At 61.7% G+C, this 63,977-nt stretch overlaps 3 protein-coding genes and 1 long non-coding RNA gene across 14 annotated transcripts; 2 read left to right on the forward strand and 2 right to left on the reverse strand.

Annotated features, from left to right (window-relative positions):
* Positions 1 to 1,717: 1,717 nt before the first annotated feature.
* Positions 1,718 to 16,277, reverse strand: UFD1 (ubiquitin recognition factor in ER associated degradation 1). 8 transcript variants are annotated; one of them, XR_011250058.1, is made up of 12 exons: positions 15,374 to 16,277; positions 13,144 to 13,250; positions 12,737 to 12,769; positions 10,914 to 11,035; positions 9,920 to 10,050; positions 8,900 to 8,972; positions 7,007 to 7,075; positions 6,082 to 6,147; positions 5,826 to 5,873; positions 5,215 to 5,729; positions 4,594 to 4,675; positions 1,718 to 1,836 (listed from the first exon to the last, which is right to left on the reverse strand). XR_011250058.1 is itself a non-coding variant. In XM_069558473.1 (12 exons), exons 3-12 carry the CDS (start codon positions 12,762 to 12,764, stop codon positions 1,762 to 1,764), a joined length of 783 nt encoding a protein of 260 aa, XP_069414574.1. In that variant the 5' UTR covers positions 12,765 to 12,769; positions 13,144 to 13,250; positions 15,374 to 16,277; the 3' UTR covers positions 1,718 to 1,761. The 8 variants fall into 8 exon arrangements, 3 of the variants coding, with proteins under 3 accessions (XP_069414574.1, XP_069414573.1, XP_069414576.1); XR_011250057.1 differs by having other exon boundaries at positions 13,118 to 13,250; positions 15,374 to 16,034; XR_011250061.1 differs by having other exon boundaries at positions 11,332 to 12,769; positions 15,374 to 15,785.
* Positions 15,514 to 30,879, forward strand: CDC45 (cell division cycle 45). Of its 4 annotated transcripts, none has more exons than XM_069558469.1 (19): positions 15,514 to 16,560; positions 16,671 to 16,730; positions 17,914 to 18,006; positions 19,354 to 19,491; positions 20,243 to 20,389; positions 21,078 to 21,133; positions 21,557 to 21,605; positions 22,381 to 22,442; positions 22,847 to 22,897; positions 23,180 to 23,299; positions 23,598 to 23,729; positions 23,850 to 23,948; positions 24,499 to 24,657; positions 27,313 to 27,451; positions 27,523 to 27,606; positions 27,921 to 28,039; positions 28,348 to 28,424; positions 29,732 to 29,797; positions 30,731 to 30,879. In XM_069558469.1, the coding sequence occupies exons 1-18, from the start codon at positions 16,510 to 16,512 to the stop codon at positions 29,794 to 29,796; spliced, it is 1,701 nt and encodes a 566-aa protein (XP_069414570.1). In that variant the 5' UTR covers positions 15,514 to 16,509; the 3' UTR covers position 29,797; positions 30,731 to 30,879. The 4 variants fall into 4 exon arrangements, 2 of the variants coding, with proteins under 2 accessions (XP_069414570.1, XP_069414571.1); XR_011250055.1 differs by having other exon boundaries at positions 15,536 to 16,560; positions 27,921 to 27,998; XR_011250056.1 differs by lacking the exon at positions 24,499 to 24,657 and having other exon boundaries at positions 15,539 to 16,560; positions 27,921 to 27,998.
* A 2,127-nt stretch (positions 30,880 to 33,006) lies between these two features.
* CLDN5 (claudin 5) lies at positions 33,007 to 35,256 on the reverse strand. The gene has a single exon (XM_069558471.1). It carries the CDS (start codon positions 34,716 to 34,718, stop codon positions 33,507 to 33,509), a length of 1,212 nt encoding a protein of 403 aa, XP_069414572.1. The 5' UTR covers positions 34,719 to 35,256; the 3' UTR covers positions 33,007 to 33,506.
* A 19,439-nt stretch (positions 35,257 to 54,695) lies between these two features.
* Positions 54,696 to 56,439, forward strand: LOC138422218 (uncharacterized). The gene is made up of 2 exons (XR_011249797.1): positions 54,696 to 55,118; positions 55,288 to 56,439. It is a non-coding gene; the product is annotated as an uncharacterized lncRNA (long non-coding RNA).
* The last annotated feature ends 7,538 nt before the right edge of the window (positions 56,440 to 63,977 follow it).

Consider the following 63,977-nt stretch of genomic DNA (forward strand, 5'->3'; position numbering starts at 1 on the left):
CCCTAAGAAAGGCAATGCCAAAGAATGCTCAAGACTACCACACAATTGCACTCATCTCACATGATAGTAGGTAATGCTGAAAATTCTCCAAGCCAGGCTTCAACAATACATGAACCGTGAACTTCCAGATGTTCAAGCTGGTTTTAGAAAAGGCAGAGGAACCAGAGATCAAATTGCCATCCCTGGATCATCGAAAAAGCAAGAGTTCCAGAAAAATATCTATTTCTGCTTTATTGACTATGCCAAAGCCTTTGACTGTGTGGATCACAATAAACTGGAAAATTCTGAAAGAGATGGGAATACCAGACCACCTTACCTGCCTCTTGAGAAACCTATATGCAGGTCAGGAAGCAACAGTTAGAACTGGATATGGAACAGACTGGTTCCAAATAGGAAAAGGAGTACGTCAAGGCTGTATATTGTCACCCTGCTTATTTAACTTATATGCAGAGTACATCATGAGAAACGCTGGTCTGGAAGAAGCACAAGCTGGAATCAAGATTGCTGGGAGAAATATCAATAACCTCAGATATGCAGATGACACCACCCTTATGGCAGAAAGAGAAGAGGAGCTAAAAAGCCTCTCGATGAAAGAGAAGTGAAAAAGTTGGCTTAAAGCTCAACATTCAGAAAATGAAGATCATGGCATCTGGTCCCATGACTTCATGGGAAATAGATGGGAAACAGTAGAAACAGTGTCAGACTTTATTTTGGGGTGGCTCCAAAATCACTGCAGATGGTGACTGCAGCCATGAAATTAAAAAACACTTACTCCTTGGAAGGAAAGTCATGAGCAACCTAGATAGCATATTGAAAAGCAGAGAAATCACTTTGCCAGCAAAGGTCGGTGTAGTCAAGGCTATGGTTTTTCCTGTGGTCATGTATGGATGTGAGAGTTGGACTGTGAAGAAAGCTGAGCACCGAAGAATTGATGCTTTTGAACTGTGATGTTGGAGAACTCTTGAGAGTCCCTTGGACTGCAAGGGGATCAGCCCTGGGTGTTATTTGGAAGGAATGATGCTAAAGCTGAAGCTCCAGTACTTTGGCCAGCTCATGTGAAGAGTTGACTCATTGGAAAAGACTGATGCTGGGAGGGATTGGGGGCAGGAGGAGAAGGGGACGACCGAGGATGAGATGGCTGGATGGGATCACTGGCTCGATGGACATGAGTCTGAGTGAACTCCCGGAGCTGGTGATGGACAGGGAGGCCTGGTGTGCTGCGATTCATGGGGTCGCAGAGAGTCGGACACGACTGAGCGACTGAACTGAACTGAAAAGCTGAAATGCTTCTAAATCAGGTTTTCCTTCTGAGGCATGGCTTTTTAGGAGAAAAAGAAAATCAGCATGTAAAATAAACAAACACCTTCCTCGGATACTTAAACTGCAGCCAGCGCAATGGGATGGTCACTTTCTTTAAACCGCTTTTTTCAGCCCAAAGGCAACAGCTAAGTATGACCTGGGAAAAGGATAAATGAAAAAAAAGAAAAAGCCCAACTTAGAGCAATCCCACCCTTCACTGTTTCCAGCAGGAATTGGGGCACCCCGCTTCAGCTGAGCAGTGAGTTTGGGCATGAGGAGAGGCCCCCCCAAGGGGCCCCAGGGGCCTTCTCTCCCCCAAATCCAGCTCATAGCCGCTGTCCCGCTGCCCTCTTCCAGGTGACTCTATGCGAACCCGAAGTGAGGGAGCATCCCCTCAGAGCCAGTGACTAAAAGCCAGCATGTTGCAATTATTTTATTTTCCAATCAGTCAACAGTCCCAGCTTATGGCTTTCTTCCCTTTTTACGCAACGACTGTCCTTCTCCAGAGAAAGCAACGAATCTGCCTCCGGCTTCATCCTGTGAGGAGAAAACACCGTCTTCAGCAGCTCCTTGGAAGTTTACTAGAAATGCTTTATTCCTTTGGTTCAGGTACCGTCCCGCCATCCTCCTTACTCCCACTTTATTCCTACAAATGTGAATTATCACCGGCTGAACTGAAAACAAAGCCAGGGTAACTAGTCTACCGCAGCCTTCTTCCCCTAGAAGAAAAACCACCCCAAAGCACACTTCCAATCCCTGCTATGTGCCTCTGCAGACAACCGCCCCATCTCAGGCCACACGTCTCTCCTCTCACACCAATTCCAGCCCGCGTCGCTGTTATCTCCAGCTTTGCAGCACTGAAGCTGCCTTGGTGAGCAGTTCAGCATCTCTGCACACAGCTCTGACTTCCCCTAGAGGCTCAGCTCCTCGGCAGACCGGTGCACTCGGCAGAATGGTGACTCGGCAGCCTTCAGTCTACCAAGGTATTCTCCTCCCGGCACGAAGACTGTTTTCCAGAAGCTCTGAAAACAGCAAGTAACTGTCCACGAGCTCTGCTGCTAGTCGGGGAGACACTGAAGAGGACCCAAGCTCCCAGCCAACGCCGATCACCGCCTGGGGCAGCTGGTATTTCTCCCCTGCCCCGTGCAGGCTTCTCGTGGTGGCGGCCACAGGAGGGCACGCCGAGACCGGGCCAAGCAGCGCCCCCTCCCTGCAGGGCCTGCGTCCACCCTGCGGTTGGCACCGGAGCCTGGCTTCTCCAGTGTGCACAGATCGGCCGCAGGAGGGCCCCCCCGACTTCACCACTTGAGGAACCTGTCTCCCAGGCGCTCGGGACTGTGCCCTGCCTGCACGGGCCACGCTCCAGGGCTGCACACAGCCATGGGGCGGCCCCATTTCCAGGGTGGCAGGCTTTCTCGTGCCTACTCTAGTCTCTGTTTCAGTGGGGTGTCACGGCTGCCTCCTGAGAGGGCGCAGAGCAGGCCTCCAGGGAGCTCTTAAACAACTGGGCACCTCTCTCCTCTGGCGGCTCACTGATGGGGCTGGTGTGAGACTGCTGGGGCCACCAGACCACCACCACGGGCTGGCCCTGAGCAGACACACCTCCTCACGACGAGGCACGGACCCCGAGGCCCAGGGGCCGGCAGTGTGGCTTCCCCGGAGGCCCCGGTCGTGACTGGAAGGTGGCTGCCCTGCCCCTGCGTCCTCACAGGCCTTTCCCTGGGGTGTCTGCATCTCCTTGGTGTGGAACAGGGCCCACCTAGAGCCTCATCCCACCTCACCTCTGGAAAGGCCGTGCCTCCAAACACAATCGCGCTCAGGCTCAGGGGTGAGGGCTTGGCACAGTGATGTGCAGGAACCAGGCACAGACATCTGAGGACCCTGCTCCACCGTGTCCCCTGCTATTCCTGACCCATGGCAGAATCTCCACCTCCTGGAAGCTTCAGGGTCTTCCCTCTGCCCCAACTTGGAGCTGTTTCCACTCACTGGCTGGAGGCCTGGAGGGCCCCTGTCTGGGAAAGTTATTTCCCTGGCGCTTCCTGCTCCTTTGGTGTCTTTGAGCTCCCGGGACTGGGGTGCTGGCAAGGGAAGCCTCCCGACTGCAGTCTTCACGCTGGGGGAGTAGGCTGGGACTTCCCCTGGGCTCTGCTGGCAAAGCTCCTCCAGCTGCAGCCAGCCCAGCCTGTGCACGGGAGCCGGGTGGGGCGGACACCAGGGACAGACTACCACTGCCAGGCTGAGGGCCTTCCAGGGACCGTGACGCTCGGCCCTTCTCCTGGGGGCAGGGCCGAGTGCCCTGGGACAGACGCTTGGTCCTCAGCACGGGCCCTGCCCCCTGCCTCAGCAGGGCTGCAGTCAGGTGCCTTGGTCTCCTCGGGGCTCCCCCACGACCCCCGTGAGTGTGCCCCCTGTGTCCAAGGACAGGCAGCGGGAGTGCACCCGCCGGCCACCCCCATCACACACCGCGCCTGGACGTGTTTGCGCACACCTGTCTCCCCACCCTGCGATGGTCAGGGACGAAGGGGCCAGAGGATGGCGAGGCTGGCAGGCACGGCCAGCAGCTGGGCTGGGGCGAGCAAGCGCCTGGTGGGGGGACCGAGAGCGCTCCTCCCAGCTTAGCAAGGTCTCAGCATGGTGTCAAAGCGACGAGCATTAAGGCCAGGAAGGGCTTTAAGTGGGTCTCTGAACCCCTCTTGGTCCCCAGGGGACCGAGCCTCAAGAAGGAAACCAGGAGACCAGGGTCTGAAGTGGGGCTAACCACCTAACCCAAACCCAAACCGCCAGCAGAGTCACAGTGGCCAGGCGGCAGGCTGTGCGGGGTTTCTGAGCCAGTTCCTGGCACCCAGGAGAAGGGCCCGTACGGCGAAACCTCCCCTCCCCGCCCTGGGCCGAGGGAGCCATGTCTGGAGTGTGGAGGCGCTGGGGTGGCTGCTCGGTGGTCAGCTCTGCCCGAGGCCTGGGCACCCTGAACGCCACCCCGCCCCGACCCCAGTGCCCTCAAGCTCCGGTCTGTGAGAGGCAGATGATCACAGCAGCTGGCCTGCAAGACCGACCCGGGGCTTGAAGATCTCAGCGCACAGCCCGGGCCGGACCTGCACAGGAGAGCAAGCAGCTGAGCCCTCGCCCATCCCCACCACAGAGCCGGCAGAGTCCACACAGCTTCAGCAGGACAGCCAGCCCACGGGGAGGAGGGCCGGGACGGAGAACACACGGAAGGAGACCCTCATCGCGAGGGAAAAAATCCCCTTGTCACCAGTAGCCAAGGAAACTTGTTATGACTCATGAAACACTCACCTCCTCAACCTTTTTGACCAGCGGACGTGAGTTTCTGATGAACGTGATCTTGCCAAGTTTAAATTCATAGTTGGGAATTCCTCTATAAAGAGAGAGCAGGAGAAACGTTGGCGCCAGAAGGGACTGGAGTCCGCTTCTAAGCACAGAAGGGAAACAGGGCCTCCCTTCCGCTTCAAGGCTGTACCCACTGCACCTCGTGCCAGCCAGAGGGCGCCTCCCTGCTGACTCCAGGGGGAGCAGAGGGCACGGGGCAGGGTCTCCTGGGCTCACATCAGCGTCCTCCAGCCTCTCACTCACACGCACTTCACCCCCCAAGAGGTCGGGCGCACACCCGTCTGCGGCATCTCACGTGATCAACGGGCACGCAGCTCAGCCCTGCTGTCACCATGAGGGCCACCAGAGCCAGGACTCTGCCCCGAGTCCCTGGGCCAAATGACCGGGAGAGGCGGCCGGGCGGCCACTGACGGCACGAGCTGGGACGGCCGGGTTGTGGGCAGGACAGAGGGCTGACGAGGCCTGCAGGCCGCTGGGCGGGCCTGGCGGTGGGGCGGGGCCTGCGACCCCGCAGAGCGCGGCCGTCGGGGGCCGGGCCAGGGGGTGGGCTGGGGCCAGCACACCCACCTCTTGATGTCTCCAGGCCTGACTGGGGAGGGGCTGGGCTCCACCCCCTTCTTCTTCCCGTCCAGTCTGTTTCCGGAGCCAGAAAAGGCCTAGGCGAGCAGACATGGGGTGAGAGGGGCCTGGGGCAGGGGCAGCACTGCAGGGCGTGGGCGGGGACCGCCTCGGGAGCTCAGCGCCCAGCCCCCTGGGGCCCCGTGAGCTCAGGGGAGCCCCCGCCGCCGTGCCACCCAGGGCACTGGCTGCCCACGGCTCAGCTCTGCAGCCCGCTTCCCGGGCCCGGGCTGAGCCTCGCCCACACTCCCCCGCTCTCCCAGGGGCGGCAGCAGGGCGGGGGGCCACCATGTGCCGCGGGACGCGGTCCAGAGGCCACAGCAGAGGTCACGGCTGGTGAGCCCTGAAGGGCTTCTGTGCGTCTGCGGCACTATTGCTACTTTCTGGTAGGCGAGGAGTTTTAGGAAGCCGGGGCTGCCTGGCAGTTGCTGGGAGGATCCCGGAGAAAGCGGATGGAGAAGGGTCTGGAGACGGAGAAGGTGCCAGGTGCACGTGTGCGGGGTGCCCCGGCCCGGCTGGGGTCCCTGGGGCGTCCCCGACAGGCAGGGGGCGGCACTCACGCGGAAGCCCAGCTCCCCGGTGTAGCCACTGTGGTCAGCTTCGCCTTCCTGGAGGGACAGGAACACGGGACACGCCTCTCAGCGGGGGCCCAGCCCTTCCCGGGGCCCTCCCCGGCCTCTGCCGGCACCGGACAGCCAGGACACACGGGGCCCGCGAGCGGGGCTGGGCGGGGAGAGCACGGCCGCATCAGCACCAGCAGAGGCGGAGCCCCGCGGCCGGCGCGCAGAGCTGGGGAGCGTGCGGGGAGCCACTCACGGCTGACTCCTCGTGCTGGGCCTGCCTCTCCGGCTCCTTGTAGCCCAGGGGGGCGTCGAAGTCCACCTGTACCCGGGGGGAGAGCACCGTGACACGGGGCCGCACGCAGCCTCTGCGCTGGGGCCGCGTGGGCCCACGTGCAGCTGCCAGAGCCCCACAGGAGGGGCCACTTCCTCCACGGTCCCGGGTCACGGTCCCGGCTCACGGTCCCGGGTCACGGTCCCGGCGAGACTTCGGCACCGCGACCTCGCCACGTCCAGACCTCCCCAGTGCTCTCTCCCTCTCCTCCGCTCTCCGTCCCCAGTGCTCTCTCCCTCCCCTCCGCTCTCCGTCCCCAGTGCTCTCTCCCTCCCCTCCGCTCTCCGTCCCCAGTGCTCTCTCCCTCCCCTCCGCTCTCCGTCCCCAGTGCTCTCTCCCTCCCCTCCGCTCTCCGTCCCCAGTGCTCTCTCCCTCCCCTCCGCTCTCCGTCCCCAGTGCTCTCTCCCTCCCCTCCGCTCTCCGTCCCCAGTGCTCTCTCCCTCCCCTCCGCTCTCCGTTCCCAGTGTTCTCTCCCTCCCCTCCGCTCTCCATTCCTGAAGGCTGTCGTTTCAAGAATGCCTCATAAACGGACCCGGGCAGATGGAACCCCTCTGATGGGCATCCTGCCCAGAAACCTGGCGTGCTGGGCCGCTGTGGAGACCAAGAGCCCCCTCCTTGGAATTGAGTAGCCCCACCTCAGCCTCCAAGGAGATGGCCCTTGGCAGGGCTGACGTGCTGGCTGTCTCAGGACCGACAGCAGCCCTGCCACTGATTACAGGTCAGTGGCCTCCTCGGAGGGTCTGGAAGCATCTGCTGCCCGCTCCCCAGCAACCCCAGGGGCCACGTGACACCTCCCCAGGGCGCCGGCCAGCAGGGCCCCAACACCCCTCCTCCCACGGCCACTCACGTTCATGTCGCACTCAATGATGGACACGGCCTTGTCCGGCTTGGTCTCCATCACCCGCAGCTCATAGATCTGGCGGGAGAGAAGGGCTTGGTTCCTGGCAGCTTTGGGCCCACCACACTTGTGTCGGCACGCCTGGCCCCGCACACGCTCACTCCCCTGACGACAGCCTCCCCGGCCACACCTCCCGCTGTGGAGAGCGGAGCGGTCGGCCCCCCAGCCTGTCCCTCAGCTGATCACCCTCGTAGATGATTCCAGCCTGACAAGGCAGTTAGGCAGCTAACTGCAAAAGACTCAATGTCTATCCCAGGAAAGTTCACTCCCAGGAATTAACTGCCAGCAGGTAACGAGCTAAACGCTGGGTGAGACAGTGCTGAGCGTGCTCGATCCAGCACGGCTCATCGTGGGGTGCACTGAGGCTGCCCGCACCAGACTGGTGACGTGAGTGCCGCGATTCCCGTACAAGGCAGAGGCGGCAGCGCTTCCCAGGCAGCCAGGAGAAAGGAGGCTGAAAGCCAGCTGTGGTGTCGGGAGGAGCCTCTGTGCGGAGACCACGCACCGACTCACAGGGCGAGGAGCAGGAAGCGTCCTCTCCTGCGCTGCTTCACGCTCTCTCTCTGCCCGGCGGCTTCTCTCTGCCCGGCGGCTTCTCCTGCGCTGCTCTAGGCTCTCTCTCTGCCCCGCAGCTTCTCCTCCGTGTTTCAGACTCTCTCTCTGCCCGGCGGCTTCTCCTGCGCTGCTTCACGCTCTCTGCCCGGCCGTTTCTCTCTGCCCGGCAGCTTCTCCTGCGCTGCTTCACGCTCGCTCTCTCTGCCCGGCAGCTTCTCCTGCGCTGCTTCACGCTCGCTCTCTCTGCCCAGCGGCTTCTCCTGCGTGTTTCAGACTCTCTCTCTGCCCAGTGAGCGTCTTGCTTTTCTCATGACCAGCTGAGACAGCGGCACCACTGAGAACACTGAACGGGAGGGGCGGGTCCCCAGCACACAGAGAGGGCTCAACAGCCCTCGGCTGGCTTGCAGGCCCCCCGGTGCGTGACGGGAGTGAGTCTGTGCCGCCCGGGGGCCTCGGGCACTGCTGCTGCCATCATCGAGGTTGCGTGGACACTCGTGTCCGTGCTCCCCTTTGTCGACAGCTGTGCTCCCAAACTGCAGGTCACAGCTAACTAGTGGCCCGTGAAACCTCCAGTGGTGGCACCAGAGCTGGAAGAGAGAAACCGGAGGGCTGCCCTCCAGCCTGCAGCCGCCCCGAGGGCACCACGAAGCTGGGCTGCTGCTTCCAGAGAGCCTGGCACAAGGCTCCTCGGCGTTCACGAGGCCCCTTCAAGGGATGAGGTTCCCTCGGAGGCCCTGACCCAGACTTCGCGCCACACTCAGATGGGTGACCAGCCCTCAGCACAGGCTGCCAAGTCTTCCCCGAAGGGCCCTTTGGAGGATCCAGTCTCCATACTTCCAAAAATGGAGACCCTGACGTGCATCCCGAGTCTACGCACACCTGGGTAACTGTCCTTCCCTTACCACGCAAAGAAGTCACTCTCTTTTACCATTTTTTTTTCTGCTCTTATACTTTCAGAACAACGATGTTAAGACGGTCTGTAATCCAAAAAGCTTAAGATAGACAACAACGAAAATGTCCCCACAAAGCTAAAGGGAACAAGACTCCGTCTTAGTTTATGAAAAAATACAGAGTGTGACTCAGAATCCGTAAAACTGAACAGTAACGACTCTTAGGACTGCATGTCTCACGAGGGACACTGTCAGAGAGCAGCCGGCGTCCGGCCCTGGAGAGCGTCTGTGTGTGGGCGTGTCTGTGTGTAACTGGCGTCTGCTCCCACAGCGTGTGAGAAGCGGGCTCATGCTCACGGCCTCGAGGCTCCGGCACGCGAGGGGCTGAGACACTCACCTTCTCGTTGTAGTTGATTGCAATCACGTCCCCAGTGGTCAGGCAGGCAAAGTTTCTCAATGCATTTTCTAACCTATAGACACACACGGTCAAGGCCAACAGAGCAAGATGGAGTCCTCACGTCCGAAACAAGTGCCCACAGCGGGTTCGCAACATCAGGCCACTCTGTGTACCCAACAGCCACGTGCCTAGTTGGGGCAGTAATTCAGTAACAAGAAGGCAGCATCTCTAACACGTGGTAACGGGGTGACCCTCACTCTCCACTGACGAAAAGAGCCAGCCATGGGACAGAGAGACCCCCAACCCTGAGAAGGGCAGCTCTCTGAGGTGGGAGGCAGGTAGGTGTCTGGGGCCAGGGGTCGGCTGAAGACAGGAAGAAGGGGGCAGAGGCACCCTTCTGGGGGCACATGAGCCAAACTCACTGAAGCGTGCGCGTCACTGCACGTATGTTACGCCTCAACGAGAGGATTTAAAAAGCCCTACAGGAAAAAATATGGAAGGAAATGTAGGCAAAGTTGCCTCAAAGCGAAGATGTTCTCACTTATGCTTCTGCCGTCTCTACCTTTCGGGCAGTCATCTAACAACAATTTTAAAACAAAAAGTAGCCTGTAAGCCCTTTCTTTAAGAACTACTACATAGTTCTCAAAACCGAGTCACCTTGAGTGCCCAGACAAGGGAAAAACGCCCAAGCACAGCACGCCTCCTCCTCAGCAATCTACTGATCTGCACTGAAGACCCAGGCCAGGCACAACGCACGGCTGCAGACGCACCGCTGGGCTCTGTGCCAGGGCCCCTGGAGGGAGGCACAGCTGCCCCCGGGCGGGGTCCGCCGCGCGCCCAGCACGCTCATCCAGGCCCCCACGCCGTGTGGACCCACCAGCCCAGCACCAGCGCTCCCAAGTCAGTGTCAATCACGCCTGCTGTGCGGCCCCACGGCAGGCACACCCCACGGAGGCCAGCTATCACCCACCGCCTGCACAGCTCCGCCCGCAAAGAACTCGTGCGTCCCCAGAAGGATACACGGCCTTAGGGTTGGTGATGTCCAGGAAGTCGGGGCTCTGAGGCTGGAACTTGGAGTACGTGGCCACCTGCAGGTTGACGCTCTCCACCTGAACCAGGCCGCCCTCCTCCAGCAGCAGATTCTGCATCATCTGGAGGGGAGCAGAGGGGACGCAGTAGGGACGTGGCCGGGGCAGGGGGAACTGCGGGAACACCTGGGGCAGCCAGTCACTGGAAGGGCCGCAGGCGAGGCCCTGACTGCCAGCTCCAGGCCTCCTCAGGCCAGAGCCTTCCCACAGGGACCTCCACCCACTTCACCCAACTCCCAAGGCCCCAGGCCAGCCTTTCTACACTGTCCGGGACACTGCATTTCCACATAAGACCTCGTAAAAACAAGGGCCCTCGGGTACCTTCAAAGCACCTACAATGCTGAGAGCAGCTGGCAGTCACAGAAGACGGTGCTGAAGGCCAAAGGGACAGAGGGGGCAGCCGTGGGGCCCTCACACTGGGGACGCTGTGGCCCAGCCGCCCCCCCCCCCCAGCAGCACTCCTAGCTGCCATGGGCCCCGCCCTGCGGTGCAGGCGCAGCTCTGCCGGCCTGTGGACAGCACGGGGCCAGCCTGAGGGCAGAGAGGCTTCGTTCCCATGGCAATGTGGCTGCGTGCTCTGGACACTCAGGTACAGGTGAACGCACGCACACACACGGTAGGGAGAAGAACACGGATTAAAAACCTAGAACTCTGTACACACACACACGGTAGGGAGAAGAACACGGATTAAAAACCTAGAACTCTGTACACACACACACGGTAGGGAGAAGAACACGGATTAAAACCTAGAACTCTGTATTCGGATCATTTGAAAATACTCCTGCTCCATCACTTAGAACAAGCCTGACCCGGGAACGGTAGTTTAACAGCACAGCTGCGGTTTCCAGGCAGGGTCCTGGAGCACTGAGTCCATGGCCACACGTGACAGCCGCCCTGGGGCAGGGCCGCGCGGCCCAGCTGCTCACCCAGTGTGGGAGGTAGCAGATGCCCTCGTCGGCCACAAACTCCAGCACCCCACAGTGAGTCACTCGGTCCGAGTTCTTGTTGGTCAGCTTGAACAGCATGGGGTAGGTGATGTTAAGTCGGCCTGCAAAGGGCAAGGGATGAGGCTCAGCTTCTTCCAGGAAGAGAAACCCGGTCCCTAGACCCTCCCTGGGGAAGCCCCCGCCCCGGCAGGCACTAGGACCCTCACGGGGCTGAGCCTCGTGCACCTGCCCACCCGGCAGGCCCTGCGCCCCAGCTAGAGCTGACATTTGCTGAGACAGCCCCACTTAAACAGGCGCTTGTCTGAGATCCCAGCTCTAGAAAGTGACGTTTGCACACTTATTCACAGTTTGCACATCGACCAGGTGCTTGGAAAAGTCAGGAGGCCCAATAGCACACCTCCAAGAGTGCCCAGACGCTCGTGCCAGGGAGGCTGCTGGGGGGTGTGTGAAGCTGGGCGCCCGAGGTGGGGTAGCAGGAACAAGGTGCCTCAGGCACCGGGCCCTCGTCACCAGCGTGCCCTGGGCTGCAGAGCTGTGCAGCGGACTGAGGTGGGTCAGGGTGAACGGACTGATCAGGAATCCAACCTCGGGTCTGAGATTCTTGCCACTGTAGAGACCCCTGTGTTTCTCAGTCCAGTAATTTTCAAACTTCATCTTGTGATTTCGAGAAGCACCTTGGGGTGCCTGAGCTTGCTGCACCCCCTCACCTCCTCTGCCCACAGGATTTCACCTGGACAGGTCCTCCCATGACTGACAAGGTCCGTCCAGCACTGGCCTAAGCCCCCGTCCGATTGACCCCTGAGCCTCCTCTCCCGTCTGTGTGCCAACACACCTGGTCTCAGTCCTGGGTCAGCTCCACACGAGTTAGGCTCCAGGCCGGCCCCTCCTCTGTGATACCTGGGCCTAAGGGCCGTGCCCTGGGTCTACTCACCCCTCAGCCCGGCTGAGCGGAGCACAACTCGAGGCCTCCCTCCACAGGTACAGCGGCTGCAGCTAGCGCTGCCTAAGGGCCAGCCCCTGCCCCTGCCCCTGCCCGCTGCCACAGGGCCCTGGCTGTTTACACACCACAGGCGCCATCCAGGAAGCACTGCTGCCCCCGAGCAGTCACACAGACGGCTCCACGTGTCCTGTTCAGAGGTGAGGACGCCAACCCAGAGAGTCGCTAGTCTGGGGTCAGGTCAAGCAAGGTGCAAAGCCCAAACCAGCACTTGACCCCCACTGAGCTGCCCAGCGTGCGCCCTCCACAGTGTGGACCCCCCGCCCCGAGGGACTCGGTGTCTGCGGTTGGGGTCTCCCTAGTTCCAGGAGCGGGGCCGGGGTGTAAGGTCTCGAGTGGCTCCCGTTGGAGGGGTCGAGGGAGGGAGAACAGCGTGGCCTTTCCTGTTCCTGCTACGAGGCAGGCAGGGGTGGGGGGGCAGCTCCTGGGGTGGAGGACTCAGAACTGTGGCTGGAGCTGAGGCTAGAGGTGCAGGGAGACGAGAGGCCTGCTCGCAGCGTCCTCCCGGGGCCGCCACCGTCCTTGAGGGGAAGACCCCGAGCCTCCAGCCAAGGCCATCGGCTACCCCAGCAGCGTGAACGGCCCTGGCGCTCACACCCGCCTTTCGTCTCCATGGGACCTGGGTGGGGGTTGTCAGAGAAGCACCTGCAGGCCCCAGCCTCCCAGCCCAGCGAGCACCCTTCACGGACGGCCCCCAAGCAGCCTTGCTGAAGGGGCCTCTACCCAGGTGCTGAGGGGCTCCCGTGTGGCCCCGGTGCCCACAGTCACGTCATCTCTGTCCTCAAGTCGGGTAGCAAGTACTTACTGAGCTGGTCGAGGGCTGAGGGCGGCATAATTACTGTGGAAAGAACGTTTAAGACATGTTAAGAGAAGGAAAACTAACGGAACACAACAAAACCCAGAGTGTGCTTTCTGTTGCGTCTACACGGAAGTACTCGAGGAGACTAGCGGTGCAGGCAGGGCTTCACACTGGTCTGTCACAGCAAAGCTGGCCGGCTGGAACCACACGGCCCTCAGCCGGGAATGTGATCACAACGGGACCCTCACCCCGCCTCCCTGCCGTCCCCGGGGCTGAGACACCGTGACTTCGACCAGATCCTGTTCACACGCAGACGAGGGCTGCTGAGGACTGGGGCCCTGCAGGCGGGGCGGGAGGGGCTGCGAGTCACAGGAGAGCGGCACGTACTCTTCCCTCCTCTCTCCACGTCTGACCTGTCGTTGGGCCCCGCGAGCATGGACACGGAGAAGCAGCGGTACTGCGTGGAGAAGCGGCTCTGGAAGACCCGGGGGATCGGGTGGTCGAACATGTTGAAGGAGAACTGGGGGAGGAGAGAGATGCTGCAGCTGGCACGGGAGACGGGCCCGGGCCTCCCGTCTGCAGCCAGAGCTGGCCAGAGCAAGGCTACCCAGCTGCCACCTCGCACGAGTCCGGGGCGCCTCCCAGCAGCTGCTGCCCAGCTCGTCCCCGTGGTGCTCAGATGGTGCCCCCAGCAAGCCTGTCCTTGGCCTCTCCCCGCCCCCAAGCCCCCCACCAGCAGGTCCCAGGGTCCCCTGCGATGGCCACGCCCCCGCCCCCGCCCCCGCCCCTCTCGGCCCGTGTTCAGGAGTGCCGCCGTCTGCTGGGCTCTGGTCTCCAAGCGCCAGGGAAGCACCACTAACCAAACGGCTCCAACCTCTGCCCTGGCAGAGGCGCGCACAAGGCAAGGGAGACAAGACTATCTGGGCGGCGGCGTTCTCAGTACGAGAGAGTGAAAGGGAACCGAGAGCTCGGGGACACTGCTTTAAGAGGACACTCAGGAGAGCATTCTCTGCAGAAACCAGAAGCCCCCACGCCCGCCCCGGCCTCCAGGAGCACCCCAACCCTTCTCTGGACCTCCTCTGTTCCACCCAGGCCCAGGGCTCACACCCCTCTCGTGGGGCACTCCATCACACCACACCCCTCCCTCCCACACACAAGTGAAGCCTAGACACGCTGCCACCACAAACATAAGATCCCAGCTCTCAAACTGCAGGTTACAGGGAGGCTCAGAACTCAGGCTGCCCAGCAACCCAGGGCGTTCTCAGGGTACTGTGACTACCCTGAGGTGCCGGAGCGGAAGAACATGAAACCGCACAGCGGGATACCAGCTCAAAGGATCGGAACCAGGGTCTGAAAATACAGATGCACGCTCGTATCCACAGCTCTTCACAATAGCCAAGGGCTGGAAGCCACCCCAATGCCCACCGACAGAATGAATAAAGAAACCGTGATCCATTCACACAATGGAGCACTGTGCGGCCACAAAGAGGGAGGAAATTCCAACCCGCGTGACAATGGTAATCAACTGAGGACACTGTGCTCAGCCAAGTGAGCCACAGGGAAGGACAGACACTGCAGGATTCCCCTCATAGGAGGCGCTTAAGGCAGCCAAGTTCAGACAGAAGGAGAAAGGGGGCTGCCCTGGGCTGGCAGGAGAGGCCACTGTTCCACAGGGACAGACTTTCAACTTTTCAAGACCAAAACGTTCTGGACATCCACTGCACGACAGGGATATACTTCACACCACCGAGTTTACACTTACACATGGCTTAAGTGCTAGACCTACCGCATACGGTTTTCTACAAGTTAAATAAACACCTTAACAAGACAGCACGTCTTGACTGGATTCTAAGCACACATTGTTAAAAGCAGAGTCCGGTACTGATGAAATAGTTTACTAGCAATTCCAGAACGAGCAGGCTGGGCCAACTGTCTTCCACAGACGGCAAACGCAGCTCCTGCTTAAAACGGACGGTTCTCCACTCCCTGCAGCACCGCAAGGGAGTTTTCCAAACCGTGTCTCTCCTTCTTCTAGGCAAGACTCTCCGTTGGACAAAATCTGAGCCAGAAGCCTAGCAAACACAGGGCGCTGGGGATGAACGGAGGAAGTGGGCTGGGGGCCTCCTCACGTCTCAGCACCCTCCCCACCGAAGCCCTGCGTTCTCGTCCCCGCCCCGCTGCCCTGCACGACCCCGGCGCCAGCACCCGGGCGGCGCCCGGCAGTGTTCCGGGTTGGGAGGAGGGCTCCCAACACTGACACACTCGGGGGCGGCACGCCGGGCGGCACGGGGCTCTCACAGCTCAGCGGGCAGGCCAGCCTGCAGTCCTAAGGCACAGCCCGGAACCGCGCGCTCCCGGGCCGGCGCCACGCCCGCTCCGGCGCAACGGGCGAGCGGCCTCGGGGCCGCGCTGGCCCGGGCGCTGGGGCGGCAGGCCCGAGCTCTGGCACCGGCCCGCGCGCTCGCCTCTCACGCCCACAGCGCCCAGGCCGACCCCGCGCTTGTCCGCGGGAAGCCGACACGGGTCTACACCCGCGAGACTGCGCTCAGTCCCAGACGTCGGCGGACTCAGGCCGGGTGACTCGGCACCTCCGCGGCCTCCACGTCCGCCCGCCGCGGCCGGCCTGCACGCCCGGCCACTCACCATGGCGGACGCCTCCGCCGCGCCCGGCCAGAGCGCTGCGCCGGGGAACGCTGCCGGTGCGGGCCGCCGACGCCCCCTCGCAGCGGCAGCCGCCTCAGCAGTGCGCCGGAAGCCCGGGGCTCGCCGGACGTCCGGCGCTCGCCGGAACGGACGGAAAGCACTTCCGGGGGAGGCGCGAGCGCAGGGACGCTGCGCGGGCAAGCGCGGCCGAAGCGCGAGGATCAAAAGCGCCGCCGGCGCGCGCGTCCCGATACGCCTGCCTAACCCCGCAGCGCCTCCCGCGAGTGAAACCAGGCGGACGCGCCCCCTTCCCGCCTGCGCTGCCCAGCACGCGGGCCGCCCCCGGCCGCCACAGACGCCGCCGAGCACGCGGGCGGAAGTGGGCCGCACTTCCGCCCTGGAACTCGGCCGCGCCCCTCGACGCCCTGAGTGACGCGCTCTTCTGACGTGTCGGCGTCTGACTGCGTTGCGAGCCCCGTGGCTGCAGCCCGCCAGGCTCCGCGGCCCGCGGGATTCTCCGCAGGGCTGCCATTTCCCTCTCCAGGGCTCGAGCGCGCGTCTCCGGCCTGGCAGGCGCGTTCTTTACCACTGAGGCGCCTGAGCATTCCTGCGGTGACGGGCAGTGAAAGTGAAGTCCTCAGTCGTGCCCGACTCCGCGACCCCACGGACTGTAGCCCCCAGGCTCCTCCGTCGTGGAATTTCCCGGGCAACAGTACTCGAGGGGGTTGCCATCTCCTTCAGGGAATTCCTGAAGTGTACAGGAATTTAGTTTGTGGCGAGGTTTCTTTAACCCGGAGATTCCAGTTGGAGGGGGGAGTGGGCATTTTTCCCCCCCAAAGTAAAGTGTACGGAGCGGAGCGTGTCTGGGAACCGGAGTCGCACGGAACTTGCGCGACCGCAGTGCGTGCAGCCGGCGGAGGACTATCCTCTAGGGGCGGGCCGGAGCAGTCCTGTCGTGAATGGCGGAGCCCAAGTGTCGATCAGAAAAGCGGGGCCAATCAGAAGGGCGGAGAGGCGGGGACCTGAGTCGCGATTGGCTGGCCCCCGGGGCGATCGGGAGAGCCCGGACTTGGCGGGAGTCTTGACCGCAGTCAGGCTCGCAGAGTCCCGTCCCGGGGTGTCCAGGCGCCGCGGTCATGTTCGTGTCCGACTTCCGCAAGGAGTTCTACGAGGTGGTCCAGAGCCAGGTGAGCCCTTCCTGGGCTCTGAGACGGGGAAGGGACGAGGGCGCGCGGCCGTGGGGGCGGGAGGGGCCGGGGTTCTCGGGGCCGCTCTCAGCCAGCTCTCCTCCCGACAGAGGGTCCTTCTCTTCGTGGCCTCGGACGTGGACGCTCTGTGCGCTTGCAAGATCCTTCAGGTGAGGCCTGCTGGCTGGGCCGGCGAGGGCCGCGGGGGTCGCGGCAGGCGCGAGGGGTGGAGCGGGGCGGGAGCTCGGCCTGGGGCGGGGACTCCCGCCAGGTTGCGCCCGGGGAGGGACTGCCTTAGGTGGGTTAGAGGAGAAGCCGGCAGAAGGCACAGCTGGGCACGGAACGGCGGCGTTGGAGAGACCGGCCGGCGTGGGGCGCCTTCTCGCCGTTGGGGTTCGAGGTAGGAGAATCTGACAGTGAGGGCACTGGGGTGTCATCAGGGATTCTGGAGATACTGGCTCCTTAGCCTAATAGGAAAAAGCGTTGTTCGGTCATGTCCGGCTCTTTGTGACCCCATGGACTGCAGCGCACCAGGCTTCCCTGTCCTTTACCATCTTCCGGAGTTTACTCAAAGTCATGTTCATTGAGTCAGTGACGCCATCCAACCATCTGATCCTGTTATCCCCTTCTCCTGCCTTAGATCTTGCCGAGCATCAGGGTCTTTCCCAATGAGTCAGCTCTTCTTATCAGGTGGCCAAAGTACTGGCATTTCAGCATCAGTCCGTCCAGTGAATATTCAGGGTTGATTTCCTTTAGGATTGATTGGTTTGATCTCCTTGCTGTCCAAGGGACTCTCAAGAGCCTTCTCCAGCACCAGAGTGTGAGGCATCAATTCTTCAGTGCTGAGGAAAGATCGTTGTTCGGTTTTAAATACGGTTTGGGGTTCCCTGATGACTCAGCAGTAAAGAATCCACCTGCAGTGCAGGAGATGGGGGTTTAATCTCTCGGTCAGGAATATTCCCTGGAGCAGGAAATGGCAACCCACTCCAGTATTCTTGCCTGGAGAACCCCATGGAGCCTGGCAGGCTACTGTCGATGGGGTTTCAAAGAGTCAGGCCTAAATGACCGAGCGTGCGGCCACGCAAGCAAGGCTTACCTGAGCTTTGGTCAGGCCCTTGGGTCAGGAATTAACTCACTGAAAACCAAGAAATACCAAGTTTTTCAGCAGTGTTTTCCTTTGACGATGGTCAGCAAAGCTGAAGTACAGTTCAGTGAACTATCATGTTCCCGTTAACCTCTTTGCTGACGTCAACATTTCACTGAACTTACGTTAGCATCTGTTGTCTCTCAGCCCATGTTATTTTTTTCTTTTTGTGTGCATTTCAACATGGATTGAAAATACTCTGTCTCCAGGCCCTGTTCCAGTGTGACCACGTGCAGTATACGCTGATTCCAGTTTCTGGGTGGCAAGAACTTGAAACTGCATTTCTAGAGCATAAAGAACAGGTATGAGAGATGCATTTGAGAATATTGGGCTTTATCTCTCAATTGCAGCTTCTTAACACTGAGCACTCTCTCTGTTTCTGCGATGGGGCTTCCCAAGTGGTGCTGGTGGTAAAGAACGCAATATTTCTACAGTGGCTTCTGTGTGTTTCTAGCTATCAACTTTCTTAGGCCACACAGAAGAGAGAGTGAGCTCTGTGTGCGGGTGACTTACCCTCCAATCGCAGAGACAAAATTACAGCAAAAACAAGATAGCGAATATGGGCAATCTCTAGCTTTGAACTTGTGTTTAGACACATTTCACTTTCAGGTGCTTGGAATTTGGAAGGTTGTTTCTGGTACAGCTTGGTTAAAATTACTTTACATTAGACCATTTTTTCACATTTATTTTTCCGAGAAGTGTATCCCAGTTTGCAACTGGAAATTCAGAAACATACTTTCTTCCTTTGGAATTTGGGCAGTAGAGCCCAGGTAGCGTCTCAGCTCTGCATGGAGCTATGATGAGAGACAGGACATCTGAGACCCCAGCGCCCCCAGGGAGGGGCTGCTGCCTGGAAGAGGGTCCCAGAGTTTCTGGCTGCAACGAGGACTGTCTGGCAGAGACAGGTCCTCACCTGGTGCTCCTGTCTTCATGAGAGGGGCCTATGCCAGATCGTATTTACAGGGAAAGAGTTTTCTGTAGTGACAGGATGTGACGAACAGCTTTACTTAATATTTAGCGTTACTTGCTCTACTGTGTCCAACTCTTTGCAGCCCCATGGACTGTAGCCCACCAGGTTCCTCTGTCCATGGGATTTCCCAGGCAAGAATACTGGAGCAGGTTGCCATTTCCCTCTCCAGGGGATCTTCCCGAGCCAGGGGTTGAACTGGGTCTCCTGCATTGTCAGGCAGACGCTTTGCCCTCTGAGCTACCGGGAAGCCCCACTTAATATTCAGGTGCTTGTTAAGTGCGAGCTGCCGCAGACTTGCTGGATCTGCCCCGGTGCAGTGCTGCCCGCGCAGAGAGGAGTCTGCCGCAGGAGAGTAAGTGACAGGCTGGGCGGGGCCCCGCCGTGCATTTGGACTCTAGGTCTGTCCACGTCTTCTGAACCCCACGCCTGAGGCCAGAGGAGACTCGGCCTTTGCCTGCTCCTCGGAGGCAGGACAGTCATGGTGCCCACGTCACAGTGTTGTCCTGGAAACGAACTTGTGCGTGGGGTTGTTAAAGCACTCGGCCCAGGCCAGCTGTGGCCACATCTGGAGCCCCTTGCCAGCAGGGCCTTGCCGAGTCCCCGCAGGACGCCGGCCTGGTGCTGAAGGCAGACGGCCTGCCCTGCGCGCTTGCTCACCGCGCCCCTCTCCTTTGTCCAGTTCCGCTACTTCGTCCTCATAAACTGTGGCGCGAACGTGGATCTGCTGGACATCCTTCAACCCGACGAAGAGGCTGTGTTTTTCGTGTGTGACACTCACAGGCCAGTCAACGTTGTGAATGTGTACAACGACACCCAGGTAGGCCGGACTCCCCGAGCTCGCCCATCCGTCGGTCGGTTCCTTTCATGCCACAGCATCAGGCCTGGTGTTCCTGGCAAGGCATGTGTCCCCCTTGCCTACAGGGGCCGGAGCAGCCCGAGGACAGGCCCTGGTCTTGTCCATCTCTGATGAAAAACATGTCCCCTCCCTCGGAGGTGCTCAGAAGGCGTGTGTGGGACTCACTTGACCCAGGAGGCACAGGGTCCGGAACCTACTCTGGGTGCACTCGGAGCTCAGGCCAGCCGGCTTTATTGACTCCTGGGACCTCCAGGGGCACCGCCCTGTAAATGGGGCAGGACGCTCCCTGGCTGCCCGGGTGGTGTGGGGTCCAGGACGGTCGTGTGGGGCCCAGCGAGCCTGGTGCGCCCTCTCACGGGAGCTCTCTGAGCCGCCCGTGGGCACGCACCCACAGTAGCCTCAGCCCTGAAACCCTCTCACGGAGGACCGCTTTCAGGGACAGCACTCTTGCTCGCTGCGAGGTCACGGGTCTCTGTGTCCTTGGTCGGAGGCTGAGGTGCAAGGTGTTCGTTTTGCTGGCTGAGTGTGGGCCTAAGAGGGAGTGTTTTATCCAGACCCGAGTGACTGCAGGCGTTCCGTCTGCAGGCTCCGTACTTCCTGGGTACTGAGTGGGGTGCAAATTCAGGAGATAAGATTCTGGGAGAGAAAACGGGTGATGGATAGTTTTCCACCAAGGAGGGGGGAGGTTGATGGCTTTGTGTTTTAATCATAGATCAAACTGCTCATTAAACAAGATGATGACCTTGAAATTCCCGCCTATGAAGACATCTTTCGGGATGAAGAGGAGGATGAAGAACATTCGGGAAATGAAAGCGATGAAGGGTCAGAGCCCTCTGAGAAGCGCACACGGCTGGAGGAGGTGGGTCTGGGCCTTTCACCCCAGTCTTAAGGAGCTGGTCACTCCTGAAGGTCAAGGGTCAGCCCAGAGCCTGCGGGCCCAGGCAGAGCTGGAAGGCAGCAGGTGTGGGCGCTGACTCTGGGCAGTGTCTGTTTGGATCTCCTGCCCATTTTTAAATTGGGTTGGTTTATTTGTTTTTTCTAATTGAGCCGTTTGAGCCCTTCTGACCAGCCTGGGAGTCCCACGGGCATGAGGGCAGGGTACAGGACGCCGCTCGGCACTGAGGAAGGTCAGAGAGTTGTTAGTTTACTAACGAAACCTGGGGTTTTGCATAACAACCGTCACCAGGTGTACAGTTCCATGAGATTTGACAGAAGTATGAAGTCACGTGATAGGGAGACGTTGCGTCACGCTCCGGAAGGTCCCTCGTCAGGACCATCACTTGCCTTTATAAGCTGGTTCTGACATCACGGCAGAGCCACGCGCACGTGTCAGAAACGAGTTGAAAGCACGTGTGTGCTTTGCCCGTGTCCCGGACGGTGACCTGTCACAGCCACTGAAATAGTCGCGACATGGGACGCCGCCGTCACCACAGAGACCCTGCTGGTGCCCCCGCCCGCCCGCTGGCCTGCCGTCGGCTCAGAACCCTCCCAGGCGGGGCTGGGCTCCTGGCTCTTTCTCAGCCCTCTGTGCTCTTTGTCGTGGTCAGGAGATCGCAGAGCGAACCCTGAAGAGGAGACAGCGGAGAGAGTGGGAGGCCCGGAGGTGAGACTGCGTCCAGTGGCGGGAAGGCGGGCCAGCAGTGCCCGTCTCTGCTCCACGTTAGGGTCACGGGCTTTCTTGAGCGCGTCTGGGCCAGTGCCTGCAGGATGGCGTGTGGGCCCCTCTGTTTCGCTTCTGGTCCCCAAGGGCCAGGCCGGCCCCCAGGTCTCCCAAACACGCTGTCCACTGGGGGTGATGCCCTGGCCCTTTACTGTCGTGATTTCTGAGTATAGATACTTCAGTTTACAGACTCACAAATCGCATAGAGGGCAGTTGTGTGAAGCATCTCGCAGGCGTGTAAAAGAGACTCAAGTTGCCCAGACTCCTCTTTCCCCTGCAAATCGTGTTTCTTGGGTGTCATCAGATTTTAGCATCTTCCCCAATGTTTTCTTCCTGGTGAAGACCCGGCGTCTTGTGTCCTTACAGGAGAGACATCCTCTTTGACTACGAGCAGTACGAGTATCACGGGACGTCGGTGGGTACAGGCGGGCGTGCGCGCGGTCCCGGCCGCACTCTGGGGGCCACTGTCCTAGAACGGGCAGGACAGGAGCAGGACGGCGCGCGGCTTTGAGGCCTCTCCCAGCCTCTGTGTGGCCCGGGAGGGGTGAGCCTGGGCCTCTCCTGGGTGAAACATCCCTCAGGCCAGGGCTGCCCAGGGGAATGACAGCTGTTGTTTCTGCTCATCGTGAGAAACACTGAACAGGCCTGTTGGTCTGTGCAGGGGGCTGGGACTCTGGGCTCGCACAGGCCCGTCAGCATCTGTGTGTCCCGGGACGAATTTCGTACGAAAGACACATCGTGTCAGCTAGAGGTCGTTGAGCACAGCTCGGGACCTTGAGGAACCCCAGAAAATAGATTTCCAGTGAAGCATGCTGTGTCTAGTCTTAGGGTCTGGTCCTGGGGCCCTGACTCTCAGCCCGTATTTCCAGAGCCCTTGTGTGGCTGGGGCCCCGCTGGCCTCTACAGGACAGCCCTTCTGTTCCAGCAAGCGGAGGGTGCTGAGGCGCAGGCGGGCAGGCAGTCTGGGTGGGAACAGACGCCCGGCCCCTCAGATGCCTGACGCTCCCATGGAGGCCAGTCTCTTCAGAGCTGCTGAAGGAGACCTGGAGTCTCAGGGCAGACAGGGTTTAGGGCTCCCAATCGGACCCTTCTCCCCCACCCCAACTCCGCGTGGGACATCAGGGCCCCGGCAGCGTGGGCTGGGCCCTGCCCTGAGCAGGACCACCGCCTCAGGCCCGTCTCTCTTGTAGGCTGCCATGGTGATGTTCGACCTGGCGTGGCTGATGTCCAAGGACCTGAGCGACATGCTGTGGTGCGTGAGCCCCTCTGAGCAGCCGGGCCCCCCGTGGCCGGGTCGGGCCCCCCGCCAGTGCGGGCTGCGGCCCCGCCGTGCCCTGTGCAGGGGCCTGGTGGGGGGGACAGCGGAGCGTCATGGGCACAGAGGGTCCGGGGGTGGGGCCTGGGCCGTCAGCCCTTCCCAGCTGACCACCCGGCCTTGCTGCCCAGCAAACTTGAATGTGAGGTTTGAGCAAGCCCACGTGCCGCCTGGCACCTTTGCAGCCCTGGCGGGCGGTGAGCTCCAGGGCAGGGGTGCCTGCGAGGTGCCTCCGGGTCTGCTGGGGGCCTGGTGCAGTAGAGTGTCTGGGTCAGACCCCGCTGGCCAGAGGTGCCCGCGAGCACCGCCCGCCCGTTCACAGCTGCGTCCTCTCCCTCCAGGTGGGCCATCGTTGGACTCACGGGCCAGTGGGTGCAAGACAAAATCACCCAGTAAGGGCGCGTCCCCAGGCTGCCCGAGGTCGGCCGCAGCGGGCTTGCCGGAGGGGCTGGGGGGCCGCGTCCCTGCAGGGCCCTGTGAGGAGGGCCTGCCGTGGGCCTGGGGCCAGTCCTGTGTGGCCTTGTGTGGACTCTCAGCAGCGGGAGCGGTGGGGGGGGGGTTTGCCTGAGCCCAGTGGGCGGGGCGGCGAGCCCAGTGGGCGGGGCGGCGAGCCCAGTGGGCGGGGCGGCGAGCCCAGTGGGCGGGGCGGCGAGCCCAGGCGTGCTGTTCTCCAGGGTGAAGTACGTGACTGACGTGGGCGCGCTGCAGCGGCACGTGTCCCGGCACAGCCACCGGCACGAGGACGAGGCGCACGCGCTCTCCGTGGACTGCGCGCGCATCTCCTTTGAGTACGAGTATCCTCGCCGCCCCGCCCGCGTCCCCAGGACCAGAGGCTCGGGAGGGCCCCGGGGCGCAGGCTCCGCTGTGTTCAGGAGCGCCCTGTGTCCTGGGCCGCCGGGGCTGGAGATTCCGGGTGGGGTGTGGCCACAGGGTCCCCTGGGTCTCTCTGCGTCACACCTCCCAGGCTCTCTGTCCGGGTTGAGTGCCGCTGAGATAGGGGAGCGCCAGGGCCCCGGGGTGGCTGGTGGTGCCGGGGGCGGGCCGGGCGGGGGCGGGTCACTGCGCAGCCGCAGCTCCTTGACGCGGGCCCAGCCTCCGCCTGGCGCTCTACCAGCACTGGTCGCTCCACGACAGCCTGTGCAACACGTGCTACACGGCGGCCAGGTTCAAGCTCTGGTCCCTGCACGGGCAGAAGCGGCTGCAGGAGTTCCTCGCAGATGTGGGGTGAGCGTCCCCGAGGCCCCGCCCTGTGGCCCCCCACCCACCCCGCAGAGTCACGGATCTGGTCCTTCTGGAGTGGCGGCCAGGGTTTGCGCCTCCTGTGACCAAGCGCCTCCTCCCCAGTCTCCCTCTCAAACAGGTGAAGCAGAAGTTTCAATCCATGGACGTTTCCTTGAAGGAAAATTTGCGGGAGATGATTGAAGAGTCTGCAAATAAGTTTGGGTAAACTCAAATTTCTGTGGGTTAAACTTTGTCAGGGTTTCAGTTTTAGCCACGTCCTGAGAATAATGCAGACAATGAGAATACACAAACATTGGGATCTTCTCTTTGGGTTAAAAATAGGACCTCTTAAAGTACCTGAAAAGTCTAGAATTGGGGCCGAGATGCAGGAGTTTGCAGTCAACTGGGCCTGTCTCTGGACCCTGGGATCCCACTGGGGCCGGGTTCAGCCGAGGTGTGCCCCGCGGATCTGCTGGCCCTGCTGGAGGGCACGGGCCTGGCTGCTCCTGGCGTCCTGGGACGCCCCGCCCCCCGCGCAGGCGCAGCCAGCTCCTGCCGCTCCCCAAGAGCTGACGGCCTGGTGCCGGGCGCTCAGCATCCCTGCTGCAGGGCTGGTGTGCGGGCCTCCTGCCCTGTCTGTTCTCTGGCCAGAAGGGCCATGCCGTGAGAATCCATGGGGGCCGGGGCGGGGGGGTGCCGGCCCGCGAGCTGGCCCAGCGCAGGCCGCCGCGGGCACATGCAGACGGCCGCCGCGTCGCTTGCCCCGCTGCAGCATGAAGGACGTGCGTGTCCAGACTTTCAGCGTCTGCTTTGGCTTCAAGCACAAGTTCCTGGCCAGCGACGTGGTCTTCGCCACGATGTCGCTGATGGAGAGCCCCGAGCACGGCTCCGGGACGGACAGCTTCACGCAGGCCCTGGACAGCCTCTCCAGGTAGTGGACGCGGCGCGGCCCAGCCCGCACCGGCCACTCCCGCCCCCGCCCTGCCCTGCCGTGGAGGCCCCCAGACGCGGGCGGGGCCGGGGCGCGGGCGGGGCCGGGACGCGGGAGACTCGCGGCCGCTTCAGGGGGCGTGCTTCCCTTCCGACTGACCCTTAGACTCCCCCTCTGCCTCGCCTCCCGTGCCTCTTCGGGCGCCTCTCTCTCTTTTAGTCTGGTCTTCTTTTCTGAAGTGTTTTCCTTCCGTTTCTGACCTTCCCCTGTCCCACTTCCTGAGACACGCCGTCTTTAACTGTCTTCTGACTTGTCTCGAAATAGGGCGTTACGGCTCTGGGCCTGCTTTCCAGAGAGCGAGGCACCCTCCTTGCCCTTGCTCTGTCGGTGACGGTGACCAGACCGGGCCGTTCTGCGCGTGTTGGGCGTCCAGCCTTCCTGACTGTTCTGGGGGGCCTGCCCTGGCCCCTGGCCTTCGCCGCGGGCCCCACGTGGCCCCCGGGGCCTCTGCCCGCGGCTGCCTGGCCCTCCCGTCGGCCTCTGCGCCCCTGCTGGCCCCGCTCTGGTGCCGGCAGTGCAGCTGCTGGCCAGCTGGGGGCCTCCTCCCCCTGCGCTCCACCCACGGGCGGGACTGTGGCTCCCCTGCGCTCTGAGTGTGAGTCTGAGAACCAAAGGTCAGTGGTTCTATAACGTCGCTGCTCCGCCTTTATCTAGGAGTATGGGAAAGTACAAACACTGTACCGTCGGCCGTCCCCACCCGTCTTAGAGCCGGTGGGCCAGCCTCGGCCATTGTCCGGGGACTTCCTGCCGCAGCAGAGCACGCAGCCCCGTCTGTGTGCCTTCCCCCGTCCAGACAGTGCTGCCTCTATTGTTAGCTGCTTCTCAGCTTTAGTGTTCTCATGTCTGGGTCTCCTCCCCGGTCGGTGAGGAAAGGTTGTTGGCATCCCTCGTTTTCCCCTCCCCCGCACTTCTCCAGATGTGAAAACGCTCCGGTGTGTTCACGGTTGGTAACGCTGAATCGCGGGCAGAGGACCGAACGTGAGCTGTCTCACCTGTGGCTGTGGGTTGATTCTAAGGGATGAAGCTCAGTGAACGGTGGTTCGTGGTTGGGCTGGTGAAATATCCCAGAGTCACTAACGCAGGGTGTGTGTGTGTGTGAGTCACTCGGCTGTATCCGCTTCTTTGTGGCCCCATGGACTGTATCTGGCCAGGCTCCTCTGTCCATGGGGTTCTCCAGGTTAGAAGACTGGAGTAGGTTGCCATTGCCTCCTCCAGGGGACCTTCCTGACGCAGGGATTGAGCCCGCGTCTCCTGCTTTGCGGGAGGACCCTTTATCATCTGAGCCACCTGGGCAGTGACCACATTCCTTCCGGCCGTGCAGCTCTTTGTTTTCCCTGGAGCCTCCTTTACGGCATCCGGTTTCCCAGCTCTCATCCCTGAGTGCCTTCTGTCCAGGAGAGCCTGGGGCTGTGACCTCGGCTCCAGGCCATTAGGCCTGCCGTCCACCACCCAGACGGTGCCCAAGGGCCCCTCGGCTGTCTGCGGGCCCCTCGGCTGTCTTCGGGCCCCTCGGCTGTCTGCGCTCCGTCGTCTTGCAGGAGTGTGATTCTCAGGCGGGTCTTGATGCAGGGGCTGCTGAGGGAAAGGCTCTGTGCCCTAGTGTGTCTGACAGCGTCCTCCACCCTCATCCGGGTGCGGGTCTGGCTTGTGCGGAATTCGGGGTCCTCCCCGCCCCCCCGCCGCCTGTGGTGCCGAGTGGCGGTCCAAGCCGCTTTGGTTCTTGTTTCTCTAAGTGCGCCCCAGACCCCGCCAGCAGTCCTCGGGGCCTTTTCCGGTTCTCAGTGAGCAGGAGGTCTGTGGTGGGTGGGGTGGGTGCCGTTTCATCGCTAGGCTGAGCTTTTGGGTGAGTCTTCACTGTCCTCCCCCGGCCCCCGCCCCAGCACGCCTGTTTCTAGGTCCTCCTGGGCCCCTGGAAGGATGCTCAGCCTCTCAGTCTCGGGGTTGCCTGCTGCCTCCCGCTGTCTGTCTCGTCTGTGTGAGGGCTCTTCTGGACTTTACCCTGTAGCCTTCAGGGCCTCGTCATCGTCCCTTCCACAGGCACGCCTCAGCCTCTGATTGCTCCCTGTCCATAGCGCCCTGTTCTTGGCCCGTGACCGTATCGCCCAGGTCTCTCTGAACCAGTGGCCCTCATTTCGACCGCGCCTCTGGCTCCAGGCCATCCCAGCCTGCTCGAGGGCCGTTGTTTCGGGCCGCGGGTCTTTCTCGAATGTCTGGTGCTCCTCAGTCCCAGTTCCGGGCGCTGGGCAGTGCTGCGGGTGCCCAGCAAGCGCTGGGTCTCCGGGGACGGTCTGCGGGTGGAAGGCATGGCCTCGTCTTGGCAGGTGGGGAGCCAGTGTGGCATTTCGGGGTCCTCGCCTGCTGGGTGTGGAGGTTCGCTTGAAGGCCTCACTGCTCCACAGTGGGGAAGGCCCCTGGCGCCCCCACCTCCCCGTCAGAGCCCTGCAGGGCACCTCTGCTGGCTTCCAGTTTCCTGTCCTCCGACACCAGCCCCTCCCCGCGACGTCCATCCCCGTGGATGAAGACCGTCGCTCCTTCTCACGTGGGAGCCGGGTGCCCCCACTAGCCTGTGGCGCCACCGCGCGTCTGCCGTTGCAGGGGTAATCTGGACAAGCTGTACCTCGGCCTGGAGCTCGCCAAGCGGCAGCTGCGCGCCACGCAGCAGACCATCGCCAGCTGCCTCTGCACCAACCTTGTCGTCTCCCAGGGGCCCTTCCTCTACTGCGCCCTCATGGAGGTCAGCTCCCCTGCGCGCACACCCCCACCAGGCGCTCTGGACGCCCCTGACTGCCCGCCCTGCCCCCACAGGGCACCCCGGACGTGGCGCTGTTCTCCAAGCCCGCCTCCTTGAGCCTGCTCAGCAGACACCTGCTCAAATCCTTCGTGTGCTCGGTGAGGGTGGGGGCCTCTGGGGCTGGGGTCCTGTTCAGCGGAGGCGGGTGGGGAGACATGGGCCTGGGAGGGCCTCCTGCAGGAGGTGACAGCCGCGTCGGGACCTGGAACAGGTTGGGGGGAGCAGCCAGGGGCCTGGGAGGGCCTCCTGCAGGAGGTGACAGCCGCGTCAGGACCTGGAGCAATTGCAGGGAGCAGCCGGGGGCCCCGGAGGCTGGGGCGGTGGCCTGGGACTCGGGCGTCTCGGGGCTCCTGGGCGCTGGGGCTGCTCACCCGGGCACAGGCCGTGATCGAGGTACGCTTCCCCCTGGCAGACAAAGAACCGGCGCTGCAAGCTGCTGCCCTTGGTGATGGCCGCCCCCCTGAGCGCGGAGCAGGCCACCGTGACTATGGTGGGCATCCCCCCAGAGACCGACAGCTCGGACAGGAAGAAGTGGGTCCAGGGGCCGGGCCTGGGGGGTTCCAGCCTCAGTGCCAGGCCGGGGACGGCCTTTTCCACCTCGAGGAGGGTGGGCCTGCCCCCCAGCACCCTGCGCCCCCTCCCCTCCCCTGGTCCATCCCACCCTGCCCTGCGTGCCTGGGACCCCACCCCACACAGCTCCGCCGGGCATGGGGGTTGCTGAGGGCACGCCCACCCAAGGGCTGAGCAGGGCTGGGCTTGGGGCCGATGGGGGGCAGTGGCTATCCAGAGTGGCCTGAGGCCCTGGGTGGGGGCCGGCGAGCACGCCTCTGTGTCCCCAGCTTTTTCGGCCGGGCGTTTGAGAAGGCAGCGGAGAGCACCAACTCCCGGGCACTGCATAACCACTTCGATCTCTCGGGTGAGCGTCCCTGCATGGCACCCGTGAGGCGCCCGGGGCCCCTGCCAGCAGCCCTGCTACCTCGGGCCTGCGCCCCGGCCCAGCTTCACGGTCCAGCCTGAGGCCACTTCCCCCAGACCCTGGAGGCTGCGGGGGCCAACCCTTGGGGGTCGCCCGCGCGCACACCACCTTCAGCCTCCAGGCGCCCAGGGCGGGGCAGGGTCACGTTCGGCCCTGTCTGCTGTCCGTCTCTGTCTGCTGTCCGTCTCTCCGACATGAGGGGCTGCGCCGCGGGGTGGTGGGCCCAAGCCGCTGTGGCAGAGCAGCGCGGCGGGTGGGGGGGCGTGAGATCGCGGAGACAGACTCCGCACCGTGCGGGGGGCCGGCTGGTCAGGGTGTCGCAGGGCTGCGCCCCGAGGCCCCTCTGCTGGGTGTGTAGATGCCGGCGTTCCCCCCGGTCTATGCTCTTCTTTCCCACAAGGGTTCTCGTCAGACCAGCTCAGGTTCCTCCATAGTGACTCCCAGTAACCTGGTCATCTCTTTAAAAGCCCACTTCCACGGACTTCCTTGCTGCTTCAGTGGCTGAGAATCGGCCTTGCGACGTGGGGAGCACGATTTGAACCCCTGGTTGGGGAGCTAGGTGCCCAGGTGCTGCGGAGCTGCCGGGCGTGTGCTTTGGAGCCCATGGGCCACAACCAGGGGTCCCTCACGAGACAGGCCTGGCAGCCAAGCCAGGCGGCGCAGCGGGCAGGACCCTGCCTGCAGGGACAGGAGATGCGAAAGACGAGGGCTCCATCAGGGATCGAGAATTGCCCTGGAGGAGGGCATAGCGACCCTCTCCAGTGTTCCTGCCTGGAGAATCCCACAGACAGAGGAGCCTGGCGGGCTACGGGCCATGGGGTCACAGAGTCAGCTGCGACTGAGGCCCAAGACCTGCTTTCCCCCCACAGCCTCCGGGCTCTGGAGCCGGCGTCTTCCCGCCAGGCCATTCTCGTTGCAGCCTCGTGGAGGCGGTCCCCCCAGCGGCAGCCCCCTCCTCCCATTTCAGACCTGGGACTGGACAGGCGGTGCTGGCTGGCTGGCAGGACGCCCCGGCTTCCCCAGGCTGGGGCCTCCAGGGCCGAGCTGCTTGGCTCACCCGCTCCCAGGCGGGTGGGTGGCTGGGCCAGCCTGCCCCTTCTGAGGGCTCAGCAGGCCACGGGGGGCAGAGTGCCCAGGGAGCCAGGCGCGCGTGGAATGTGGGGGGGTTGCCGCCGGGCCGTGGGAGTCAGCGGCGCCCCTGGCCGCCCCGGCCCTGTTCCAGCGGTGTTTTCCTTTCATTAACGCAGTGATCGAGCTGAAGGCTGAGGACCGCAGCAAGTTCCTGGACGCACTCGTGACCCTGCTCTCCTAGGGTGAGTCGGGCAGGCTCTTCTGGAGCTTTGCCACAGAGCCCAGCCTCTCACGCTCGAGGCCGGGCGGGGCCCTGTGGAGACGGGCACAGCACCTTGCCCGGGCCCACCTGCCCAAGCTAGCAGGGCCGAGCTGAGGGGCTGAGCTCATTAGGCTCCTGGGGTCCCTTCGGGGGAGCCGGCGTCTGCCCTGCTCCGGCCACCGGGTTGGTCAGGCCCTGGGCTGGGACCCGCAGGGCATCTGTCACCTGGGGCCCTTGGGAGATGGGCGGGGTCCTGCTCTGTCCAGTGAGCCCTTCAGCCCAGGCCCCATCCTGGCTTTGATGTGGGTATGGGGGTCCCTCCTGCCGGCCGGAAGTCTCCAGCCCCTGGTTCTCTGCTGACCTCGGCATGGGAGCTCCAGTGGCTCCGCTGAGAACAGTCGAGGGCCTCCGGGACCCCAGCCCCTCTCGGGGGAGCACGGGACTTGGGGTCAGATTTGGGTCTCCTGTGCAGTCTGGGGGACCCTCACCAGGCTGCCCCCGTGTCCTCATCTGAGACAGGGTTAACACCCCTTGGGCCTGGAGGGCGGGGCCTCAGCAAGGGCCCGTGGGGGCTTGCGTCAAAGGTTCCAAGCGGGGGTCTCTGCAGCGGGGTGGGCACTGGGGACAGACCCCTCCCTACAGCCGGCCCAGTGATGACATCATGTCCTCTGAGCCGCACGGAGCCTGGGTGGGCCAGCCTGGGAGAGCGGGGGGCAGCCCTGGGCGGGGTCCGCAGGGGAGGAGGTGCTGGGCCAGGTGGCCTCTGATCTCAGGCAGGCGGGCGGCAGGGACCCCGGGCCGTGAGTGCCGGGCCGCTCGGAAGCAGCCAGTCGGCCGGAGGGCCTGGTCGCCGTCTGATCTGGGGAAGTGTTAGAGCTGTTTACATTTACCTTTCCTTTTCTGTCTTTTCCAGAGTTTGATCTCTTCAGAAGGAACCTCCTCCTGCTTATTCATGGATTTTATTTAGCTTGTAACTTATGGACATGGTTTTAGACGCAGGGACAGTGGTTTTTAACGGAATAAAATGGCGCCTTGATCTTGGGTCTGGTCACAGGGCCAGCACCTGGTTGTTCCCTGAGCCTTCTGTGTCCAGAGGCACCTTGGGCCTGCGTCCCGGGCACCCTGCCGCCCAGCGGGAAGTCCACATGGGGGTGACCTCGGGGCTCCCTGGACAGCCGTGGGTGGAGCCCCAGCCCCCAGCGCCCCCGCTGACCGCCATGGTGCCAACAGGACCACCTGCTCCAGCCTCCGGCCGCTTCCTCTGTCCACTGGCCTCAGACCCACGCTCTTGACCTCGCACCCATCCAGGCCCACCCTCCACTCACCCCAGCGCCTGTCTGCCCAGGCACCCCGGGCGGGGACTGAGCTCGACGCCCAGTTCAGGAAGGGGGGCCGAGGGCTCTCGCGGTCAGCGTCAGCCGCGGCCCGTTACAGGAGCTCCAAGCTGGGCGGGCCTGCAGGTCTGGAGCCGTGGGCCGGGCTGTCCCGGAGCACCCTTGCAGGCTGAGGGTGGCCTGTTGGCTGGGAGACCGTCCTTCACACGCGTGGCTGACACTCGGCCTCTGCCTGGAGTTGAGTGCCCAGGGAGCAGGCAGGCTGGAGAAAGCACAGTGGCTTGGGCAGCCGTTGGGTTGGTGGGAGCAGCCCAGAAGTCAGGTCCAGAAGTTGAACCTGTGGAGGAGCCGGGTCTCCGGGGGGACTGTGGGAGGGGGTGGGCAGTGCAGTAGCTGCCCTGGGCCACGGCTCGAGTGGAGTCTGCCCCTGCCCGGGAGGGTCGGAAGTCTGCCCTGATTGGGGTGGGGGTGGCAGCCTGGCCCTGGGGCCCCCGCTCCCCACCCTGGCCGTGTGCAGGAACCAGGGCTGGGCAGCGACCGCTCGGTCCCGGCGGGGACCTGGGCCTGCAGTCAGCTCGGCAGTGTCCACGTGCTGTGCCTGGCGCTGGTGGGGCCCCGTGGCCAGGGCAGACGGGCTGAGCCCAGGACCGCACACGCCGCGTCCTGGGGGCTGCTCCTGGTCAGGCTCAGGTGGCGATGCTACCAAGGCTGCTAGGGGCCTCTGCCCAGGGGCCCGGCCCCTCTGTGCTCATCCTGCTGGGGGAAGCTCGCGCCCCCAGACGGTTCAGCCTCCCCGGAAGTCCTGGGACTCGGGGCCAAGTTCACAGCAGCTGCCCTGAGCCGCGTCCTCAAGTTCTGCCCCTCCCCGTGGGGCAGCCTGGCCAGGCCTGGGAGACTCCTTGCCTCGGGAGCCCAGGAGCCTCATGATCTCAGCACCCAGGCCTCCTGGACATGAACTGGGGCAGGTGCCGCGCCCTCCCCACTGGCGGGTCTGGAGCTCCTCCAGCGGCTAGGATCCCGGCCACTGTCCTGCCCTGGCCCTTGGCAGGTGGGAAGATGCGTTAATTCAGAGTGCTTAGAAGAGGGCTGGAAGCACTGAGTTCTTGGTGGCTCTCATAGGTCTGGCCCACTCTGCCCCTGTGGGGTGCCCAGCCAAGGCCTGATTAGGGCCAGCACCGGCTCCTAGGGGCCCCAGCCCCGGGAGGAAGGTCACCGGGCACCCCCAGCAGGGGCTGGCACGGACATGCTGGCGGCTGCCCGGCTGTGGGCCGGCTGCCAGGACACCAGGGTGGGCGCAGGCCTATGCAGGGAGCCAGGGTGGAGGGCTGGAGTTCAGTCTGGGCAGCCAGCCGCCAGAGCCTCCTCCCCGTGGCATCGTGGTTGTCGACCTGCAGCCCCCTCTCCAAAGCCTGTCTCCCCACTGCACGTTGGCAACAGGGACCTTGGTGGCGCTGTGCAGATGCCTGCCTGTGGGAGTGATCCCGGGATGGCTGAGCCCTGGGAAGGCAGGTGGGAAGCACCTGCCCGGTGGTGCCTGGCTCCCAGTCCCCTCGGCAGAGCCAGCAGCCCTGGCACTGCCTGCATCCCAGGAACACCCCCACCCCCACCCCACTCCACGCCGGCTGGGTCCACCTGCAGCGCCCGCTGGGGTCTGCCTCAGCCCCTGCACCCACGCCTCCCCAGGCTATTCCCACCCAGTGGGAAGGCAACCAGATGGCAGGGGACCTGAGAAGTGGCCGTGGGGTCTCCCAGTTCCCAAAGGGCCAGGCTTGCTTATTGGGAAGAGATCGGGTGGGTGGGCAGATGAAAGGGGGCTGCTGGGCACCGGAAGTGACACAGGAGAGGACACAGGTGGGAGGGTATCCAAACCATTTACTAAGACTCGCTCCCCTACAGGCTGCGGAGGTGGGCAGGGCCCCGGCCCCACACGCAGGGTCTGGGGTCTGTAAGCCTCGCCTGGCAAAGTCCGGGGGGTGAGACGGCGGTCCAGCCCATGGGTGTAGTCGTCCCTCTGGCAGTCCAGGCTGGGGCCCCTGGGCTCACTCTGTCCCTCTGAAGTGTGGAGCCCCTGGGGAGGGAGCGGGCATCTCCAGTCCAGCGCCCACACAGCTGAAGGAACGCGCGCCCTGCCCACATGCTGGGGCCAGCACCCCGCGGGAAAGTCACTGTGCGAGTCCTCCCGGGCGCGCATCGCCGTTGCGGGGCAGGGCGCAGCCCAGGCTGGCCAGGCGGCGGGGGCGGGCGGGCCGCTGACCAGTCCAGTGTGGGCGCGGAGCCCCGAGTTCCGCGGAGCCGGCGCGCGGCACAGCCCAGCGGAGGCCGAGCCCCCGGCCGGTCCTCCCTCTCGCGGCCCCCTCAGACGTAGTTCTTCTTGTCGTAGTCGCCGGTGGCCGTCGGCCGCCGCGACGCCGAGTACTTCACCGGGAAGCTGAAATCGGGGCGGCCGGTGCAGACCCAGGCGCCGCAGCACACGAGGCCGCCGCCGCACATGAGCAGCGCCGAGGCGGCCCAGCCGATGTAGAGCGCGGCGCCCAGCTCGTACTTCTGAGACATGGGCACGGTCGGGTCGTAGAACTCGCGGACCACGATGTTGGCGAACCAGCAGAGCGGCACCAGCGCCAGAAGCCCGCAGAGCGCGTAGAGCGCGCCGCCAGTGAGGGCCACGCGCGCCTTGGCCGGGCCGGGGGCCACGCAGGTGGTGCACTGGGCGCCCGCCAGGGTCACGAAGAGCGCGACGAGCGCCAGCAGCACGGCGCCCACGGTGAGCGCGCGCGCCGCCTGCACCTCGGGGCTCAGCGCCAGCACCGAGTCGTACACTTTGCACTGCATGTGGCCGGTGCTCTGCACCACGCACGACATCCACAGCCCCTTCCAGGTGGTCTGCGCCGTCACGATGTTGTGGTCCAGGAAGGCCGTCACCTGCCACATGGGGAGCCCGCACGCCAGGATGAGGCCCACCCAGCCCACCAGGCACAGCACCAAGCCGAGAATCTCCAGCGCCGCCGACCCCATGGCTGGAGAAGAGACGCGCGCCCGACGGCCCGCGGCCTCGGGGCGCGAGCGGCTCACTCGCTCGGTCTCCAGGCCTCGCGGCCCCGCAGTGCAGCCTCGGGTCTGCGGGCGCGTCTGGAGGGGCTTCCCTTTTGAAGGTTCGGGGGCGGACTCTGCCCCCCCCCCGGCCCTGCCCCCTGCCCCGGGCAGCCAATCCGCGCGCGGCCATCTGTCCGCAGCCAATCGCTGGCACCGCCGGCAGCCGGAGTAAGAGAAACAACTGCGCCCAGGGTGGCGGGGTAGCGGGCTGAGGGGGCGGGAGGAACCGCTCGGAGCCCGGCCGTGGCCCCAGACCCCGGCCCGCCGCTGTCCTGGTCTCTGCCGAGCGCATTCGGGGATGGCCGCGCACGCTCCGCGCCCCACCTCCCTGCGCGCCCCACCTCGCCGTTTCAGGAACTGCACGACCCCCGAATCTGCACCGACTTCCCCCAACACATTCCGAAACGAGCCGGTCAGTCTCGATCTCCCGGGCCAGCTCCGGTTCCCCCGGCCCCGATCGGCCGGCGACCCCGCCATCACCACTGCGCCAGGACCTGGGTTGGGGGCTTCCTCGGCCCTGCTCCTGAGTTAGCCAAGCATGGCGCGACTTGATCCTCCAGGAAGCTCGCCCTGGAGTCCAAACCCAACCCAGGCCCCTTCTCCGCACCCCGACCGCGATGGCCCTCCAAGGGTCGACTCTGTCTCCCCCACAGGCCGAGAAGCCAGGAGGGCCTGCGTGGGTCAGGGTTCCAGCTTTGTCCAAGTTCCTGCCCAATGGTACCGGTCGCTGGAGCCTGAGGCTCCCACCCTAGACAACGGGACCTTCCCACGGCCCCGGAGACCCTCAACTCTGTCCCTGCCGCGAGGGCTTCCTCTTCAGAAGAGCCGCCCATCCCCTCCTCTGAGGCTTGGCTCAGGAGGGCCGGGGGGCTCCACAGTGACCCGCGCAGAGGTGGTCCTCCAGGAGCCGCCCTGGCTCAGGGCTCAGCTGCCCACCCTCCGCTCAGCCTCAGACCAGGCTCTGGGGAACAGCTGGGGCGGGGCTCTGCCCTTCCCCTCGCGCCAGCGGCCCTGGCACCCCGGCCCCTAGGCCCCCTCCGGAAGCCAACATGGCGCTTCCTGACCGGGAGGAAGAGCCCCCATCCTCGCTAGAGGCGGGAGGCGAGGGATTTCCGGGCATTCTTCTGCACAATGGCCCAGCCGGCTCTCCAAAGGCCCGCTGGGATGCACACTGGGCCCCCTGAGGCTCAGGTCGGACCTGGGTCCCTTTCTGGCAGCCCCCCTCCATCTGCCCCCCTGTCTGGAGCAAAGTCCACCCTGGAGTGGGGCTGCTCGCACCCAATTTGTTCCCCAGGCCTGGTCCTTGACTGTTGGCTCCTCTTCCTCAGTTGACTGAGGACACCTGTGGTCCCGCACGGGGAGGTGCCGGAGGCAAGTCTGCTGGGCCCTGTGGGACTGCGGGGACAAGGTTGCCCCTTCCTTCACCCCAGCCCCCTCCCCCTGCAGGGATGGAGCCCCAAGGACCACTGCCTCCCAGACACCTCATTCCCTTCTTCCCTCCTGCTGCAGACCCTCCTGGACGTCCCCTTTCCCTGTCCATTCCAGGGGGCCCAGCCCTACCATCCACCCACACTCTGGTCTTGCTTCCCCACAGCCCGAATCCAGGGACCTTGCTGAGTACCCCCCCCACCACGCTCCACCCTGCCGTCCCCCCAGGGCCCACTGCTATGGCCCCTCAGGTCACCTAGGCCCCCCTCCGGGGTCAGGCTTTGCCTAGAATCCGCTGCAGCTCGCCCTGCCTGCGGACAGAGCGCCAACTCCAGGAGCGGCCAGGGGACGTGAGCCAGCTGCACCTACCACCTGCCCCCTCTCGGCCCGCAGACTGGCCCGTCTACACCCGCAGCCTCTTCTGCCTGCACTGTGACGCTCCTACTGAGAACACGCACCTACCAAGCTGTGTTGCTAAGGGACTTCCTCCCAGATGCCTCTCTGCCCCCAAGCTGCAGCTGCCTGTCTGCGGGCTGGCTGACCCCAGCACGGGGGCCATCCACTTGGGTGGGGCCGCCTGCCACCCCCTACGCCCCAGCACCTCGGGGCTGCGGCCAGCACAGGGCTCTCCCCTTTGCCCGCCCTATCGCCTTCCTCTGGCACTCTGGGCCTATCCGGTCTGGTGCCCCGGGGAGCCCCAGGGAGGCTGCATCCTCTTGGGAACAGTGTCCCGGGGACTGGAGGAAGGCCCTCTGTGCCCACCTCGCATGCCCTGATTTCCACCCTAACACCGCTGTTGGTCGTGGGGCCGGCCATGGTTGAATCAGAGCTGTCACAGAGAGGCCCAGCCCGGCCCACAGGGGCGTGAGGACCTGCAGCCCCTCCCTTCCACGTCCTCGAGCCTCCCGAACACACCTCCTGTGCGCAAGCACCGTCCCCAGGACACCTGCCCCCCACCAGGGGCCGGCCTTTCAGGTGTGCCCTCGGCTGGGACGGTGACACCAAGTGATGAAGGACGCGACGCTTCAGCCCAGACCCAGGACGAAGCCCCGCACAGGGGCCCAGAGGCAGGAAAGGGCAGGAGGGGCCAGCGGCCTCGGGATGATGGGCGTGGCAGGCCCAGGCCCGCAGGCCAAGGTTCGAGGGGCACCAGGCTGGGCGGGCTTTGGAGCCCTGATTTCTGGCGAGGGGGCTCCCAAGCCAGCCCGCCAGCCGAGGCCACCTGCGCCTCTGCCGCTATTGTTCTGCCTTCCCAGGGGAAGCGCGGCGGGCCTGAGTCGGCAGAAGTCAGTGTATCTCGAGCAGCTGCCGGCTGACCCTGCACCGGGGCAACCCGGTGACCTTCCAGGGACAATCTAAATTTAGGCTCCAGATTTCAGAGGACTGGGCTGTGGGAAGCCCTAAGTTAAGGGATTTTATTTTGGGAGCGGGGGCGGGGAGTGAGAAATAACACCCCTCTGTCTTTGAAACAGTTAAGGACGTTTTCCTCGGGGCACTGAGCTCTGCTGGGCCCTTTCCTGGCACAGCTGGTGCTCCTGAGGCAGCTCCCCAGCAGTGCCAGGACTGCCCCGGGCCCATGGCGCCTCGTGTAGGGGGTGAGGGGGCCGCTGTGCCCACCCCAGGGTGCCGTGACAAACAGCTGGCGAGTCCACAGTTCAGACGAGGGATCGGGGCTCTCCCTGCCCCGTCCTGCCACTGATGAGAGGGAAGCCCCCCACGGTGGACACCGCAAGGCTGGAGGGAGGCAGCCACCGAGCCGGACCCTCTGCGGCCCTTCCTGAGCCCTCCGGGTCCCTGAGACGGCCTCCCGGCTCCTGCGACCCTCGCGGCTCATCCACGTCGCTCCCGTCAGAGCGGGCACCGCCAGCCTGCCGGCTGGCAGAACGGGAGGGCACTGCGGCTTCGCCTTCCCCAGCAGGGAGGGGAGCCCCCGGCGGCAAGGGGCCCTGTTGGAGCGTGCAGCCCCTGCGCCCGCGCGGTCGGCCCTGGACAGGGCTTCTCGGGGGCTCCACGCGCTGGCGGCAGTGGCCTGCACCGCGCCCCGGCCTCGCTGCTCGCCCCAGCCCCCCCGGCCCCGGCGCGCTGCGTCCTGCAGCTGTTCTGTACTCTTTCCACTCGAGATCAGCGGAGAGACTCGGGGCCCTTTCCACCCGGCTCCGTGTTATAAACAGCCCTCCTCTGCTAGGTCCCCCGCTGCCCCAGGAGCCGGGAGGGAGCCCGAGGGAGCCCTCTGCCCGCCCTTGCCCGGAGCGGGGCTGTGACCAGCGTCCCAGTCCTGTGAAGTGGGGGTGTGATGGGCTCAGCAAGGGCTGTCGTGGGGCTTAGTGAACGGCACTGCCTGTCTCAGGGTGGACGCTGGGTTCACAGTATATTGGTGACGACCATCTTGGTGATTATGCAACCATCCCTCAAGACACTTATCAGAAATAACAATTCTTCTATCATAAATAATGCCGCGGGGAACGTCATTATTCACGAGCCTTGGTATTTCGGATAATTTCCTCAGGAAAATCTCCTCCAAGTGGCACTTCTGGCTGACACCCCAGAGGGCGTGTCCCCTACACCCCTGTGTGCGTACGAAGCCGCCCCGAGTGGCACTAGCTCTAGGCAGTCACAGCTTTTAAGCCTGACCGGCTGCACACGTACAAAACGGCCCCTTACCTTAATCTGCGTGTCTCTGCACAGTAAGGAAGTTACATTTTTTTCCCCAATTTACACTGCTCAGTTTTATTTCCTCTTTGGTGAAGTGTCTGTGTACATAGAGCCTTGGTGTTTTCTCTTGTTATATGTGGCGTATGCTGTTTTGCTGTTTTTTACTTAACCTATTAATGATTTTTTTTCAAAATGTCACAGAAGTTTGAATTTTTGAGTGTTCAAGTCTGTTAGGGTTTTCCCTATGCACTTCTTGTCTTTAGCCATCAAAAACTCCGTGGATATCCAGAAAATACAAGTCAGTCGTGATTCCTTACAATTTTCTCCTGCATCTCCTCATGTCAAGGAGGGCTTCTGATTCTGACCAAGATGCCCAGGACTAATTGGAGTTTTGCTCAGGAGCAAAAACGTTCGGGGGTGCAGATGGGAAAGAATACATTTAAAGCCAGGACCACAGGATTACTCCATTTGAACAAGATTTTTTTTTAAGGGACTCCTGTTTTAGTTGCGGCGTCTGGGATCTCATTTCCCGACCGGGGGTCAAACCCGGGCCCCCTGCGCTGGGGGCCTGTAGTCTTAGCCGCTGGACCACCAGGGAAGTCTTGGTGGTCACCTTCGGAAGGCAATAACCTCCCAAGCTCCGATCCTGCCCTTGTCCCCACACTCTGGCTCTTCAGAGTGTTCACCCGTCACCTGCTGCAGGCCCCCACGCTGCTGTTCCTCTGCTCTCGGCGCCAGCGCGTGTGCAGGGTCTACCCTAGAGGACACCCCCAACTCCTGCCTCCTCAGGACCACGCCCAGCTTGCCAGGCCGAGAGCAAAGGGCAGGAAGGGGCTGTGAATGCAGGCCCGCGCCCCCGCGGCTCCCAGGAGCCCGTCCTCAGATGCTATCGCAGCCTCTTGCTGGCAAGCTCAGGCCCTCGGGAGCTGGCATCCAGACCAGCCCTGGTCCAAAGACGGGGTGAGTCAGAGCTGGATGTCCAGGCCCAGGCTGACCACACCAAGGACGCAGGGCAGTGCTCGCAGCCACAGCCCTTCCCGGGAGGCCGGCGTAGAGCATGTGAACTCACCCTGGGCTGCCCAGGTCGCCCCCTGCAGACACCCCCTTCCTCTCACGCTTTCACTGAACATGCACAAGCTGGGGCTGTCCCAGCGGGGCCTCCCTGCAGCAAATGGTGGCCAGCAGTGCCCACAACGCCCAGGACGCTGCCTCGGACGGCGTCTTTGGCTCTCGTTCCCCCCAGACCGTGGGCGGGATGCAGAAGAGCCGAGCACAGGGATCTGGCAGGCCGGAGGCTGCGGAGAAGAGCCGCCTCTCACACGCTTAGAGGAAAGGCGAAGGGGCCATCAGGCGTCCGGGGGCAGGACAGACCCTGGGTGAGGGCAGAGGCGGGCTCTTCATTCCCAGAGGGGCCCCTGGGAATGAAGCTGGGAGGAGACAAGCCACCATTCCAGCAGGCATGTGGTCGCGCCTGGCTGAGGGACAGTGAAGTCTGGTCCTGCAGCCGGTTGGCCAGACTCGGCCGAGCCCAGAGCGCCCTCTTCCCAGGAGTTAGGCAGGGAGCCACTGGGACGGGACACTGGGACGGGATTCACGGACTTCAGCGCACGTGAGAATTAGCCAGCGTGGCGATCGTATACACGCGTGTCCCTAGATCCCACCGCAAATCCCAGCACTCGTGGCCGGGGCCTGGCAGCTGGTCTGAGGGCCGTGGACCCAGAGACCACAAAGCAGTGACTAAGCCAGGAGGCTGAGGGTGCCTGCGCCGGCTTCCCAGAACGGAGCCCAGAGAACCTGGGTAGAGCCGGGGCGCTGGGCTTCCCCCGCGGGGTGGGGGTCCATCCCCGGTCAGGGAACGCAGGCCGCACCTGCTGCAGCGCACCGCAGGAAAGGAAAAGACCCGGGTGTGTGTTTCCGAGTTACGGAGGTGAGCACTGCAAACAGTGAAGGGAGCGGCCTCCAGGGGGGACTGGAGCAGGGCAGGCCTACTCGGACTTCACTCTTCACAGTCTCAGCTTTCTTTCCTCAAACACAGTCGTGACCTTCATTATCGAAAGAGCAACAAATACGAGCAGAAGCGACGGAGAAGTCAGGAGTGGGGGCGACTGCCCACAAGCTGCCGCGCCTCCTCGGGCCTCGGCCAGTGGCTGCACGAGCAGTCTGGCACCCCCGATGCAGGGCGGGGCTCCCCTCCTTCCCATGGACCACGCCCTCGCCACCGCCCTCCAGAGAAGTGGGCACTGGCGCCTGAGTGCCCGCACGAGGAGGGCGCTGCCGCACGAGGGAGTCCAGAGCCCCCGCCAGGAGTCACACAGCCCCGACCTCTCTGGGCTGCAAGGGACCTTCCCGAGGTCACACAGTGACCCAGTCCTTCCTGGAACCAGTAGCCTTCGGGGCTTAAAAAGATAAGCATAAAATTAAAAGCAAAGCTTGCTCGGAAGCGGCTGTGGGCAGTTGGCTTGGCCTGCACCATGGACTCAGCAGCCAGCCATTTCAGAGGTCGGGGGCGGGGTCCACCAGACAGGATGTGCTGGGGAGCCACGTGGAGACGGCTGCTTCTGGGACACGGACGGGTGATGACAGCCGTGTCCCCGGATAGCCGAGGGCTTGGCTCCCACCGGGGCCCCGGCTCCATAGGGCTGTTTTTGAGGTGAAGGTTATCGAGTCCAAAGCCGTCTCGTCCAAACCCAGACAGCCGCTGTCCTGTCCACAAGGTAGACGGGGAGGTGTTACTCCTTCCCAAACATCCTGTGCCAGCAAAGGACAGGCTTCTGAACACAGGAGTCCAAAAATCTCCCCTTCCCCATGGAGCGGGAGTGCGGAGGGAGGGCTCAACGTGGGCAGCCTGGGGCCTGAGCCTCCGATGCCCCAGCCAGGGTGACGCTGTGCTCTGCTGAGCTGGTCGACCGACTGGGGAGTCAGCATCTGGGGGGTCCTCGGGATGCAGGGGGAGGTCAGGGGCCGCTGTGGTAGAGAGGCTGCTCAGAGGACACCGCACAGGAGCGGGGGCTGGCGGCTGCCAAAGCTCCGGTGCAGGGGGCGGGGGACATCCCTGTTTTCCTCTAACAGTGCTGCCACGCAGGCCAAGCCTGCCTCGCCCGGGGAACCCCACAGGCAGCACCGGATACGACCCCCTGCCGAGGCTGGCTCCAGCCCTCAGTGCCCTCACCCTGGCCTCGGGAGTGGGGCCAGCCAGCACTGGCTCTTCCATGACGGTTCGTGGCCAGGCATGGGTCAGTATCTCCCACCTTCAGCTTCTCACCTGTCGAGCGGCTGATGGCTGCGCTCCAGGCATCGGCACGGCACCAAGACCCACACAGATTGCCCAGCCTGCGAGGTCAGGGACAGCAGCAGGAGGCACACTCACCTGGCGCTTGCCATGCCCCCAGTGAGGTTTAAAATGGTTTTCTTTTTCGGCCACGCCTGCAATGTGGAGACCCCGGTTGCTTCCTGGGTCGTGAAGACCCCCTGGAGAAGGGAGAGGCTGCCCACTCCAGGACTCTTGGGCTTCCCTGGCGGCTCAGATGGTCACAAATCTGCCTGAGATGTGGGAGACCCCCAGTGTGATTCCTGGGTTGAGAAGATCCCTTGGAGGAGGACACAGCAACCCACTCCAGTATTCTTGCCTGGAGAATCCCCATGGACAGAGGAGCCTGGCGGGCTAAAGTCAAAGGGGTCGCAAAGAGTCAGACCCGCCTGCGCGACTAAGCACCGCCCAGCTCGACATGTGGGATCTTAGTTCCCTGACCAGGGATCAAGCCCATGGCCCCCTGCAGTGGAAGCTCAGAGTCCTAACCACTGACCCACCAGGGAAAGCCCCCAGCATAGCTGCAGAAGTGCGACCCCTCTCTTCCTGCTGGCTGTGGACAGCTCAGTTTCCAGACGCTGCCTGCATTTCCTGGCGCACGGTCCCCTCCAGGCCTGAAAGGGCAGCCGAGTCCCTCGGACACTTTGGCTCTCTGACCCTGTGCGCCTCCTTCCACCAAGCCTCTGACAGCCGCCTTCTGCCGGCTTCTAAGGGTTCAGTGATTCCACCGCCTCCACCCAAGAAACCCAGGATGGGCTTTCCCCTCTACGATCGGGCAACCACACCCCTCATTCCACCTGCAGAGGCTTACATAGCTGTGCGGAGAGCAGGGTTTGACTGACTGCGGGAGAGGAGTCTGTGGTGTCTGCCGTTAGAGTTCTCCCTACTAGAGCTGGCCTTTGGGAAATTAAACCCAAAGACTGAGAAAGAGGGTAACAAAACTCACACGGGTGGCAACGGCACAGAGTGATGGCTCTGAACGGACAAGATGGGGTTAAGTCAACGTGTGCTTTGTTCTGAAGAAACTGATGATTAAGTCGCAGAAAGTTCCAAACACCAGATGTCCCCAAAAAGTCACGGTGCATTCCAGCCAGTTAGATACCGCATCCCGAACAACCAATTAAGTAGCTACTTGCTTGCAGTTTTTGGCAAATGAGAGGAACCTCTGCTTTGGCCCCCAGGCTTAAAACAGGGCTTCCTAGGTGACTCGGTGGTAATTCCACGGATGGAGGAGCCTAGTGGGCTACAGTCCATGGGGTCGCAGAGTTGGACACGACTTGAATGACAGCACACACGAGCACGCGCGCTTAACAGCTCCCCTGGAGTTATCTTCCTGTCTCCCTACCTCTCACAAGTAAGAAACGCTTTAACAGAAAGTACCTGGTGTGTTCACTGGCTGAGCCCTTCAAAGCGACTGATCCATTACGTGCGGTAACAAGAAGAGGTCCAGAGCCAAGACAGGATTCCAGTCGTTCCGCCTCATCATGACTTCCTGTGGTCAGTCCTACTTTTGGCCACGTGAGCGGACGTGTGGCCCAACGGTGGCCCGCCGAGCTCCCGTGTCTCCCTGGTGATGGACAGTGGTGGCCACCCTTGCTGTGCCCATCTCCTGCAACCACGCCCCGAGGAGGCACCCGCCCGGCCACGTCCTTGCAGGCTTCGGGGAGTCCTTCGTGTATTTGGGCCTCCCTGGTAGCTCAGACGGTAAAGAATCCACTTGCAATGCAGAAGACCTGGGTTTGATCCTTATGTCGGGAAGATCCCCTGGAGGGCATGGCAGCCCACTCCATCATTCTTGCCTGGAGAATCCCCATGGACAGAGGAGCCTGGCGGCTACACTCCATGGGGTCGCAGAGAGCTGGAGACCACTGAGCGACCAACACACTTCGTGGATTTTGGCCCGAAGCCCTTTATCAGGCGTGAGTGTTGACTGCCGCTTGCAGGCTGTCTCTACCGCGGAGGGGGACTTCTCTTGTTGGAGCCGGAGCTTCAGGGGCTGCGCTCAGGGCTCAGCTGCTCCGTGGCACGTGGGCTCTTCCTGGACCAGGGACTGAACTGGTGGCCCCTGCATTGCTAGGCAGACCCTTAGCCCCTGGGCCCCCCAGGGAAGCTAGCTCCGCCCTTCATTTTCTTGATGTGGTCTTTTCAAAGTTGATTTTTTTTTTTCTCCAGGTTTCCTGAAGACTATTTACAGAAGGATCCCTCACCCTCCCTGGGCTGGAGCTCCGTGAATCCCACCAGCACAGCGAGACGTGGAGAACGGGCGCCTCCCCGCCGGGCAGGCCTGCTCTGCAGCCCTGGGCCAGGCTCGGGGCCTTCCCCACGCGGGCCGCCGGCCGCCTCTGGCCGCCTCCGTGTCCCGCTCGTAAATCGCAGGGCAACAGGAAAAAGCCTATTAAACGTCCTGCTAGGCGCGCTAATAAAACCAGCAATAATGACACCAAAACGCTCGCGGAACAGCCCCCACCGCCGCGCGCTCCCTGATGACCGCCCGGCACCGAGCTCGCCACACGCCCGCGGGCAGCCGCCGCGGCCCTTCTCAGCTGAGGAGATGCCGAGCCCGGCCCTCCGGGCGCCGCAGCTGCGGCCTGAATCCCCGGCGCCAGGTGCGCCGCGCTGCCCAGCCCGGGAGGCGCAGACGGCCGGGCCCCGGGCGCCAGCGCTGACCGACGCGCCTCAGCGGCCTTGACGCCGCTGCCCAGGGCTCGGGCACGTGCCCGAGCCAGGACTGCGCATGCGTGCGCTGTGCGCGGGAGTGCGTGGGGCGTGCGTGGGGCTGCGTGGGGCTGCGTGACGCGTGCGTGAGGCCTGCGTGGGGCTGCGTGGGGCCTACGTAGGGCAGCGAAGGAGCGCGCAAGACGCGGGGAGCTGTCCAAGGTGTCGTGTGCGCCTCGGAGGAAGCCGCGTGGCGCCGGGGAGCAGTGGCGTGGCGGGCGCCGGCCCCCAGGACTCCGCGGGTGCCCACCCGCGCGGGGCCCCAGCCAGCTGTGGCGAGCGAGGGCCTCACCGAGCGGCCAGGGCCCAGGCTGGTCACCTGCAGGACGGCCACCTGCACGCGCCGAGCCACCCGCGGTGCTGGTGACGCAGTAGAGGACCGGATGGCGCAGGCCTGAGTCCTGCGCGGAGGCGGGGCGTCCGCACTGACTCCTCCCGGGGGCAGTCCTCCGAAATGAGCCTTGGGAGGTGGGCCCGGGACGCTCCCAGCAGGGCATCGAGCTGGCCACCGTGTGGGGAGCCGTAGGCAGGCCTGCACGGGGAGGTGGCAAGAGGGCGTGCAGGGCCTCGGAAGCTCCTGTGGGTGGGAAAAGCTGCCGAGGGTCCTTGGGCATGGAACTCACGTCAGATGTGTGCTTCAGAAGCCTGCCTCAGGAACCAGACAGGAAGTGTAATTGTACAAGGGGATGTTGGAGGAAGGAAGTGAGCCTCATAGTCCCGGGAGTGATGAGGGCCCGAGCCTGGGCGGGTGGTGTGCAGGCAGATGCAAACAGGATTCCAGAGAGACTGGGGATGATGATGGTCAGGTCTCAGCACCGCCCCCCTCACAGCTGAGCCTAGGATGACATCTGGGCCTGGACGGTCAGGGGAGTAAGTCACTAAGACGTGGGCGTATACCGAGTGCAGACTCCGTGCCGGGCACTCAGCCACCGAGAGATCTAGTCTCTACCCTCCAGGCATTTGTAGTTGGATGGAGATGATCATATCTTCATGCAGGTGGGGTGGAGCATTCCAGGGGTTTCTGCCTGAGCCTGTGATGGAGGCAAGGGGGGCTTCCTGGGAGGAGGCAGGCCCAAGCTTCAGGGAAACTAGAATTCCCAGGCACTGTGGGTATCTGAGGCATAGAAGGCACATGAGCAGGAAGGCCAGGCCGTCTGTGAGCTGCTCAGAGCTCTAGGAGCAGCTGCCAGAGCCTAGAGCGAGATGGACTAGTAGGAGGTCATGGTGGAGGCTGAAGTGGGAGGCTGAGCCTGAGTTTCATTCCCCAGGCGTGGGGGGGGGCGCCACAGGGCCTTGTGCGGAGGAGGGCTTGTTCACACTTGGCATGGGGCATCTTGTGTGGGGGCTTGTGGGTAAACATGCAAAGGAAGAAGCTTGTAGGGAGAAGCTGTGGCAGGAGGTGCCAGGGACCGAGCAGGGACTGAGGGTGGGCAGTGGTGGCCGGGAGCAGGGTTGCCACGGTGAGTGCAGGAAGACAGCTGGTGTGGGGGCATCGGGGCTGGGCGGAGGAGGAGGCGGGGTGCGTGGGGCGCTGGGACATCCCAGTGGGGATACCTAGTGACAGGTTGCTAGTCGAGCGGCATGGCAGGTCACTTAAACCTTAGGAAGCTTGCTTCTTCGCACGCAGATGGCCATGGCTGCCCCCACCTCATAATGTCACGTCCTGAGTGCTGGACCACTTCAGTGCAAAATGCTCGGGAAATACAGGCAGAGGTGCAGGTTTGGCTGGCACTCCCATGAAGCTCCCAGCAGAGAGGCGGATGAGCAGAGTGCGGTTCCTCCGGCTGCAGGGCAGGACAGAGGCTGCCTGGAGATAGTGCTGGTGGCAGGGGAGCTGAGTGCTGCTGTGTGTCCGGAAGGCCTTGGCAAGGCCAGCTTTGAAGTAAGAGACCAGGCCTCTAAGCTCTTCTGTGGTGTCTGAACCTGATTGTCACCCGCGTGCCTCTGTCCTGTGCCCAGAGGAGCTGACTCTGAGATTCTCAGACGCTGGCTTAATCTGGGAAGGCTGCGGCCCACCTGCCTCCCGCTGCCCTCTCCAGTCACTCGCAGTCCGGGGGGTGGTCCTGGAGACACGCTCAGCTCCCTGTGTTCCCGCTCAGTGTGTCTGGCTGAGGGAGTCTGTTGGGAGAAGCTGTGTGGCCTGGATGTGTGAGCGTGTTATTAGTGGTCCCTCACTCGTGTCCGAGCCTGCCAGGCTCCTCTGCTCATCGGATGCTGCAGGCAAGAATACTGGAGTAGGTAGCCATTGTCTTCTGCAGAGCATCTTCCCGACCCAGGGATCGACAGGTCTCCTGCATTGCAGGCAGATTCTTTCCTGGCTGAGCCATCACGGAAGCCCAATCTGGATTTGGCCCTGAGTGGGTTATTGGGCTTTAAAAAAAAAAAAAAAAACACCTTTTCTGTGTCTTTAAATATTGACTATTGAAACATCTTGTTGCTATAACTTGTTCTCCTTCAGTGTATCTCGGGGGCAGGGGTGTTTGGCTGAGTTGGAGGGGTGTGTGCCCCGAGACCCTGCTACTGCCCCGCGGTGGCTGCCAGAGCTCACAGCTGGGAAATGATTTGTGACCACTGAGGATAAACATATTTGTCCCTGTCCATTACAAAACACGCACGGGCCATCAGCTCCTCCCAGTCGCTGCGGTTCACCCTCCCCACTGGGTCTCCACACTGTGACCTGTGGGCACGGGGCCTGTGGCTTCACTTGTACCCTCTGGGGCCCCAGTTCTGAGTCTGCGCCCTATGTTCGGGGGCCACGGCTGCTCAGCCCCTGCAAGACCGGGCTTTCCTGTTTTCGTCATTCCCCGTTTACTCTGTGGGCGCCCTTTGTTCAGGGGAGAAAAAATACCCATGAAGGAAGCTCCCCGGAGGGTGAGCAGGTGCGCAGGTCAGCCAAGTAGGCGACTCGATGGGGTGCGTCTCTTTGTGTTCGTCCGGGTCGGGAAGGGTGTGACGGCGTGCTGTGCTCGGAGCGATGTGGCTCACAGCCAAATAACTTTACCACCTGAGCGGTGAGGCGGCCCTGCCAGGGGTCCAGCCGCGGCCTCCGAGACTCCGAGCAGGCAGGCCTGGCGCTCACGGTGGCTGGGGCGCGCACTCGTGTGCTCCGGGCGCCCTGTGAGCATCTGCACACAGCTCCTCGGCACGCACACGCGTGTGTGTGGAGGCGCATCCGTGCACTCGTGGGTGGGGGCAGGCAGGCAGCTGGCTGTGGCGGAGCTGCTGCGGCTGGATGGCCGCCACCTCTGCTTCTGTGCACGTGTGAAGATTCCAGAATAAAAAGGTTGAAAAATGTTGTTGTTCAGTCGCCCAGTCCTGTCTGATTCTTTGCGACCCCATGGACTGCAGCACGCCAGGCTTCCCTGTCCTTCACTATCTCCGGAAGTTTGCTCAAACCCATGTCCACTGAGTCAGTGATGCCATCCAACCATCCCATCCTCTGTCGTCCCCTTCTCCTCCCACCTTCAATCCTTCCCAGCATTAGGGTCTTTTCCGATGAGTCAGTTCTTCCCGTCAGGTGGTCAAAGTATTGGAGTTTCAGCTTCAGCATCAGTCCTTCCAATGAATATCCAGGACTGATTTCCTTCAGGATGGACTGGTTGGATCTCCTTGCAGTCCAAGGGACTCTCAAGAGTCTTCTCCAACACCACACTTCAAAAGCATCGATTCTTTGGCGCTCAGCTTTCTTCACAGTCCAACTCTCACATCCATACATGACCACTGGAAAAAGCATAGCTTTGACTAGATGGACCTTTGTTGGCAAAGTAATGCCTCTGCTTTTTAATATGCTGTCTAGGTTGGTCATAGCTTTTCTTCCATGGAGCAAGCGTCTTTTAATTTCATGGCTGCAGTCACCATCTGCAGTGATTTTGGAGCCCCCCAAAATAAAGTCTGACACTGTTTCCTTTTATTCCCCATCTATTTGCCAGGATGTGATGGGACTGGATGCCATGACCTTACTTTTCTGAATGTTGAGTTTTAAGCTAGCGTTTTCACTCTTCTCTTTCACCTTCATCAAGAGACTCTAGAGATGTGTGCAGACCTGCGTGCAGAGCCTGAGGGGGAGGTGAGGGCATTGTGAAAGGGGCCACGTAGAGGAGCTGCAGCGTAGCCCTTCGTCTTAGGGGGCAGGAAGGGGAGGCTCACAGAGGGAGGCTGGGAGGCCTCCAACACACACATCCTGCCATAGCGAAGCCAGGACGGGGGGGAGCCTCCCCACCCGCCCTTCTCTGCACACGCGCTTTAGGAAGCGCAGCGGGGTGCATGGCTTCGTGCCAGGTGTGAGCAAAGAGCCTCCTGTAATCACCTTAACGGTGAGCCACGCCAGTGAAGATGCCGCAGGGGCCCCGGCTGTGATCTGAGTGCGGGGCCCCACGGCTGGATTTCCTCAGGATGGCCTTCCGCAGTTCAGGGACTGAGGTCACAGGATGCCTACAGTCTGTCAAGATCCCTGAGTGGCGCCCGGCCCCCAGGGAGAGCCCTGCCTTCCCTGGCGCCATCTCCTTGTCAGCAGTGCTATCCCTGCAGGCTGGTTCAGCGTGAAGACTCCCGGTCTGTTCCTGTGATGGAGAAAACCCTCAAATGGTAGACCTCTGCGTCCAGAGCTCTGTAGATATCCGCTTTCTTTAAGCTGACATTTCCCCTTCACTAAAGCTTCTGTGGTCATCGCTTGCTGATGTATAGAAATGAACGCGTCATACTGCGCACTTTGAGCTGACATAGCGCTGCCTGCTAACGCCTCAGTAAAATGGGAGGAAGAAAGACGAAACAGGCGTTTACTGGGTGAAAGTGCATGTGCTGCGCTGGGGCCGCTGCGGCTTTCGCAGCTCTTCGGTCCTGGCGTGCCTGCTGTCCTTTGCAGTTCCCCCGAGCTCCCGCCTGGCACACAGGAAGTCTGCCAGGAAAAACTCTGCCCTCGCCCGCCCTCGTGGGAGCTGGCGGGTCACTTCCTTGTTCTTTCCTATTATTATTGTTTGTTAAGTTCGAATGGTGCTGATGACCGGGCATTAAGGCAGTTTCTCTAAAACATCCTTTTTAATTATTAAACGTTTATTACAGCAACATCTGAAAACCAACAACAGAGAAAGGTCGCGTCCCTCACGTTCCCTCCATCCTTCCATAAGAGCTGCCTTCGTTGCCCAGGTTCTCCTCTGGTCTTGGCACTCACGCCAATGCGCACTTCACACCGTTGGAATCACTACGTTTGGACACTTTCGTCTGCTCAGGTCACACGCTTTTTTCCACGTGACATTATTCTTAATAATTATATGACAATCTGTCAGGTTAGTATAGACAATTTATCCAGACATTCTTCTACAGTTGACAATTTTGCCTACTTTTTCACCATCATGAATTTCATTTTATTCAACTCTTTTTGGCTCAGGGGCTTCCCAGGTGGCGCTGGTGGTAAAGAACCCGCCTGCCAGCACAGGAGACAGGAGAGACACCGGTTCAATCCCTGGGTCGGGAAGATCCCCTGAAGGAAGAAATGGCAACCCACTCCAGCATCCTTGCCTGGAGAATCCCGTGAATGGAGGAGCCTGGCGTCCATGGAGTGGGGTGGTGAAGAGTGGAGCAGAAACCACAGTGACTCAGCACACACGTGGTTCCCGGTTATGTGCAGCTCGTAGAAGTTTCAGGTGTAAGTTTAAGAGTTTACTTAAAGCTAGCACTGGACTCAGTCACTTCAAGTCAATGGAGTGATTCGCTGCATTATTACCGAAACTCCTCTGCGTCACTCTCCTCGGAGCTTCCCCAGGTGCGTCAGGCTCAGGGCTCTGGCCCAGGTGCTGTCATCCGCCTTTGCCCCTCACGCCCGGCTTCTGGGAGGGCTCAGCAAGAACACTGGCAGCTGCGTTTCAGAACCACAAGCCCACCAGGGCTGGACACGCGGCTCTCCAGGGTGGGGTCCCTCTGAGGCTGGGCGAGCCCAGGGCTTGACTGGATGGCCTGAGGTGGACCGTGTCCAGGCCGAGTGAGTGAGTGGCAGTGGCTGAGGGAGCCGGGGGCACACCCGAGGCTTCCCAGGCAGCCGGCAATCTGGTGAAACACGAGAATCGGGTGTTTTCAGACGCAGACCAGCACGCAGCACAGAGCTGTGGCCCCCGAGGAAAAGGGGCCCCTGAGCGTTTGGGGGCCACTGAGCTGCGCGTACCTCTGAGCTGCGCGTACCTCTGAGTGAGACCTGGTGGAGCTGGACCACGAATGGCCGCAGGAGCTGCCGGGGGCGCCCCCAAGAGCTCAGCCACAGTGGACGACACAAGCTGACCCCCAGGCGCGCTGAAGAGCCCCCCAGGGGTCCCCTTAGGTCACTGCGGATGAACCGCCGTACAGTGAGGGCGTGTTCGACTCTCCCCAGCGAAGGCTGGAAACAAGACTCAGATGATTACGCTAACCTGAAGGTCATGCAAATGCCTGCCTAATTGGACTCAGAGGAAAGGAAAACCATGGATGTGCCTGATGAGGCCTGACGAGAAAATCCTCCACAAAATCTGTCATGTCTGTTCGGCCAGGAACACGCACAGCGCATTGAGCAGTAGGGTTTGTTCCAGGAACGGAAGGGTGGCCCCACATTCGACAGTCCGTCAGATGGCTTTCTTCAAGGAGGAAATGTTACGAATATCTCAACAGATCGAGAAAGCTATGGACCAGCAAAGAACTGCTGGAGACTGAAATGTAAAACATTTCCAATTACAATAGAACAGCAGAGACAGAAACCGCTTGGGAGCAAATCCTGAAAAACGCGTAGAAGACCTTTTCCGCTGAAACTCCAAACACCGATGAAAGAAAGAAGAGAGTTCCTAACAAACAGAAAGGGGTGTCATGCCTGTGGACTGCAATAGTATTGGTGAAACATCAGTTCTCCCCAAATGGATGCAGAGTTTAAACTCAGTCCCGATCACTGAGGGACTGATCAGCCAATCAAAAAGTCCCAGCAGGCCTTTGTGTAGAAATTCTTCGTCGTTTTAGTCGCCAAGTCGTGTCCAACTCTCTGCGACCCCATGGACTGTAGCCCTCCAGGCTCCTCTGTCCATGGGATTTCCCAGGCAAGAAGCCTAGAGTGAGTTACCATTTCCTTCACAAGCTGATTCTAAAATTCCCGTGGAAGAGCAAAGGTGAAGGAATCCACAGGACATCAGAGGAGGGTGTGGCCTGAAGACACACGCCGCAGTCTGGTTCAGCCACCGAGACGAAGGTGGTGCCGTCGGGGGCTGGACACGAGGTCGGGCGGGATGGAGCAGAGCCCAGAGACTGGGCCCCACGTGTGCACACCAGCGACGGTGACCCTGTGAGGCTGCCTCAGTGGAGAGCGCGCAGACTGCGTGGGGTTGGAAGTCCTTGCAGGATGAGGGGCAGTCAGAAGGACAGGGGGCTGGAAACTCAGGGAGGGAGAGTGGGCCCCCAGACACAGTTTGGGGTGCTGCTGAGAACTGGGGAAACAGGCATGGGGGGCTGTGTCCTGCTGGGTGGGCGGGTGGGATGGAGGAGGCACGGGTGGTGGCCTGTGTCTGGAGAAGGGTCGGAGGCAGACACAGACGTCTCCTTGATGGGAAGCAGCCGCCCAGTCGCACAAGTGGGTCCAGGTTTACGGGATCGGGAGTCCACTTGGGTCCCGGCGGCTCAGAGGGAAAGCCCACTGCCCTCCGCTCGGCACGGAAGGGACCCGGTCACATCGGCAGCCTGAGGTTTCCCTCACGAGTGACTCTGTTGAAGACCCAGCGGTTTGGGGTGGCCTCCAGGTGCCCAGCGCTATTCTGAATGTTTCCAAAGTGCTGTGTGTCTTCCCCTGATACGCTCTCCGGGGGTCCTGGTGTCCCCATTTCACTGATGGGGAAAAGAAGGCACCAGACCAAGTGTAGGTTGGAATCATAGGCTTGAATTTGCAAGGAAAAAAGGTTCTAAACGTGGAGGCTTATTCTTCTGGATGACTTCCTCTTCCACCCGAAAGCACGGAGTTATTTCCAAGTTATTTTGAACAGGGCGACCTCTTTAAAATCTGCATACACAGCGTCTTGGGATGTGTGGTCAGGGAGGCACTGGGGGATTTTCTGCTGACAAACAGGCCGGCTCCCGCTTTTCAAAGTCACCTGGTATTTTTGATCGTCTGTACCTTTTGTAACTTCCTCTGAATAAGAGGAAATATGGTTGCCAGTTGTGTTTAATTTATTTTAAACAAATCAAAGCACTGATTTCTGCTTCCTGCCTGTGTAATAGTTGAGCTGCAGGCGGCTTCAAAGGGCAGAGTGAGTGTTGCTGAGTGATTGTGGGTCTGTTGTATTATAGCATAAACAGTTCAAAGCTCTCATTGTACAGGGCCAAGGGCGCAGCCCAGAGACACCGCTTTTTAGGGGGGCGGGGAGAGCTCTAGGGGACATTTTGATTGGCCCCGTGCTAGTTAGATTAAATCTGGATGTCGCTAGAATGTATATTTACGCAGAGACTCGGAGTTTGCTGTTCCTGTTTCTCTAGCCCTGCACAACATTTTGTGAAAGCTTTATCTCCAACGCCAGGTTGTTGCAAAGGCCCCGAAGAAAGAAAACGAAACACTTACTCATTACTTGGTTTTCTTACAGGTTCGTGGGGTTTAGGAAACGCCACCTAGATTAGCTGTTTGTTTCCTTTGGACAGGCCTCCCCCCCAGAACCTCTCTCTCCTTGGGCCGAAGGCACTGGGGCTTCAGAATCCAACATTCCCAGAGCCACACAGGGCAGGTGCCCGGCGGGCAGGTGTTTACAGCAGACATGGCGCACCCGCCGCTCCCTGGATTCCTGAAGCAAGCTGGCTTATTGTAAAAACATTCCCAAGGTTCTGGAGCTCAGTCTCCCGGACTCCCCCGCGCCCCCACCAGCCGCGACAGCATCCGGGCTTTCTGCTCCTGGACCTTAGGACGTGCCAGGGCCTCCGGGCTGCATGGGAGCCCGTGGGAGCCGCCCTCTCTCCCGCCTGACACGCGGGAACAACACGTGTGCGCGCCTCGGGGGACCCGCTCAGGGCCTGGGCTGCTGAGCACACGCACGTCCAGCCTCCAGCCTGCATCCCCGGCCTGCACCATTCCCCGTGCGCAGGCTCTGGCAAGCGCGTGTGCAGCCGCCACGCGGGAGTGAGCGAGGGCGGGCGTGAGACCCCGGCCCCGGAAGCCCCGGTGCTGGGCCCGCCAGCCCCTGCCCTTTGGCCCTGCGGTGTGAGAGCTCCAGCGCTCTGTTCGCACTTCTTGGGAAGTGCTGATAAGAGGGGAAAAGAATAAATCAAGCGCAAAGTTACATGTTTCCTGGCTGAGGAAGCAAAAATCCAAGTGTGACCTTGGAAGTCCTCCTGGACACTACATTAAAAAATTTTTTTTAACCCATGGTGACTTTTGTTTAAAAACTGTGGTAAAGTTTATATAACGTAGAAGTGACCGTTGTCGCCATTTCTAAGGACACTAAGCACGTGGCGCTGAACGGCCGCCACCGCTCCTCCGCAGCGTCCGCCCGGCCCTGGCAGCCACGCCGCCCCGCCCCCGCCCGTTACCCCGGAAGTGGGTCCCGCGCCCCGCCCGTTACCCCGGAAGTGGCTCCCGCGCCCCCCCCCCCGAGCGCCATGTCTGCGCCACGCTTGGAGGCAGAGAGGGCGGCCATCTTTGTTGATCTGGCCCAGACTGGAGCTGCCTGAGGAGAGACGTCCTCCTTCCGAGGAGGGGTCTGTCGGACGGCCGTCTTCTCTGTAGTGTCACAGGTGGCCGGGCTGGAGCCCCGTGTGCCAGGCACGGCCCTCAAGCCCACGGGGGCTGGCGCTGGCGCACGGCTCTTGGCCTTCAGGAACCTTGTCTCATGGGAGAGGAGCGGGTAGCTGATGAAGCCGATGGGTGGGCGGGGGGCGAGAATGGAGGTGAGAGTGGGGGCGAGTGGGGGCGAGAGTGCGGTGGGGGCATAGGGAGTGATTCCCGAGTTGTTCGTCTCCACCCCTGAGCGTACCATGCGGGCCCAGAGTGTCATTCCCATTCTGCAGACGTGAAAGCAGGCGCAGGGAGGTTGAACCGAGGGTGTCTTTCTGGGTCCCAAGGGGTGGAGGGCAGGCGGCGGAGTGGCTGCCCAGTGCCTGTGGGCGTGGCTGAGTGTGCAAGCCTTTGTCACCAACACCACGGAGGGAGGGCGCATCTGTGTGTCCTCCTTCCCCAGGCCCAGCGCATGCGAGCGTGGCCTTGGCCTCCCCTCCTGGGGACAGTGGCCGGCTGGGGCCATCTCTGGGTTAATTTTCTCACGCCAAGGTCCACTGTGGGTCTGTGGAAGGTGAACCACTTCTCATGTGTTTGGGGCAGCTCTCCGAGGGACGACGTCAGTCCAGGCACAGGGCCAGGCTGCGCGCGCGTGGCCACTGACCCTTGGCCCTGCGGCCTCTCTCTTGTCCACACTGTTTCCTCCACAGCTGCTGTCACTGTGGTTTCACCCTTTGCCCAGGCTGTTCCCTGGGGGGAGTGAGGCCGGACCCCACCCTCCTGACCCGCGCTCAGAGTGGCCACTGCCGCATTCCGTGGTGGGAGGAAGCTGAAAGGAGATCTCACCACTCTGTCGTCAGGGTGCGTACGCCGCTCTGCTGGGACACGGTCATCATGGAGGCCGGTCTCCAGCCACACCTGGGGCCGCATGGCCTGCAGAGCCGGAAATGCTTCCTGCCTGGCCCTTCTGAACCCAGGCTGGGGGGCCGCCTCCCCACCGCGACAGAGATCAGGCGGGTGGTGGCAGCTCACGTGGTCAGCTCTCTGGACGACTACGGGGACTTCCTCAGAAGCTGAGCACGTAAGGAGGGGCCACTCTCTGCTGCCAGCGACCTCTGGGTGAAAAGTGAGGATGAGGACAGGGTGGGTTTGGATAGATTTTCTGCCCCCTCACTGTGTGACTTTTAAAAATTGTGGTAAAGTATTCATGACATAAAATATATCACCTTAAACATTCTTCCCTTTGGCAGATTTTTACCAAGTGCCTTTCACGTGACGCTGATTTCACGGTCAGCCATAAGACAGCTAGCACGTTTACTCTTAAAGCTGGGGGTAAGTCTGGAGTCTGCTCGCCTACAACTCTGAAAACCAGGAAACTCCTTTTTGTTCAAGCTCGGAAGATATGAAAGCTTACATGCGATAGAACATCACGATGCAGATTTATTAATTTGCAGGGAGCCCAGGTCAGTAGCAATTTTATTTTCTTAGGCTCCAAAATCAATGCAGCTGGCAACTGTGGCCATGAAATTAAAAGATACTTGCTCTTTGGAAGGAAAGCTATAACACACCTAAACAGCATATTGAAAAGCAGAGACTTGACTTTGCCAACAAAGGTCCGTCTGGTCAAGGCTATGGTTTTTCCAGTGGTCATATACGGACGTGAGGGTTGGACCACAAAGAAGCCTGAGTGCCAAAGAATTGATGCTTTTGGACTGTGGTGTTGGAGAAGACTCTTGAGAGTCCCTCAGACTGCAAGGAGATCAAACTAGTCAGTCCTAAAGGAAATCAACCCTGAATATTCACTGGAAGGACTGATGCTGAAGCTGAAGCTCTAGTACTTGGGCCACCTAATGCAAAGAAGTGACTCACTGGAGAAGACCCTGATGCTGTGAAAGATTGAAGGCGGGAGGAGACGGGGCTGACAGAGAATGAGATGGATGGATGGCATCACCGACTGAATGGAGATGAGTGTGAGTGAACTCCAGGACTTAGTGACGGACAGGGAAGCCTGGCCTGCTGCCGTCCATGGGGTTGCAAAGAGTCAGACACGACTTAGGGACCAAACAGCAACAGGAAGTTGGCTACGGAATGACCACCTTGGCATGAAAGGCCACTTAAAAGATTATTAGCAGAAGTTGCAGTGGTGGCTGACTGCATTAAGACTGTTCAGGATCCAGCCAGAAGTCCGAAGCTGCAGCCCTGCTGGGCCTCTTCCTGGACACTAGTCCATTAAAATATCCTTTCTCCCAAAATGCCCACACACTTAAGAACCACGGTTCCCAGGGGCCGCTGCAGTGCTGCTCAGAGACCTCTATTTGCCATCACTCTGGTTTTCTCTGGTTTGGGGCTTTCTTTTTTTTTTTTTTCAATTTTTACTGTGGTAAAATACACATATCACAAGATGTAGTGTGTTAGGTGTTTGTAAGCACGTGGCTCGGTGGCATCAGGTATGTCCGTAATGTGCAGCCATTGCCGCCAGCATCTCCAGAACTTTGCGTCTCCCCAGACTGACGCTCTGTCCCCATCAAACGCTCACCCCGCCTCCCCTCCCAGCCGCTGGCCCCCGTCTACTCTCTGTCTCTGCGAGTCTCATGCCTCCAGGGACCTCACATACGTGGGATGACACAGGTCTGGCTCTCACCGAGGGCCCCGTCCTCAGGGCTCATTCTTGTAGCAGGCGTCCCGATTTCCTGCCTCTTTAGGGCCGAGTGAGATTCCAGCGTGCGTTTACTTGACTGGCTCTGCTGCCACATTTGGCTTCGTCCCCCCCCCCCCCCAGCGGCGCACACTGGGGCTGCTTCCCCCGTTAGCTGTTGTGGCTGAAGGGGCTGTGAAGCTGGGGGTACAAATGTCCCTCCAGGACGCTGCTCTGTAACTCAGGCTGCACACAAAGCTGTGCAAGGGGTTCCAGTTTCTCCACACCCCCGTGGAGCACTCATCTTCTGTTTTTTCAAATACTAGCCATCATAATGGGTGGGGGGTGGTCTCAGTTTTGCTTTTAAATAAGGCGTCATGTTCACCCAGTGAAATCACAGACCTCGCTTCCCACCGGAGGAGCTGTGGCAGCTGAACACTGTCCAGAGAGAGCTTTTCCAGCCCCGGGAAGTTCCGCGGGCTCTTTCCCACCGGTCCCTCCCACCCTCCACTCGCCACCGTGGCCAGGGCAGGCAGGGTGCCTCCTCGCTCTCCACGTGGCTGCCCCCCCGGGCGGAGCCTGTAGCAGGTGTTCCGTGACCTGAGTCGGCCCCCGCGGCCCGGTGGGGTCAGGGCCTCTCCCCACCGGAAGCGACGTGCCATCGGGGCGGGAGAGAGGCCGCCTGCAGCACGGCTTCTCTGCTTGCTTCTGCAGGACGCAACACAGGATGCCCCATCCTCCTGGATGACCGGGAAGTGATGTCAGCCCAGGTGCTTCCGAGCCCAGGGGTGGAGGGCTGGGGGAAGGTTCTCAAAGCGAGGGTCAGGCCTGGGCTGACCACACTTTCCCCGAATCTGCTCAACTTGGAAAACAGTGCCATTGGCTTCGTGAGCAGCAGGTTCTTGGAAAGCTGGTCCAGCCCGGTCCTGGGTGACCTGGGTCTCCTCACCTTCCCCAAGGATTTGCTGAGTGACCACAGATGAGCCTTCTCTGTCGGAACCTCGCTTTTCATTTATCTGTGATTAGTTCTTCCAGGCACTCGGGAGACAGAACGTGTGGGCCCGAGGTGGCGGGAACCGGCAGATGATGCCTCGTCACATCAAGCCCGCCAGACCTCGGTGGGGGTCAAATCCAGGTGGGGAGGGTCTGGATGAGTCCCTCTGAGGGAGTCTCCCCTAAAGGATGGGTAGGATTTACCCATGCCCCACGCTGAGGCGGCTGAGCTTCGGGGACTCAGGTTGCCCGACCTCCAAGGCGTATGCAGGGGCTCCGTGGTGGCCCCTCGGCACAGGGATACAGCCCGGGTGGGTACCAGCCTGTACTGGTCACTCCCAAGCTCGGTGCAGGGGGAGCTCCTGGGGCCACAGCCGTCCTACCGAGCCTCCATGGCTTCCGGCGTCTTCAACAGCCTCAGGCGAGAAGAGGATCGAGTTTCCACTTCAGTTCTCTTTCCTAACGTCAGCTTTTCTAATAGTGGCCCTGATGATTTGGCAGTCTCGGGCACTGGGTCCCGCTCGCTGGCAGTGGGCTACCCCGTCATCACGTGGGGACTCACGGTGTCCACGTCTCACGTACCTCCATCTGCGGGGAGTCAGTGAATCGATGTTCTCCGGGAAGAAGCAAAACCTGAGCAGGATGCCGAGGACCAGCGGCTTCCTCCACCAGGCTCCAGCGGCAGGGTCTCTGCTTTCTGCTCTCTTCAGTGGTGGGGAATGTACACCATGGGGACGCGGTGTCTGGACCGTGACCACGTGCCCAGCCCAGGAGCAGCGGTTGCGCCAGCAGCCTCAGCTCTCCACCCACTGCAGACCCAGAACCACCGCCCCCCAAACCCCCCGACCGCCCCCCACCCCCGGTGTTGCGGGCAGTGTTAGCGGTACCTCCATGCCGAGCACGGGCTGAACAGGCACCTCACGCTGGACCGCCTGCCCGGGGAGCTGAGGAGGACGTGGGCGCTTATGTGTTGCATGTGGGGATGTCTCAGAGCCCCAGGTCATGCTGTGAGCTGGGGAGCTGAGGAGGACTCGGGCATTTGTGTGTTGAATGTGGGGATGTCAGAGCCCCAGGTCACGCTCTGAGCTCCCAGTGAGAAGTGGCTGCCCCACACCAGCAGACGGCCACCTCGATCGCGGCGCTTTGGGGGTGAATTCTGCTGACTTTGCATTCCCAGAGGAGTGTGGTGTCATTTTGGAGACGGCATCACTGACTCGATGGACATGAGTTTGAGCAAACTCCGGGAGACAGCGATGGACAGGGAAGCCTGGAGGGCTGCAGTCCATGGGGTCGCAGAGAGTTGGCCACAACTGAGCGACTGAACAACACATTTCTGAGGAGCCTCCGCGCGGCTTTCCGTAATGGCTGTTGTAGTTCACAAACCCACTGATATGCACACGTGTCCCCTCCCCCCACATTCTCACCAACACTTGTTTCTTAAAAAAAAAAAAATCATAGCCATCCTTGGGACTTCCCTGGGGGTCCAGTGGCTAAGACGCCATGCTCCCAATCCCGGGGGCCTGGGTTCCACCCCTGCTCAAGGAACTAGATCCCACAGGCACAACTAAGGCCTGGAGCAGCCAAATCAGTAAAAAATGAGCATTCAAGTGACCGTGACCAGCCTACCAGGTGTCGGGGCACCTCACTGTGGCTTCGATTCGCCTTTCCCCGACCGTCAGCGATGCCGAGTCTCCTCGTGCAGAGTATCTTTAAGGAAGGCCTCTCCGTGAGCTTCATTCCAGCTGGGCTCTTGGGTTTGCTGTTCCTGAGCTCTTGGAGCTCTCTGTATGCTCTGGATAGCGACGCTTTATCAGACGTGTGACTCTTGAGCGCTTGCTCTCCTTCCACGGGTTCTGTTTTCCCTGTTGAACGTGCCCTGTGATGGGCAGGGGTGTCGTTTGATGTCACCCCGTGGTTTGATTTTTGTTAAGCAGGTGCCTGTGGGACCCCCACCCAAGAGGCTCCCCTCCACCTGCTGACGCGTGGCCGAGCTGGGCCACGCTGTCATCACAGGGCCCGGCTTCCCGAGCCAGGGCGTGGAGGGCGGCAGGGGGTTGGGCACTGTCCGCTTCTTTCACAGCAGCAGAAAGGTCCCAGCGTCTTCCTTGCCTGCTTGTCGTGCCCTGAGTGCCCCCTCTCCCGCCAAGCTCACGTGTCCTGACTGTCTCAGAATGTGCCTGTATGTGGAGGTGCTGCTTCAGAGAGATGATCAAGTTAAAATGAGGACTTCCCAGGTGGCGCTCATGGTAAAGAGCCTGCCTGCCAGTGCGGGAGACATGAGAGACGCAGGTTCGATCCCTGGGTCGGGAAGATTCCCCTGTGGGAGGGCAGGGCAACCCATCCCAGTATTCCTGCCTGGAGAATCTCTAGGAACAGAGGAGCCTGGCGGGCTCCATGGGGTTGCAAAGAGTCAGGCACCACTGAAGCGCCTCAGCAGGCCAGGCAAATAGAGTGAGTCCATCAGGGTGGGGTTTGATGCAGCCTGGCCGCCACCCTTACATGAAGGACTCAGACACACAGGGGTCCAACCATTGAGGCTGCAGCGTGAAGACGGCTGTCTGCACGCCCGGGTGAGGGTGATCAGGAGGCGCTGTCCCCACTGATGCCTCGCCCGCGGCCACCCCTTCTGTGCCAGCCCCGCTGGCTGGGGTGGCGCCAGCTCACAGCGGCCGCCTCCCACCCCGTCTCCAGTCGGCATTCGCCTTGACGGTGCCCACAGCCGGCTTGTGGCTCTGGCAGGTGCCTGAGGGCCGGGAGCCCATGTCCGGCCGTGAACCGTGGACGGTACCAGCATCCTTGGCTTGCCACTCGGAGCCCTGTTTCCCGGAGCCCTTGGCCGCAGCCCAGCTTTATGTTCCAAATAGGAAAAGGCGGGTGATTTAGAGGCTCAGCCGTCATTAGGCGTTACCTTGATTTATGTAAAAATAATATTCACTGGTTGAATAACAATGGCCCGGCGTTCACCTGCGGCCTGGGAGCCTCATAAAATGGGCACATTCATCTCCATCGCGATGACATCAGTTTGTACCAGCCGTTCTTCCAGAGAAATGTATCATGTTGTTCCAAGCGTACCTTCACTCGGCCGTGTCAAGTGGTTCCAGCAGACCGGAGCGTATATTTTCTCTAGGGAAACTCTTGTCTATTATTTCAGCTGAAAGCATTCCTCACACACAATGACTAATCAGGACTGCAGATCAGCGCTGGCCGGGTTGGCCCAGCTGCTTCTCCGCGGCCGGGGGCGGGCGCCCAGGTCCCGCTGGCCGCTGGTGCTGGGAGGAAGCAGGCGGGGGGCCGTTCCTGTTTGCTTTCTCTGGAACTCAAGGGTATGTTGCCAGCCTTTCCCCGATTTGACTCGAGAGGGTCTGGCCTGCCGGCTCACACGCTGCCCCGGAGGGCTGGCTCCCGGGCGGCCGCCCCGAGGGGTGACCTCATGCGAGGCGGGCAGCGCTAGCTGTTGCTCCTTTTCTTCTCGGTTCCCCCGGGAAGGCTAATCTCCCGGAACACAGAGCCTCTGGAGGCCCGAGAAGCCGAGCCCAGGAGGAGCGGGATTGTTTCATTGTTGCCGCCCCGAAGCAGAGTTTGTTTTCCTAGCAGCTCTCTTCCCTTCAGGAAAGCGCTGGCTTGCGAGCCCGATGGGTTATTCCCGCGCCCCTGGCCCCGGCTCTCCCCCCATTGTTCCCGCTGTTTTTTATCGCCGAGATCTCAGCCAAGTTCAATGCCCTTCTTGGTCCTGTGCTGGTTCCCGCCGCTGGGATGCCCGCCCCCCGGTTCCCCGGGCTCTGAGGGTGAACTCTTGGGGCCCAGTCACCACTTCTCAGGTTGTGACCCGTCCTGAGCGGCCCCGAAACCCACCTGGGGCGTCGGCAGGACGCTCAGCTGTTTCAATGGCTTGGGGTCCTCCAGCCCAGCACCCGGCGGCTCCCACCTCGGGTGAAAGCTCACAGTGGCCACCTCGACGGGAGGGCTGGAGGGTCAGAAGCGGCAGAGGCCCCTTCCTGCCTGACCGCCTGGGTGACTGGCCGTGACCCCATGGCTTGGCCGAGTCGCCCTCTTCCCCGAGCCTCTCTGGAAGCTGTGCTGTGTCAGTTTCCGCGATCGGCCTCCGGGGTGCGGGGACCGTCCAGCGTGTGGCCCACAGGAGCCTCTCCCCACACTGAGGACGGTGCTGAGGAGGGAGAAGGGCGCTCAGAAGGTCACCTCCAAGTTAAAAAAACACCCTCACCCCTGTGTGCGTGGTGGCAGCACTCGCAGTGGCAAAGCGTCGCGGTGGCTTAAGTGCCGCTGACGAGTGGACAGAGCATGGGGCGCCACGCAGTGGACACGGCTCAGGCACACAAGCAATGGAGCGCGGCCACAGGCGGCCACGTGGGCTGCGCTGGCGATGGCCACGCCGAGCGAGGCGAGCCGGAGAGGCAGGCGCCATGCGCTGTCACGGACGTGTGACTCTCACACCACACAGATGGACGCGCCTACGGAAGAGAGACAGACCCGGGGGCCTGGACGGCACGCTGGTGGCTGCCGAGGGGGAGGAGGTGGCAGAGGACAGGGCCGGGAGTCGGGAACCTGCAGAAGCAACGGGGCCTGGCCGTCCGAGCGCGGGGCTGGGAAAGAGCTTCCAGGCGCACAGGGCTTCAGACCGGAGTGAGTTTATTCAGAGCAAAGAGCAGAGATAACAAGTGCAGCTGGCCAGGGGCCCACGCTTTTCACGGGTTGTGTGTGTGAAAGTGTTAACTCGGTCGTGTCCGACTCTGCAACCCCGCAGACTGTAGCCCGCCAGGCTCCTCTGTCCGTGGGATTCTCCAGGCAAGAACACTGGAGTAGGTTGCCGTGCCCTCCTTCAGGCGATCTTTGAAATCCAGGGATCCAACCCTGGTCTCCCACATTGCAGGCGGATTCTTTACCGTCTGAGCCAGCTGGGGAGCCCCAGCCTTGAAGTGAGACTCCACAAAACGATTACATGCGAGAGGGGTAAACACGAGGCCCTACTGCGGAGCACAGGGAACTATAATGTATTCAATATCTTGTGATAAACCATGGTGGGTAAGGATATTTTAACAAGAATTGTCCGTATGTGTGTAACTGAGTCACTTTACCGCAGAGATTGGCGCAACATTGTAAATCAACGATAAAGTGAAAAATAGCGAAAGTGAAGTTGCTCAGTCGTGTCCGACTCAGTGCGACCCCTTGGACTGCAGCCCACCAGGCTCCTCCGTCCGTGGGATTTTCCAGGCAAGAGTACTGGAGTGGGGTGCCATTGCCTTCTCCAGGGCATCTTCCCGACTCAGGGATCGAACCCGGGTCTCCCGCACTGCAGACTGCCGCTTTACTGTCTGAGCCACCAGGGACAAATTTTTAAAATAAAATTTTTTTAAAAAAAGGAAGAAGGCGGCATGTGCTGTTGGCTGAGCTGGTCTGGCCCAGTGGGCGGGCATGCACTGCCCTCTAGTGGTGACCCGCGGAGGGACACGGCGGCTTTCTGGGAAGCTGGTGACTCCCCGCCACCCACCCACCGCCCGGCGGGTATTACCCGCTGTCTCAGCTCCACGCGTGTTTGCGCGTGTTCTGTGTCCCACGCTGCGGGCGGCCTGATGAAGGGCGCAGCGTTACAGGCTGGGTTGTGTCCTCTGGACAGTCATCCTTGCCGCCCCCTGGATGCCCAGCACGTCGGCCCTTGGAGTCCACCGAGGTCCTCAGGCCAGGTCCTGATCCCGTGTGGCTGGTTCTTTCTGAGAAGAGCGAGGAGGACTCAGACCCACACAGGGATGACCACGTGAGGACACGCAAGAAAGCGTGTCTCATGAGGGGACGGTCATCTTCAGGGGCTTCACCCCAGACTCGTGTCCTTGGGGGCTGGGCTGCCCTGCGGCCTCTTTGGTGCTGGGACTGAAATTCAGGTCTGCCCACCCCCGACCCCACTCTCAGGTCAGGCGCTGCTTTGCACCCTGGGAGTGTCCGAGGACACCCCCTGCTTTGGGCGCTGGGGAGGGCATCCCCATAGGGCCTCTCCCCATCCCCTGGCCGGGCCACCATGCACCTAGGGCTTGCCCAGCCCTGCCAGCCAGGAGCCAGACCCCAGCTGCCTGGGGCCGAGCCCCACCCACGTGGTTCTCTCACGCTGGAGCAGGTCCGAGAAAGCCCACAGGCCCCCGAGCAAGGCTGGTCCTCAGCTCAGGAGAAACCAAACCTCCTCAGGCATGCCTGGTGGATCTCTCTTCACAGTACATAGATAACTTCTGCGACTCAGGAATAAGAAGATAAACAACCCAACTTAAACACAGGCAAAGGCCGTGAGTGCATGTTTCTCCAAAGATA

The sequence above is a fragment of the Ovis canadensis genome, chromosome 17 (genome assembly GCF_042477335.2).
Source record: "Ovis canadensis isolate MfBH-ARS-UI-01 breed Bighorn chromosome 17, ARS-UI_OviCan_v2, whole genome shotgun sequence".
Classification (NCBI taxonomy): Eukaryota; Metazoa; Chordata; class Mammalia; order Artiodactyla; family Bovidae; genus Ovis; species Ovis canadensis.

What these genes read in the sequence shown, in the direction of transcription:
- UFD1 (XM_069558472.1), bottom strand. An exon ending in TCTGCTACCTCCCACACTGG is followed by an intron (nt 10,051 to 10,913) that starts GTGAGCAGCTGG and finishes GCTCCCCTCCAG; the next exon opens with ATGATGCAGAATCTGCTGCT. An exon ending in TGGTCAAAAAGGTTGAGGAG is followed by an intron (nt 1,837 to 4,593) that starts GTGAGTGTTTCA and finishes TTCTCCTCACAG; the next exon opens with GATGAAGCCGGAGGCAGATT.
- CDC45 (XM_069558469.1), top strand. Translation starts at nt 16,510, where the DNA reads ATGTTCGTGTCCGACTTCCGCAAGGAGTTCTACGAGGTGGTCCAGAGC. An exon ending in GCCCTGGACAGCCTCTCCAG is followed by an intron (nt 24,658 to 27,312) that starts GTAGTGGACGCG and finishes CTGCCGTTGCAG; the next exon opens with GGGTAATCTGGACAAGCTGT. An exon ending in TCAAATCCTTCGTGTGCTCG is followed by an intron (nt 27,607 to 27,920) that starts GTGAGGGTGGGG and finishes TCCCCCTGGCAG; the next exon opens with ACAAAGAACCGGCGCTGCAA.
- CLDN5 (XM_069558471.1), bottom strand. Translation starts at nt 34,718, where the DNA reads ATGGCGGGGTCGCCGGCCGATCGGGGCCGGGGGAACCGGAGCTGGCCC.